The sequence below is a fragment of the Dendrobates tinctorius genome, unplaced genomic scaffold (genome assembly GCF_039654945.1).
Source record: "Dendrobates tinctorius isolate UK_male_01 unplaced genomic scaffold, ASM3965494v1 ptg000237l, whole genome shotgun sequence".
In the NCBI taxonomy this organism is placed as follows: domain Eukaryota; kingdom Metazoa; phylum Chordata; class Amphibia; order Anura; family Dendrobatidae; genus Dendrobates; species Dendrobates tinctorius.
In genome coordinates, this window is record NW_027361904.1 from 6912283 (window position 1) to 6984371 (window position 72089).

General features: G+C 46.8%; 1 pseudogene; it reads left to right on the forward strand.

The window, feature by feature from the left end:
• The first annotated feature begins 39421 nt into the window (after positions 1-39421).
• Positions 39422-40536, forward strand: LOC141060475 (zinc finger protein 592-like; annotated as a pseudogene).
• The last annotated feature ends 31553 nt before the right edge of the window (positions 40537-72089 follow it).

A 72089-nucleotide genomic window follows, 5' to 3' on the forward strand; every position in this document is an offset into this window, starting at 1 on the left:
TATTACACAAAAGCATCAGCAGGGACGTAGCGATCATGGTCGCAGAGTGCAGCAGGGGGTCCTCCGACGCCAGCAGCTATTTTAGCTGAATGACCATCTGTGGGGTACACCCCGCTCCCTGCACTGTAATACACGCTGCCGGCCAATCAGAGGTCGGCAGCTGACGATGGCGTGCAAGTGACTGGCAGCGCAAGGCAGTGACATCATGCGTTGCCCATCGTTATCATGTTTAGGTCGGCTGTCTTGTTCTATGCTGGCAGTAGAAGAGGATGTCGTGGGAGCAGCAGAAGGTGAGTAGAATTGTTTGTTTCTTTGTTTTGCGTTTGTTGGAGAAGAGCTGCAGAACAGGGACATTGTTACAGGAAGAAGCTCAGGATGGGGCACATTATACCAGGATGGGCAGACATATATTACTGGAAGGTGTCCAGGATGGGGACATTATAGCAGGATGGGCAGACATATATTACTGGAAGGAGTCCAGGATGGGGACATTATAGCAGGATGGGCAGACATATATTACTGGAAGGGGCCAAGGATAGAGGACATTATACCAGGAAGGAGCCCAGGATAGAGGACATTATACCAGGAAGGAACCCAGGATAGAGGACATTATACCAGGAAGGAACCCAGGATAGAGGACATTATACCAGGAAGGGACCAGGATGGAGGACATTATACCAGGAAGGGGACCCGGATGGAGGACATTATACCAGGAAGGGGACCAGGATGGAGGACATTATACCAGGAAGGGGACCAGGATGGGGAACATTATACCAAGAAGGAACCCAGGATGGAGGATATTGTACCAGGAAGGGGCCCAGGATAGAGGACATTATACCAGGAAGGATCCCAGGATGGAGAACATTATACCAGGAAGGGACCCAAGATAGATAACATTATACCAAGAAGGGACCAGGATAGAGGTCATTATACCAGGAAGGAGCCCAGGATAGAAGAGGATATACCAGGAAGGGGCCCAGGATAGGGGTCATTATGCCAGGAAGGAGCCCAGGATGGAGAACATTATACCAGGAAGGAACCCAGGATGGAGAACATTATACCAGGAAGGGACCCAAGATAGATAACATTATACCAAGAAGGGACCAGGATAGAGGTCATTATACTAGGAAGGAGCCTAGGATAGAGGAGGATATACCAGGATTGGTGGCATTATTACAGGAAGGGGTCAGGATGGGGAACATTAAAACGGGAAAGGGGAACAGGATGTGGGACATTATTATAAAAAGGTCCAGAATGTGGGACGTTATTACAGGATGGGGGCATTGTTACATGAAAGGGTCAGTATATCTGACAAACATTCAGATGTGAGCCAGGGTCCAAATGTTGCACCAGGACCCAATGGACTCTAACTCTAATTACACCACTGGTTATCAGGACTATATAAGGGCTACTATTAATCTAGGGAAAGTGTGCCATAAAACATAAAATTTTCTTAGAAATTCGAGAAAATATTTATCCAAGACTAAGCAGAATTTAAACAACCATTATAGCAATAATGGTAAAAAAACACTCATGAAAACAAAACAGGATTTTTTTCAAGATGTTCGCACAAGAAAAAGGAGGAGGAAGGAGGGAGAAAAGTCACCAAATAGACAAACAGGCAATATTTATTGGCATTAAACAATTCATATGGAAATTAAAACATTTAATCAAAAAAAGGACAATTGTGTTCTAAACTATACACAAAAGGCACATTAGATAATATGTATATTCACACTTCCCGTGCCAATAAATCAAAGTGTAATCCTATCAGGAATATTCTCAGCCTCGAACTACATGTGCAAGTCTGGTTATAGCTGATATTTGCAAAATCAGTAATAAGGCTTCTAAATTCAGCTGCAACAATGTCCGTATCCAGAATAAAATCACAGGAACCATCTGCCCGGGAGACGAAGGAGGGGAATAGCGGTTGTGGACGCCATTGCTTCCATGAAGAATCTATCTCTTAGGAGATACCATGATATATACAAGACTGAAAAATTATCCCACAATAGGTTTCATCAGACAAATCGGAAACCGAGCCAAAAATGGCTTATTATTGAGAATTTCAATTAGAAAAGGAGTACAATTTTGTTCTTAATAACACTCCACAATAGCAGTGTTTTATCATATCCCAAAAACTCATTCCCCACAGGCAGGCCGATTTCATCAGGAATAAACTGCCTGACGGCAGATCTATCTGCCCATGAGGACGAACATGTGTAACAATTAGTACTGGCTTTTCTTAAATATAGAAGCCATTTACTAAAAATTTTGCAGACGACCATGGCACTGTACCATGGCTACATTTTGGAGAACCATAGATGTAACTTGATGCTATACGATTACAGATCATCAGAAAGGATATATCTTTTGAAATTTTTCCTAAAAAATGTGGTCACGATAAGGGTATGTTCACATGCAGAGAATTGTGTATCCTTTTTTATGCAGTTTAAGAGCTGCTTTTTACCAGCAAAAGCTATGAGATTTCAGAAATCTCAAGTCCACTCTTGTTGTTTTTTGAACTTGAGAATTGCAGCGTTTTTTAAATTTGCTGCACATCAATTCTTTTCACCTATAGGATGCAATGAAAAAGTGCAAAAAATGCAACTGACTTTTCGAAGTATTTTTGGTGAATAAAACTAACTGAATTAAACCTTTACTATAGACAAAGCCCACATGCAATCTGCAGCCAAAAATGCTGCAAAAAAAGTTGAAAAAAGAGAAAAAAAGATGGTTTTAGCTGTAGAAAAACACAAAAACAGCACACTAAAGGACATAAATTCAAAAAAGCATACAATGTTAGATCAGGCATGCCCCAGCTCACCAAACCAATAAAAAACAGCAAAAGAACACACAGCAAAAACACTGTTTGTGAACGTAGCCTTATACTACAAAAACTACATTATTGAGTGTATTAGATACTTTTTGAGCTACAATTATTTTATGTATGAATCATTTTACCTACAAACATGGGGCACCGCAATGGGGACAAAACTTGCCCCAACATGTCATTTTATATGTAGGTCGAAGGGAGGAGTCTGTCATCTACCCAGTAGTCAAATTATTTAGTGATTTTGTGTTTTGAGACCATTTTGCTGACTATGGTATTTATATTTGGAGCGATTTGAACTTCTCCTGAAACACCTTGTTGCAAAATATTAATCTGAACACATACGCTTTACAATACATTCTAACATACAGATCTGTTAACTTAAATTTTATGGACATCAGAGGTAAAAGTCTAACAGCTTCATATCTACATAGAGCATTCAATATAATTAGACTGTGGGGGCCTTCAGAAATATTTTAAAATTGGATAAAATCGTTGGACAATGTCTCCATGATAACCACAAGATTGTCTTTAGAAAGGCTAATAACCTTAAAAAAATGATCACCCTAACCATCGCGAATGATAGGAAGAAAAATCCCAAATAAACTTTTATCAAAGTAAGTAACGTGGGTGACATGCTACAAAGTAACACCAACCAAAAACTTATCATTTAGTTCAGCATTATAGTTGGGTTCCACTAATATGTCTATTCAAGTTTTTATTTTATTTTTTAAATCTTTTTTTTTAATATTTATCCATATTAGGATTTTTAGAAGGGGTTAATAAGTGTATATGTGTCTCCTAATATAATATGATAACTAGTATAATCAGTATGATGACATACAATTAGTGTAAATCTATTTTATCAAGCTCCTGTCCAGCTCTTTATGTCTCTGTGGGGTATATCTAAGTAAGTGGCATCCGTACGGTCCTGACGAAGGCATGAGTACACTCCCAAAACAATTTCAAATCTATTTTCCTCCCCGGGATAAATATTGGACTCTTGTTATTAAATGATAAAGAAAGTTTATTTTTTAAAAAATTAATTCTCACATTTCTTTGCCACCATGTTGCATAGGAAGTCCATCAGCAATCTGGGCTACATATGTCAGGTGCTTACTAGATCTTCATTGATTATTGCCACAGCGATGGTTTATGGCGGCATTACTAGTAAAAGCGATAATTACTGAGCTATATCCTGTCATTCACTGACTTCTCGGATCATTGCTGTTCATTTAAGTTTTCCTCATTTGATATTAGATTTATTGTTTATCTCTTAGATGATGGACCTGAGTGGTGGCTTTTTATCTTCCAGGATGAGTTGAAAGATTTCACATATATATTGTGCTTGATGTCACATCTGGGTTTCTATCCAATTCCCCAAAAAACGCCGTTCATACAAAATCCCTAATAGACCCATAATGGGGAAAATGGTCCCTGCTCCAGTGGTGCCGGAGGTTTAGGCATTCACACAACTGTGGTCAGTAAAAGGATTTCTAAAAAGACCGACATAAATTGATCCCTCTATTGTACATGTACAGACGCCATATTGGAAATATATTGACCTCCATATTGGACATGTACAGACCCCCATATTGGTCATGTACAGACCCCCATATTGGACACGTATTGACCTCCACATTGGACACGTATTGAACTCCACATTGGACATGTACAGACCCCCATATTGGACACGTATTGACCTCCACATTGGACACGTATTGACCTCCACATTGGACATGTACAGACCCCCATATTGGTCATGTACAGACTCCCATATTGGATGTGGTGACATCGCATTTAATCTGAATTATCCAGACACATTATTTCAGTAGGCCCAGGGACATGAGCGAGAGTTCACGTGAGAATGACTGTTGATCTTTATTGTCACTAAATTAATATTCACTGCCTGCCATTTGTTGACTGGATGCTGATTAGCTGTTGAATTGGAGAGAGAGCGGGCGTTCAGTGGTATGAGACGTGGTCCATGCAATCTTTCTAAAGACAGCTGAGCCAGCGGACGATAGCACCCACTGACCCCCTTATCTCCATATTGGACACGTACAGACCCTCTATATTGGACACGTATAGACACCATATCGCATATGTACAGTATCGAACTCCCATATTGGATATGTACAGACCCTCATATTGGACACATATAGACCCCAATATTGGACAGGTATAGATCTACCATATTTGACATGCACAGGCCCATATATTGGATACGTATAGATCCCCATACTGGACATGTATACAGCCCATATTGGACACGGATAGACCCCCCCATATTGGACATGTACACAGCCCATATTGGACACGTACATACCCCCATATTGGACATGTACACAGCCCATATTGGACACGTATATACCCCCATATTGGACATGTATACAGCCCATATATTGGATACGTATAGATCCCCATATTGGACATGTATACAGCCCATATTGGACACGGATAGACCCCCCCATATTGGACATGTACACAGCCCATATTGGACACGTATATACCCCCATATTGGACATGTACACAGCCCATATTGGACACGTATATACCCCCATATTGGACATGTATACAGCCCATATATTGGATACGTATAGATCCCCATATTGGACATGTATACAGCCCATATTGGACACGGATAGACCCCCCATATTGGACATGTACACAGCCCATATTGGACACGTATATACCCCCATATTGGACATGTACAGACCCTCATATTGGATACATATAGACCTCCCATATTGGACACGTATAGACTCCCCATATTGGACAAGTATAGACTCCCCATATTGGACAAGTATAGACTCCCCATATTGGACATGTACACAGCCCATATTGGACATGTATACACTCCCAATATTGGACATGTACAGTATAGACCCCCTATATTGGACATGTACAGACCTCCAAATTGGACATGTACAGAACCCCGTATTAGATATGTTTAGACCCCCCATATTGGAAATGTACTGACCCTCATATTGGATACATATAGACCCCCCCTTATTGGACATGTACAGACCCTCATATTGGATACATATAGACCCCCCATATTGGACATGTACAGAACCCCGTATTAGATACGTTTAGACCCCCCATATTGGAAATGTACAGACCCTCCATATTGGACATGTACATAGCCCATATTGGACATGTATAGACCCCCATATCGGAGATGTACAGACCCCCATTTTAGACACATGTATACCCCCCCATGTGATTCGTCCAGTTTCATCTCACCAGTCACTTCTGGCTCGTTCCTGCCATGTTATTTGCCCCGTCTTACAGAAGACTCATGGTAGATCCAAGACCACGAGTCCATAGATCTGAGCGGCAAGATCATTTTCCAGGAGATTTCCAGTCTACTTGATGACATTTCTCCCGATCGGAGAGGATGAGTCTCCCAGATCCCAGTGGATCCTCCACCAGCTGCTATGTGCCACTGGTAATATTGGATAGAAAGAACACCGTGAGCACAACTCAAGATGGTGCTAAGGTTAGGTTCCCAAACCGTTAAAGCAACAAATATGAACCTAGCACTCAACTTAAAGGTATTTGTAAGGCGGTTTATTGTAGTACACGAAAAAAGACGTTTCGGTCAATGTGACCTTCTTCAGTTACGTGTGGTATATAGATTGTGTAGAGCTTATAGGCATCTATCAGAGAGGACGATGGTGCTTTAGGCATTGAGGAGAATGATCTCTCTAAGGAAATGAGCTTGTCAGTATATAGGAGAGGGGCAAACGTGCCTCCAGATGCGGTGATCATTCTCCTCAATGCCTAAAGCACCATCGTCTTCTCTGATAGATGCCTCTAAGCTCTACACAATCTATATACCACACGTAACTGAAGAAGGTCACATTGACCGAAACGTCTTTTTTCGTGTACTACAATAAACCGCCTTACAAATACCTTTAAGTTGAGTGCTAGGTTCATATTTGTTACTGGTAATATTGGAGTCCTACTATGTGGTAGAGAGGACTTGGGGCCGCTGTGGTAAGGAAGGCTCCTGGACGTGGCGGCTTTGTTACAGAAGGCGTCGTTCCCACAATCAGCTTTTCGTGAGTCTTTGATGCTGCTGATTTTCTGAACCATTTCTGCTCCCGTAAGTAAAATAAGTTGCTTGGATTTTGTCATAAATATGCACCAAAAACTCATCAAGGAGGCAGCATGTCTGCAAATATGGTGCCAAGCGTTCTGAGTGCGGAGAGGCTGCAGAGTTCAGAGCCGGTCCTGTCCCGAGGAGCCATTATCGAGATGGATTTTGCTTATTTCCAACACTTTGGACCTGGACCATGTACTGAATTAGTCCCATGCATTTCTTACTCCAGTCTTACCTGCTCTGTGTCGGGTCCCCAGCACATAAGGCCGAGCTCCGCAGCTGATGGCGCGCGGGGGGTGCAGGGTTGGATATGATTTCACTGACTCCGTACAGGAAGCCTAATTAAGAAGAGGCAATCAAGAGATGAGATACATTAATCAGGGAGAGTTCACCTCCATCTGCACCAAAGCCGATGTGATGGCGGAATATCATTCATCAGCTCTGGAGGCGCGAGGCGTGGAGGGATAGGGGCAGAAGGACCGAAGGAAGGGTGGGTGGAAGGAAGGATGGAAAGAAGGTAGGAAGGAAAGAAGGAAAAAAGGAAGGAAGGGTGGGAGGAAGGAAGGATGAAAGGAAGGAAGGAAAGATGGATGAAAGGATGGAAGGGAGGGAGGAAGGAGGATGAAACGAAGGGATGATGGAAGGAAGGAAGGATAGAAGGAAGGAAGGAGGACAAAAGGAAGGAAGTACGAAAGGAAGGAAGAACGAACGGAAGGAAGGACAAAAGGGAAGAAGGAAGGAAGGATGGACAGAAGGAAGGAAGAAGGAGGGAGGAAGAAAGGAAGGAAAGAAGGAAGAAAGGAAGGACGAATGGAAGAAGGATGAAAGGAAGGAAGGACGAAAGGAAGGAAGGATGAAATGAAGGAAGGATGAAAGGAAGGAAGGACGAAAGGAAGGAAGGATGAAATGAAGGAAGGATGAAAGGAAGGACGGAAAGAAGGGAGGGAGGAAGGAAAGAAGGATGGAAGGAAGGAAGTAAAGATGGAAGGAAGGGAAGGAGGGAGGAAGGAAGTAAAGAAGGAAGGAAGCAAGGAAAGAAGGAAGGAAGGATGGAAGGAAGTAAAGATGGATGGAAGGAAGGAAGGAAGGACGGACGGAAGGATGAAAGTAAGGAAGGAAGTACGAAAGGAAGGAATGAAGGAAGAAAGGATGAAAGGAGGAAGGATCAAAGGAAGGAAGGAAGGACGAATGGAAGGAAGGAGGGACGGAAGGAAGAATGAAGGAAAAAAGGATGGAAGGAAGTACAGGCGGACGGAAGAAGGAAGGACGCAAGGCAGGAAAGCAGAACTAAAAGCCATTATGACCAAGGAAAATAATAGTAATAATAGTAACTAATGAATGTATTCATTATTAATTCCTCCCTGTTTGTACAGCAGCCATCACCATAGATAATGAAGGAACCTGCCCTCTGCGGATCCTTACGATATGGACAGCAGACAAAAAGGCAGGCACACTTAGGCCTGTTTCACACATCCGTTTGTGTCCATCAGTCAAATTCCACTATTTTGCAAAAAAAACGGATCCGCCATTTTTCTTGGCGGATCCGTTTTTTTCCCATTGAGTTGCATTACCGGCGGATCTTGATGGATGGTCATCCGTTGGATCCATTTTTTGGCGGATCCGCAAAAATTTTGAAGTCCGCCGACATGCCCGAACGGACCATGCAACGTTTTTTCGGGCGGCAGGATCCGCACTTCTCACTGCGCATGCCCGAAAGACTTCACTCAGCCGGAAATTTAACCCTAAACTCTGTTCTGGCGGCTGAAAAATCTCTCTCTCTCCCCAGGCAGCGGTTCCTTTAAAATTCTTCCTTTGATGGATCCGTTAAAATAACGGTCCGGTGACAAACGTTATGGTCAGTACAGGAACGGATCCGCTATCCGCCATTTTAGTGGATTTTGACAGACCAAAAAAACTGATGTGTGAAACAGGCCTTACCTTAGGCGGGCTGGCCAGCACACCCTCAGTGCATCACAGTGTGAACACCCCTCATGCGAGACCAGACACGTTTGGGCTTGACTGCACCCCGAAAAATATAGTGCAAAAAATACGAAAATAGTGAGGTATTAGTTGATATTTTGGCCAAAATACGTGAACTTGTAACCCGCACCAAGGGTCCCAACGCTTATGAGTCCCTACACTAAACACTACAGTGTTGGCCAAATTTGAAATCTCGGTATATATGTCCGGAGTCACCCTCAGACGCTCACTCAGTCTGGGTTTGACCATAATAAAAAATGTTGTAAAAAAGGTACTGGATAACAAGATAGCAAGTATATGTATTATAGGGTACAATTGAAATCTCTGCATACATAGTCCCGTAGTCACTCTCAGACGCTTACTCAGTATGGATTTGACCATAATACTAAATGTCGAACAAAGGTACTGTATAACAAGATACAAGCTGTATCGAGTATAGGGTAAAAATTGGTATCTCCGATTATATATAGAAGGCGTAAACCACACACGCTCACTCCCTATGGATGATACCTTAATAAAAAATTTTGAACAAAGGTACTGTATCAGCACATACCAGGTGTATCCAGTCTAGGGGTAATTGTAAATTACCGTCTACACTTCCAGAGTCAGACACAGACACTCACAGGCTTAGTATGTATTACACCAGAATTTAAAAAGTAGAAAAAGGGAAAGGTATTCGAGGCGTACAACAGTATACAGTGTTGTGGTACTTTTAAATCTTCGTATATATTTCAATCTCAGTAAGCCAGTCCAGGCTCTCCGCTACTGAAAACCACATGGAAAAAAGTACAGACGGAAAGTCGAGTGTTTGCAGAAATTTGGGAATTACTTATCACAGGAAAACCTCCCGGTAGATGTTGCAGAGGCGATGCAGACCCTCAATTACTGTGTCTGTGGAGACAGCGAAAACGGTTCTTTGTGAAGAAAGGATTGCTTTATCGCAGTAGCGTGGATCACATCACCGTTACTCGTCTCCATCAAATTGTGATCACAGGGAGAGATGTAGACATGGTCCTCACTGCCTATCATGATGTGTCTGGTCATTTTGGAGGGCAAAAGACAGAAGACACAGGTCATAGGTGATTCTATTGGATTGGCATGAGAGGAGACATTGAAAAATGGTGGCAGGAATGTCACACGTCTATGACTATCACAACTGTGAAAGGTGATCATAAAGCACCACTGCATCCGCTTGTAAGTTGACGTCCATTACAAATGGTAGCCATTGATCATCTGAAGGCAGAGTCCAGCAGGACAGGCCACATCTACATCTTAACCATCATCGATCAATACACCAAATTTCTAGTGGCCGTCCCTGTGAAGGATTTAATGTCCCAGACTACACAGCGATGGAGTAGGGAGAGGTAAGTATTGCAACTTGCAAGTGCTGTGGCCATGACCAAGCAGGGGGGCACACTCATGGGCGACGGTACTGGCACAGGGCCCCTCATAGTACGCTGGTGTGTCTGACGGCGAGTCGGCCCCCCACTGTCAGAGACACTGTATTGTACTATGAGGGGCCCTGTGCCAGTGCAGTCGGCCATCAGTGGGCCCATCCACCTGTTCAGAGCAACGGCACTTGCCCGGGTGCGCCAGGTGTTGACCCCAGCCCTTGGGGGGGACAGCCCAGTTAGGGAGGTTTAAAAAATGGCATATGTTGATGTGTTGGCTGGACATTCAGCAGCTGCAAGTGGCAAAATTGGGCAAGTCCGAAGAAGAGGAGGACAAAAGCGAGGCAGTTTTCTGGCAACCTATGTGTCATCAGGGGAAGGTGGGACAAAATCCTTTGAAACCCATGCATGGTTCATTTTAATGAAGGTTAGATCATCAACATTTTGGGTTGACAGACGGGTCCTTTTTTCTGTCAGGATTGATCCAGCAGCACCGAAGACTCTTTCAGATAACACACTAGCAGCAGGGCAAGCGAGCTCCTGTAAGGCATATTGTGCCAATTCAGGCCAGGTGTCAAGTTTACTGGCCAAAAAGTCAAAGGGGAATGACCGGTGAGGAAGAACATCGACATGGGAGGAAAAGTAGTTTGTAACCAGAGTTGACAACTGCGGTCTCCTGTCACTTTTAAGGGATGCAGTATTAGCAATCGTATGAGAGATACTTGAGGAATCAGTCCACAACATGGTCATTAAACCCCTGTCTCCAACGCCACTTTGGTTGTGTGCACCACGAACACCTCTTCCATTGTGCTCACTACGACTCGTAGGAGAAACAGCACCGCTGCTGTGTGCTGGGAATGCCTCAAACAAACGGTTTTCCAGAGCTGCTTGTTTGTTAGCCAATATTAGCTCTAGGTTCTCCTGTGGCATGATGTTTTGTAATTTGCCTTTGTAGCGTGGATCGAGGATGCTGTCCAACCAGTAGTCATCATCCTTCATCATTTTGGCAATGCGGGGGGTCCCTTTTTAGGATCCGCAAGGCATAATCGAACATGTGGGCCAATGTTCCAGGTGTCAATAATGCACTGCGAGTGCTGGGTGGAGGAGCACTTTCTGGCAAATCCACATCCCTACAGTCACGCGCAAACCCTGTACCTGACCTTGGAATGCCAACATTTTCTCTTGCCCCCTGAGAAGCATCCTCCTGCCCAAAATAATCATCCCCCTCATCCTCCTCCTCCTCTTCCTCTTCTTCCTCCACCTCGTCCAGGACAGTTCCTTGACCAGACAATGGCTGACTGTCAGCAAGGCTTCCCTCCTCCTCCTCCTCCTGTTCCTCCTACGCTGCAGACGCCTGTTCCTTAATGTGCGTCAAACTTTGCATGAGCAGATGCATAAGTGGGATGCTCATGCTTATGATGGCGTCGTCTGCGCTTACCAGCCGTGTGCATTCCTCAAAACACTGAAGGACTTTACAGAGGTCTTTCAGCTTTGACCACTGCACACCTGTCACCTCCATGTCTGCTCTCAAAGTGCCTGGCCGTGTATCCTCCCACAAATGCATTATGGCCTGCCTCTGCTCGCACAGCCGCTCAACCATGTGCAGGGTGGAGTTCCATCTTGTTGCAACGTCTATGATTAGGCGGTGCTTGGGGAGGTGAAGCAATCGCTGCAGCTTCTGCATAAGAGTGGAGTGGACAATTGAGCGACGGATGTGCGAGCGCAGTCTTCGCACCTTATGGAGCAGGGATGTTAACTCTGGATAATTATTAAGGAAGCACTGCACCACCAGGTTCAAAGTGTGAGCCAGGCAAGGTATGTGTGTGAGTTTTGCACGGGCTATGGCTGCCACAAAATTACGTCCGTTATCACTGACTACCTTGCCTGCCTCAAGATGTAGACTGCCCAGCCATGATTCAGTTTGTCGCTGCAAGTAGTCGGCCAGCACCTCCGCGGTGTGTCTGTTGTCACCCAGAGACATCATCTTTAACACAGCCTGCTGACGCTTTCCACTAGCTGCTCGATAGTGGGACACCTCGTGTGCAACACTGCCAGCTGCGGATGGAGTGCTCGTACGACTGCGCTCTGTGGACGAGCTTTCGCTTATGGAGGAGGAGAAGGGTCGAAAGCCTACAGCCAACTATTTTCTATACTGTGGGCTAGGCAGCACTGTCCCACCGCCGCTGTCCCCTGTGGAGCCTGCATCCATCACATTAACCCAGTGCGCAGTTGTAGGATAGGTGAGAGAGTGTAACCAACAGGGATGGGGGGTGACCCACTTCTTGTCGCCGACAGGCATGAGACTGAGACAAGGGTTGTATTCAACAGGTCCATCTTTATTGGCCGCCTCACTGACGACCACCTCAATTCACCACAGGAATTTCACACTTCTTTTATTCACAGACCCGGGTACCTTCACTTCTTATTTACATCGTCATGGCGTCCTTTGTGGCTCTTCTCACTGTGGCTGCCCTAGGCCTATCCACCACAGCGCTTCACCATTCCAAGTACGCCGTCCGCTTGGTATCCTCAGACCGTCTACATCTGCGGCTACAGTCCTTTGGGCCACCCCCCGTGACCGTCTCAACTGTCAGTTCCTCTGTGGAGCCTTTCTACCGTCTCTCTCCTACCGTCTCTCTCTCTACAGCAGAACCTCCTTACTAGTGAGCTCCCCTGGCTGACTGGACTTTCCAGAACCTTCCCTCAACCTCTTATACTCCCAGTCCTGGTCGCTCCACCCACTATCACCTGACAATTTCTTTGACCAATGGCAGTTACACAGTCAAACTCCTACACTCCCCACTGCCCTCTAATGGTCAAACTACAACACAGCACCCCTTTCTCTTTATCTCAGCGCTTTTGTACCTACACTGCGCTACCCCTCTGCCTCTTCCTACAGGCAGATCTATCCATCAGTTCAACCTCCCTACACTGTGATGGATACGTAATGGCCCTGGCCATGCCTACTGGACCATGCATCTGTTGTGAGGTGCACCTTTCCACTCACTGATTGCTTGAGTGTGTCACGCCATGCCGATATACTCACCCGGCCTCCGCTCCCACGCCGCAGCCTCCCGCCGCCCGACGTCCTCGGCGGTGACCTCTGACAGATGCGCGGCCGACGGCGTCTCTGCATGCAATGTGCATGCGCCATAGGCCGTGGCCGCGCCTCCCTTGTGCTTCTTGTGCTCCGGCTATGCCCTGACCCGGAAGCACCTCCTGACCAATGGTGGACCAGACAGGGGCATATCAGGCTGCTTCCCCCTGAGGGAGGCGCCAGATTGTTGTGTTTCCTAGCACACTGGGCCTCCCTGCTTTGTGTGCCCTCTGCAGTCTCTCTGTCCCGTTCTTGTGTGTTCCCTGCAGCAGCTTCATTGTCCGGCTATCCGACTCTCCTGCTCCAGTCCTGCCGTCCTACTCCAGTCCTGCCTCCGGTGTTCCTGTTCCATCCTGCTCCAGTCCTGCCGTCCTACTCCAGTCCTGCCTCCGGAGTTCCTGTTCCATCCTGCTGCAGTCCTGCCGTCCTACTCCAGTCCTGCCTCAGGTGTTCCTGTTCCCTCCTGCTCCAGGCCTGCCGTCCTACTCCAGTCCTGCCTCCAGTGTTCCTGTTCCATCCTGCTCCAGTTCTGCCATCTTACTCCAGTCCTGCCTCCGGAATTCCAGTTCCATCCTGCTCCAATCCTTCCGTACTCCTCCAATCCAGTCTCCTGTGTTCCTGCTCCAACCATCCCTCTACATTCGAGTCTACTATCTTACTCCATCCCTGTCTCCTGTGTTCCAGCTCTGTTCAGTCATCTACACTTCAGTCCCATAGTCCTACTCCAGTCCATCCTGAGCCGCCCCTCTCGGTACCAGCTACCGTGGCACTCGAACCCCTGGGCATGCTCCTAATGGTCCCTGTATAGGGGTCGGTTCCACCTGGCAGCTCGCCCGGGGCCCCTCAGTGCCACGGCTAAGAGGGTCCACTCCTGGAGATTCCGGCTCTAGACTAGCCTCGCTAACAGTGTGCATGGACAATGCGGTCTTTCACATGCAGGTGGATGGCTGGGATTGCTTTTCGAGAAAAGAAGTGCCGACTGGGTAGGTCATGGCGTGGGACTGCCTGGGCCATGAGCTCGCGGAAAGCTTCGCTTTCAACCAAACGGTAGGGCATCATCTCTAATAAGATTAGTTTGGCAATATAGGCGTACAAACACAGTGTACGCGGATGAGAGGATGAGTACTTTCTTGTCCTATTCAGAGTGTCTGGTAGGGTGAGCTGGACTGGAGAGCTGCATATGGGGGAAGTAGCGGTGGACCGGACGGAGTGAGAGGGGGTTGGTGATGGTATTGGTGGTGATGGCCTAGATTCAGTGTTGTGTTGTCAAACCATTGCGATTCCCTGAGGGCTTTGGCATTGCGACAACACCTCAACATTTAGTGCTGGTGGTGTGCTTAATGGTGGCGGTGGTGTTACAGTGGGGGAAGTGATGGAGCGTTGCTGGCTACCTTCAGTCGGAGCAGGTGCACATGTGCTACCTGAGGTTTTGTAGTCCGTCCACGCTTGCAAGTGCATGTTGGTTAAATGTCTAAGCATGCAACAGGTATTCAAATTTCTGAGTTGTTTTCCTTGGCTAAAGGTCCTTCCGCACTTCTTACGGTAACCTTTGCCTCATCAGTAGGATTTTGGACAAAGAAGTTTCACACTGCACTCTTCCTACTATGGTATACATTTTCTGGCCTTGCACGCTGTGCTAAGTTGACCGTCTGGCCAAGCTGTCCTGCAACTCTTTTAGTTTTTGGTCCACATTTTTGGACAGCTACGGGCCTGCCAGATCACCGCTGCTGCGATGTCAATGCCTGCTGCGGATCCTTCTCCTTATCTGAACTATTGGCAGCGCCACCCTCCTCCCCCAATGGATGCCAATCCGGGTCAAGAACTGGGTCATCCATCACCTCCTCTTCAAAGTCATCTGCACCTTCCTCTTCACCTTCCTCTGTGTCACCGTGTAAGGTGGTATAGTATGCGGGAAGGGGCACCTGAGTTTCATCTGGGTCAGATTCTGGCTCAGTAGACTGCGAGGGCAATGTACCAGCAGAATCATCTAGCAGTGGCTGTGCATCACTGCACTCCATGTCAGATTCATCTTGGACTGGGGAATTCTGGATTTGACTGGATAACCCAGGCATGGTATGTGAAAAGGGCTCAATAGAGTAATCTGAAGTGTCAGCTGCCGCATCCTTAACTTTTGGTGGGGGTGAAGGACACAAGGAAAAGTGTTTTTCCTGACCAGAACCCTGCACTGATGACTCCGTGCCTGCAGGTTTCGAACGTTCAGAAGAGGAGGCAATAGAGCTGGTGGCTGTTTCGGCAATGTACACCAAAACCTGTTCCTGATGCTCCGGCTTTAAAAGCGGTTTTCCTACTCCAAGAAAAGGCAACCTTACAGGCCTTCTTGGGCCAGAGGATGACGCAGGCTCAACACCTCCTGCCTTAGCTGCTATTGTGCTTTTGCCAGAACCAGCCGATGCACCACCACCAACAGTACCAGCCGCGCCCCCCTGCCCACGTCCGCGGCCTCTTCCACCATACTTCCTCATGTTTGGGAAAATGTACCAAAAATACCAGCAGAGAGATGGTACTGTATGAGGAGCGTCCAGCTGTGTAAGGTGTATTAAAAAAATTAAATCTACGTATATATTTTGTTAGTCACAGACGCTCTTCCAGTATGTATTTGACCGTAATACAACAGGTAGATATACGGTACTGTATCAGAAGTGTACAGCTGTATACGTTTTTTGTGTAACTAACAATAATAATAATCTTTATTTTTATATAGCGCTAACATATTCCGCAGCGCTTTACAGTTTTGCACACATTTTTCATCACTGTCCCCGATGGGGCTCACAATCTAAATTCCCTATCAGTATGTCTTTGGAGTGTGGGAGGAAACCGGAGTGCCCGGAGGAAACCCACGCAAACACAGGGAGAACATACAAACTCCTTGCAGATGTTGTCCTAGGTGGGATTCGAACCCAGGACTCCAGCGCTGCAAGGCTGCAGCGCTAACCACTGAGCCACCGTGCTGCCCAATCTCCGTATATGTATTTACGGAGTGTCACACACACACGCTGACTAGGTATAAAAGTGACTGTAATGCGAACAGCAGATATACAATACTGTTTGAGAATCAGACAGCTCTATACGGTGTAGGTCTTGAAAAATGGAAAATCTCCTCTGTTTGTTTTTCCAGAGTCACACACAGATAGCTTGTATTTGTCCGTGATACCAGCCAGTACACGGTAGTGTGTGAGGAGCGTACACCGCTATACGGTGTCTGTATGGAAAATTGTAAATCTCCGTCTATTTTTATACGGAGTGACACACGCTGTCTCTGTACAGTTTTGACTGTAATCAAACAGCAGATATACGAAACTGTTTGAAAAGCGGACAGCTCTATAAGGTGTAGGTCTGGAAAAATGGAAAATCTCCTCTTTTTTTTTCCCAGAGTCACACACACAGCTTGTATTTGTCCATGATACCATCCGGTACACAGTAGTGTGTGATGAGCGTACACCGCTATACGATGTGTGAAAAAATGAACGTTCGGTAACTGACCAGAACAAAATAATAAAAGTTGGAGTGCTTTGAAAAAAGCAGTTTGAACAGCAGTGTGCACACAGCAATGCAGCTATCAGGGAGCCTTAAAAGGCAGCCTAATCACCACCAGCGCTGCTGTACACAACAAAAATCCTCCCCTTTCACTGCACACTAACTGTACAGTGAAAAGCGCTATCAGCAGAAGCTATTTTTCTTCTTCCCTGCCTAACGCTCTTCCTGTTCAGAATCAGCAGCACCTCTCCCTATTGTAAGATCGGCAGAAGTAAGATGGCGGTCGGCGGTTACGGCCTTTTATAGCCACTGAGGCGCCACACAAAGCCAGCCAATCACTTCAATGCCCTTCTCTAAGATGGTGGTGGCCACTGCCGATGTCATCGCGTTGCCCACAGTGTGCGTTCACCTTCATTGGCTGAGAAAAGGCGCTGGAAGCATCATTTGAAACGCGACTTTGGCGCTCGGGTCGCCGACCTCATGGCCGACCTCACGCTATGGTCGGGTTTCATTTCATGAAACCCGACTTTGGTGAAAGTCGGCGACTTTTGAATTTGACCGACCCGTTTCATTCAACTCTATATGAGGGTGGAGGGCACCCCTCCCCCGCTGTATGGAGAGTATGAGGGTGGAGGACACCCCTCCCCCGCTGTATGGAGAGTATGAGGGTGGAGGGCACCCCTCCCCCGCTGTATGGAGAGTATGAGGGTGGAGGGCACCCCTCCCCCGCTGTATGGAGAGTATGAGGGTGGAGGACACCCTTCCCCCGCTGTATGGAGAGAGTATGAGGGTGGAGGGCACCCCTCCCCTGCTGTATGGAGAGTATGAGGGTGGAGGGCACCCCTCCCCCGTTGTATGGAGAGTATGAGGGTGGAGGGCACCCCTCCCCCGCTGTATGGAGAGTATGAGGGTGGAGGATAACCCTCCCCCGCTGTATGGAGAGTATGAGGTCGCTGACTGCAGTGTGTGCAGAGGTCGCTGACCACCGTGTGTGCAGAGGTCGCTGACCACCGTGTGTGCAGAGGTCGCTGACCGCCGTGTGTGCAGAGGTCGCTGGCCGCCGTGTGTGCAGAGGTCGCTGGCCGCCGTGTGTGCAGAGGTCGCTGGCCGCCGTGTGTGCAGAGGTCGCTGACCGCCGTGTGTGCAGAGGTCGCTGACCGCCGTGTGTGCAGAGGTCGCTGGCCGCCGTGTGTGCAGAGGTCGCTGGCCGCCGTGTGTGCAGAGGTCGCTGGCCGCCGTGTGTGCAGAGGTCGCTGTCCGCCGTGTGTGCAGAGGTCGCTGGCCGCCGTGTGTGCAGAGGTCGCTGACCGCCGTGTGTGCAGAGGTCGCTGGCCGCCGTGTGTGCAGAGGTCGCTGGCCGCCGTGTGTGCAGGGGTCGCTGGCCGCCGTGTGTGCAGAGGTCGCTGGCCGCCGTGTGTGCAGAGGTCGCTGGCCGCCGTGTGTGCAGAGGTCGCTGGCCGCCGTGTGTGCAGAGGTCGCTGGCCGCCGTGTGTGCAGAGGTCGCTGGCCGCCGTGTGTGCAGAGGTCGCTGACCGCCGTGTGTGCAGAGGTCGCTGGCCGCCGTGTGTGCAGAGGTCGCTGACCGCCGTGTGTGCAGAGGTCGCTGGCCGCCGTGTGTGCAGAGGTCGCTGGCCGCCGTGTGTGCAGAGGTCGCTGGCCGCCGTGTGTGCAGAGGTCGCTGGCCGCCGTGTGTGCAGAGGTCGCTGGCCGCCGTGTGTGCAGAGGTCGCTGGCCGCCGTGTGTGCAGAGGTCGCTGGCCGCCGTGTGTGCAGAGGTCGCTGGCCGCCGTGTGTGCAGAGGTCGCTGGCCGCCGTGTGTGCAGAGGTCGCTGACCGCCGTGTGTGCAGAGGTCGCTGGCCGCCGTGTGTGCAGAGGTCGCTGGCCGCCGTGTGTGCAGAGGTCGCTGGCCGCCGTGTGTGCAGAGGTCGCTGGCCGCCGTGTGTGCAGAGGTCGCTGGCCGCCGTGTGTGCAGAGGTCGCTGGCCGCCGTGTGTGCAGAGGTCGTTCTGCACTAACATTCCACAAACGGTTGGAACTTGTAAAATATCCAGCGACATCTTAAATTTTATTTCACATCATGAAAACTTTTCCCCTAAAAAAACAAAACCTGGACTTGGAGAATCCCAGAAGAAGCCAAGCCCTGAACACCAGAATTATGACTGGTTAAAGGGGTTGTCACTTTTTCATGCAAACTGCTTTCCTGCTGAAGCCCCTGCTGCTCTGAGCTGCCTGTCACTCCAGGGATCCAGCGGTGACGACCCCCTGACACAATGTCACCGCTGCGATCAATCACTGTGATGGTGATGTATACAGCACGAGACCACAGAGGCCAGTCTTTACTGTAGAACTAAAAGTATCAGCATGCTCTGCCAGCCATAAGAAACTTCACTCAGAGCTTAAATCCTGACAGCATTCAGCAGTGCTGTCCATGGTGCTGAAACTGCAAGACCCATACAGTGTCAGGGGGCACCTGCAGTCCTATGTAAGTAAAGATGAATCATTGCAGAGTGAAAGGTGCTGGAAATTCCTCCTAGAATCTGTATGAAGTTACTGACAACTTTCAAGAACACTGCTTGCTGTCAATGAACATGTGTCAGCGCCTCCGATCGCTGCTGGGACAACACTTTGATGGTAATGCTGCCATACAGTGAGTGCATAATGGCTGCAATACAGCATAAGGGTAGGTAATCCCATTCTGTGAAGCTCTGCATGGCCCAGCGAGGGGCCCGCTATTCCAGGCCCCCAGCTATTAGAGCCCATTCAGGACCCTACACATCCACTGACAGCTTGTGAGAGTGAGAAGCATGTAATGCTTTATTCACCCTGCGGGGGGGCTGTTGGGAAATAAAACACTTGCTGCTGATCACTGGTTACAGGTGATTACAGGGATTCCCAGCAGATGGATTCTTGTGGTAAAAAGTGAACAACCCCTTTAAGGACACAACGTTACTGACGCTGGCCTACTGCATCCTATTACTTGGGCGCACAGATCTGCTACAGATGTAACCTGTGCCCTGTAGTAAGCATACTGTCAGACCCCGGCGCGCGTCTCTCGTCCCCTTCCTCCGGGAACGTTTCTACGGATGTTTCCTGCAGACAAATTGGTTGCTGAACTCGTGTCACATCGTAAACGAGGAACGGCACAAACTGCCAGGACCGAAGCGTCACTAAGCCGGCGAGAGGCAATGAAGCCTCCGCTGTGTAATTGGTCCCCGGACTATTCTCATCCCCCCACACCGCCTCTTTCTGCAGCGCTGATCGCGTTCCCTCCGCCGCCGCTTCCCCCCTGATCTGATCAATAATTTTAATCTTCAGTAAGTTGGGCAGAAACCGTGAAAAAATCTCAGGAATAAACAGGTCAAGGGGAAAGAGGCCATTAAGCAAATGTCAGTCCTGTGCAAGACAGGAAGAAAGGGAAGACGAGCCGAGAAAAATCTTCAATATCCTAGGAAGACACATAAATTATGACTTGAGGGCCCTGAGGCCAAACGGAGGAGCAGTGAGTCTACTGGAGGTAATTAACTCCCCCAGCATGCCCAAATCCCTACACACCATGAGGTCCTGAATGTGAGGCCATCCTCAACCAGAAGAGCTACCTGAGGACATCACAAGATGTCTGAGCCACCACTTTCCCAACTGTGGAGCCTCCTCTCTTCTAAGAAGATCTTTAAAGGTTCACCTAGACCTAATATCTGATTCCCCGGATAACAGCGTTATACATTTGATTTGTCACAGTAGGCCATTACTGCTTCCACCCTGGATCTTGATGCCTCGACCCCAGACCATGACGGCATCCACCCGAACCATGATGGCCTTGATCCCAGACCATGACGGGCTCCATCTAGGACCATAGCAGGCTCCACCCCAAAGCCATGACTGGCTCCACCCCAGACCATAACGGCCTCCACCCCTGACCATGACGAGCTCCACTCCAAAACCATGATGGGGTCCACCCTGAACCATGACTGGTTCCAATCCGGATCATGACTGCTTCCAATCCGGATCACGACTGCCTCCATTCTGGACCATGACAACATCCAGTCTCCACCCAACATCATGATGGTCTCCACCCAAAACAATGACGTGCTCCACACTGGGCCATGATGGGCTCCACCCTGAACCATGAGAAACTCCAACCCGAATAATGATGGGCTCCTCCCTGGTTGCTTCTGGCAACAGACAGTTCTCAGCATATTAGGGATCACATCTACCATGTTCTAACAAATCACAACAACCAGTGATTTACGACAGAGATAAGAAGACAGCAGGCAACTGACCGAAAGAAGGATCCAAGAGATCCGACAGATACTGTAGTGCCAATGTAAGAAATTTTCTGATCTAAACACGACAACTACCGCACATTAGAGCAAAGAGTAAAGAGATACAATATATCAACTGGAACTATCTTATCCTCCAAATTCTTTCTTTTCATGCAGAACTTCAGATTTTCATTGGTTCTATCACTTAACAGCGCACCATGTGGTCAGGAGCCATATTACACGTAACTCTTATCACTGGTCTATCACATAACAGCACACCATGTGGTCAGGAGCGGTATTACATGTAACACTTATCACTGGTCTATCACATAACAGTGCACCATGTGGTCAGGAACGGTATTACATGTAACACTTATCATTGGTCTATCACATAACAGCGCACCATGTGGTCAGGAGCGGTATTACGTGTAACACTTATCACTGGTCTATCACATAACAGCGCACCATGTGGTCAGGAGCGGTATTACATGCAACACTTATCACTGGTCTATCACATAACAGTTTACTAAACTTGATCTGTGGGGGGCTTACAACCTGATTCGCATCTGTGAGACTAATGGAAGATGGCATTTAACACCAGGGATGGGCTCTATGAATACCTGGTGATGCCCTTCAGGCTCTGTTATGCACCGGCCGTCTTCCAAGACTTTGTGAACGATATCTTCCGGGATATGCTTACCACCTCGGTAGTAGTCTATCTGGATGATATTCTCATCTACTCTTCAGATATCGCCTCCCACCGGAGAGACGTTTGCAAAGTCTTCGACCTCCTGCGAGCAAACTCCCTCTATGCCAAGTTGGAGAAGTGTGTGTTTTATCTGAAGTCCTTGCCTTTCCTGTGCTATATCATCTCCACCCAGGGATTGGCCATGGATCCTGCCAAGCTACAGGCGGTGATGGATTGGCAGGAGCCCCATTCTCTTAAGGCGGTGCAGCGCTTTATGGGGTTCATAAATTACTATCGCCAATTCATCCCCCACTTCTCGACTTTGGTAGCCCCCTTGGTGGCCCTCACCAAGAAGGGTGCAAATCCTAAGTTGTGGTCGGAACCTGTCTCCTTCTCCTCCATTAAGTTCCATTTTGCTAGTGCTCCCATTTTACATCACCCCGATGTAGATAAACCCTTCATTCTAGAGGTGGATGCCTCTTCCGTCGGTGCTGGAGCAGTCCTGTTCCAGAAGGACATGCAAGGTCAGAAGCACCCATGCTTCTTTTTCTCCAATACCTTCACACCGGCAGAGAGGAGTTATTCTATCTGGGACAGGGAGATGCTAGCGATGAAGTTGGCCTTCTCGGACCGGAGACACCTCCTGGAGGGGGCTCACCACCCTTTCCAGGTGTTCACCAACCACAAGTACTTGGAGTATTTGCAGACAGCCAAGCGGCTGAACTCCCGTCAGGCCAGATGGTCCTTGTTCTTCTCCCGGTTCTACTTCACCCTCCATTTTCTCTCCGGAGAGAAGAACGTACGGGCCGATGCTCTTTCTCGTTCAATGGTGTCATCGGAGGAGACTTGGCTGATTGTCCCACCCGAGAGCCTGAGGACTGTGGCTCCGGTCGCCCTTGAGACAGTACCTCCGGGCAAAACATTTGTCCCTGCCCGTCTGCGGCCGGAGGTCCTCTCTTGGGCTCACTCGTCCAGGGTGGGTGGACATTTTGGGACAAAACGGACCTCTGAGCTTCTGGCGAGGACGTACTGGTGGCCACATATGGTCCGTGACGTCAGGGATTATATTCGGCATTTGTCTCTTGCGCCCAGAATAGGTCCCCTCGGCAGCGGCCCGCTGGGCTACTTTACCCCCTGCCGGTAGCGGACAGGCCCTGGGAGATGGTCGGTATGGATTTTGTGGTGGGACTGCCCAAGTCCAGTGGCAGCACGGTCATTTGGGTTGTCACCGACCATTTCCCAAGATGGTGCACCTGGTACCTCTCTCCCGGTTACCTTCTGCACGGGGCCTGGCAGCGTTATTCATAAAGCACGTTTTCCGCCTGCACGGCATGCCGGACAAGATTGTTAGCGACCGGGGTCCCCAGTTTGCATCTCGGTTCTGAAGAGAGCTCTGTAGCCTGCTCAGCATTGACCTAAATCTCTCCTCGGCTTATCATCCCGAGACGAACGGGCTGGTAGAGAGCCAATCAGACCCTGGTCACACATCTAAGACATTTTGTCTCGGCCAGGCAGGCATCCTTGCTGCCATGGGCGTAGTTCGCTTTGAACAACGCTGTGACCGATTCCACCGGTCAGACCTCATTCTTCCTTAATTACGGCCAGTATCCACGCGTTCCTGTACCCATGCCTGTGTCATCCACCGACTCTAGGGTGGCAGACTGGGCGGTGGAGACACATGACATTTGGGACCGCACTCAGGATGCCATCCAGGCCTCCAAGGAGAGAATAAGGTCCTCCGCTGACGCACACCGGCGCCCCACTCCCACTTTTGCTCCCAGCAACTTGGTGTGGCTCTCCGCTCATAACATCAGGCTGCTGGTTGAGTCCACTAAGTTTGAGCCTCTCTTCATAGGTCCCTTCAAGGTCCTTGAGCAGGTTAACCCTGTGGTCTACCGTCTGGCCCTTCCTCCACACCTGGGTATCACCGACACCTTCAACGTGTCCCTCCTTAAGCCTGATCACATGTCCCGGTTTTCTGAGTCATCTACTGGGATATCAGGCTTGTCCTCGGCCGAGTACGAGGTGAACGCCAGCGTGGGGTGTAAGGTGGTGCATGTCAAAAGGTATTACCTGGTGGACTGGAAGGGTCATGGCCCAGAGGATAGGACCTGGGAGCCTGTGGAGAATATCGGTGCTTCCCTGCTCATTGCGGCCTTTGAGCGTAGCGAGGCGCAGGAGGTCCTAGGAGGGGGGTAATGTTAGGCGTCGTGTTCTGACCTCTGCACAGGAGGACTCCCCAGTCTTGCCTTCTGTGATCTCCCATTCAGTCCCAACCACAGAGGAGGCTGCTCAGCAAAGGTGTCTTTCCCGGCGTCTTGCTCAAGCTAGTGCGTACAGGTTGGGTGCTGCTGCCACCTCTGGTTCAGCTTTAGCAATGCTCACTAGCCAGCAGCGAGCAGCTCCAGAGGCTAAGTCCTTTTTGCAGCCTGCATGCCCGTGGGACGACCTGTCATTGGAGGTCGGAGGTCACATGCTCAGGTCCTCAAGCAGCTCGGATTGGACTATCAGGAAGGTCCCTGAAGGACGATGCTATAAAAGGCTTGCATGGTCACTTGGCCATGCGCTAATATAGACAGTAATTTGTAGTGGTGTGATGATGGATGCTTGTGAACCGCTGAATGACTCATTATGAAACCCCTTCCCTTTGATACGCATGTTAGTAGGGTTTACAGTTTAGAGTCAGCGCCGAGTAGTGGCACTGCCTAGCGCCGCAGTGCTCCCAGCTCCTCTCACATGTTAGCATCAGTGTGCGCCAAGGTATAAGACACCACTGTACCGCATCTACTGCAGCGCCTGTCTGAGCGGCGCCATGCGCACTCCTGCACTATTAGAGTGCGCTTTCCAGTCCTGAGTCTGGGCTGGTTAGTGGCGTCCGCCAGTACAGCACTGTATGCACTTTAGTGCAGTTTCTGTTTAGTTCGGTTTCTTCTTGGCACCGAGTGCTAGTGGTCTAGAAGGAATCTAACCCAGCGTCTGTGGGGCTGAGTCCTGAGACTGTACACTAGCGCTCACTCTGCCGAGTCCTGTGACGTTGAGGCTCCGGCATTTGTTACAGCGGCTCTGTAAAGTAACAGAGTTCGCTCCCGTACACACCAGGTCAGCGGTTAGCCCGTCGGTGTTTTGTTAGTACTCCGCCATTACTGAGCAGCAGTTTACCATCTCTGCACGGTGGATCCCGGGTTGCGATCGCACTTTTCTTATATTTATATTTAGTGCAATCTGCAAACCCACTTATCACTGGTCTATCACATAACAGCGCACCATATGGTCAGGAGCGGTATTACATGTAACACTTATCACTGGTCTATCACATAACAGCGCACCATGTGGTCAGGAGCGGTATTACATGTAACACTTATCACTGGTCTATCACATAACAGCGTACCATGTGGTCAGGAGCAGTATTACATGTAACACTTATCACTGGTCTATCACAGAACAGCGCACCATGTGGTCAGGAGTGGTATTACATGTAACACTTACAGTTGTGGCCAAAAGTATTGACACCCCTGCAATTCTGTCAGATAATACTCAGTTTCTTCCTGAAAATGATTGCAAGCACAAATTCTTTTGTATTATTATCTTTATTTAATTTGTCTTAAAGCCAAATTGGATATAATTCCACACCAAACATAAAAAAGAGGGTGGACAAAAGTATTGGCACTGTTCGAAAAATCATGTGATGCTTCTCTAATTTGTGTAAACAGCACCTGTAACTTACCTGTGGCACCTAACAGGTGTTGGCAATAACTAAATCACACTTGCAGCCAGTTGACATGGATTAAAGATGACTCAACCTCTGTCCTGTGTCCTTGTGTGTACCACATTGAGCATGGAGAAAAGAAAGAAGACCAAAGAACTGTCTGAGGACTTGAGAAACCAAATTGTGAGGAAGCATGAGCAATCTCAAGGCTACAAGTCCATCTCCAAAGACCTGAATGTTCCTGTGTCTACCGTGCGCAGTGTCATCAAGAAGTGTAAAGCCCATGGCACTGTGGCTAACCTCCCTAGATGTGGACGGAAAAGAAAAATTGACAAGAGATTTCAACGCAAGATTGTGCGGATGTTGGATAAAGAACCTCGACTAACATCCAAACAAGTTCAAGCTGCCCTGCAGTCCGAGGGTACAACAGTGTCAACCCGTACTATCCGTCGGCGTCTGAATGAAAAGGGACTGTATGGTAGGAAACCCAAGAAGACCCAACTTCTTACCCCGAGACATTAAAAAGCCAGGCTGGAGTTTGCCAAAACTTACCTGAAAAAGCCTAAAACATTTTGGAAGAATGTTCTCTGGTCAGATGAGTCAAAAGTAGAGCTTTTTGGGCAAAGGCATCAATATAGAGTTTACAGGAGAAAAAAAGAGGCATTGAAAGAAAAAAACACGGTCCCTACAGTCAAACATGGCGGAGGTTCCCTGATGTTTTGGGGTTGCTTTGCTGCCTCTGGCACTGGACTGCTTGACCGTGTGCATGGCATTATGAAGTCAGAAGACTACCAACAAGTTTTGCAGCATAATGTAGGGCCCAGTGTGAGAAAGCTGGGTCTCCCTCAGAGGTCATGGGTCTTCCAGCAGGACAATGACCCAAAACACACTTCAAAAAGCACTAGAAAATGGTTTGAGAGAAAGCACTGGAGACTTCTAAGGTGGCCAGCAATGAGTCCAGACCAGAATCCCATAGAACACCTGTGGAGAGATCTAAAAATGGCAGTTTGGAGAAGGCACCCTTCTAATATCAGGGACCTGGAGCAGTTTGCCAAAGAAGAATGGTCTAAAATTCCAGCAGAGCATTGTAAGAAACTCATTGATGGTTACCGGAAGCGGTTGGTCGCAGTTATTTTGGCAAAAGGTTGTGCAACCAAGTATTAGGCTGAGGGTGCCAATACTTTTGTCTGGCCCATTTTTGGAGTTTTGTGTGAAATGATCAATGTTTTGCTTTTTGCTTCATTCTCTTTTGTGTTTTTTCATTTAAGACAAATTACAGTGCCTACAAGTAGTATTCAACCCCCTGCAGATTTAGCAGGTTTACACATTCGGAATTAACTTGGCATTGTGACATTTGGACTGTAGATCAGCCTGGAAGTGTGAAATGCACTGCAGCAAAAAAGAATGTTATTTCTTTGTTTAATTTTTTTTTAAATTGTGAAAAGTTTATTCAGAGGGTCATTTATTATTCAACCCCTCAAACCACCAGAATTCTGTTTGGTTCCCCTAAAGTATTAAGAAGTATTTCAGGCACAAAGAACAATGAGCTTCACATGTTTGGATTAATTATCTCTTTTTCCAGCCTTTTCTGACTATTTAAGACCCTCCCCAAACTTGTGAACAGCACTCATACATGGTCAACATGGGAAAGACAAAGGAGCATTCCAAGGCCATCAGAGACAAGATCGTGGAGGGTCACAAGGCTGGCAAGGGGTACAAAACCCTTTCCAAGGAGTTGGGCCTATCTGTCTCCACTGTTGGGAGCATCATCCGGAAGTGGAAGGCTTATGGAACTACTGTTAGCCTTCCACGGCCTGGACAGCCTTTGAAAGTTTCCTCCCGTGCCGAGGCCAGGCTTATCCGAAGAGTCAAGGCTAACCCAAGGACAACAAGGAAGGAGCTCTGGGAAGATCTCATGGCAGTGGGGACATTGGTTTCAGTCAATACCATAAGTAACGTACTCCACCGCAATGGTCTCCGTTCCAGACGAGCCCGTAAGGTACCTTTACTTTCAAAGCGTCATGTCAAGGCTCGTCTACAGTTTGCTCATGATCACTTGGAGGACTCTGAGACAGACTGGTTCAAGGTTCTCTGGTCTGATGAGACCAAGATCGAGATCTTTGGTGCCAACCACACACGTGACGTTTGGAGACTGGATGGCACTGCATATGACCCCAAGAATACCATCCCTACAGTCAAGCATGGTGGTGGCAGCATCATGCTGTGGGGCTGTTTCTCGGCCAAGGGGCCTGGCCATCTGGTCCGCATCCATGGGAAGATGGATAGCACGGCCTACCTGGGGATTTTGGCCAAGAACCTCCGCTCCTCCGTCAAGGATCTTAAGATGGGTCGTCATTTCATCTTCCAACAAGACAACGACCCAAAGCACACAGCCAAGAAAACCAAGGCCTGGTTCAAGAGGCAAAAAATCAAGGTGTTGGAGTGGCTTAGTCAGTCTCCTGACCTTAACCCAATTGAAAACTTGTGGAAGGAGCTCAAGATTAAAGTCCACATGAGACACCCAAAGAACCTAGATAACTTGGAGAAGATCTGCATGGAGGAGTGGGCCAAGATAACTCCAGAGACCTGTGCCGGCCTGATCAGGTCTTATAAAAGACGATTATTAGCTGTAATTGCAAACAAGGGTTATTCCACAAAATATTAAACCTAGGGGTTGAATAATAATTGACCCACACTTGTATGTTTAAAATTTCTTAAAATTTAACTGAGCAACATAACTTTTTGGTTTGTAAGATTTATGCATCTGTTAATAAATCCTGCTCTTGTGTGAAGTTTGAAGGCTGTAACTTATTTGCATCTTATCAAACCTGCTAAATCTGCAGGGGGTTGAATACTACTTGTAGGCACTGTAAATAAAGATAATAATACAAAAGAATTTGTGCTTGCAATCATTTTCAGGAAGAAACTGAGTATTATCTGACAGAATTGCAGGGGTGTCAATACTTTTGGCCACAACTGTATCACTGGTCTATCACATAACAGCACACCATGTGGTCGGGAGCGGTATTACATGTAACACTTATCCCTGGTCTATCACATAACAGCACACCATGTGGTCAGGAGCGGTATTACATGTAACACTTATCACTGGTCTATCACATAACAGCACACCATGTGGTCAGGAGCGGTATTACATGTAACACTTATCACTGGTCTATCATATAACAGCACACCATGTGGTAAGGAGCGGTATTACATGTAACACTTATCACTGATCTATCACATAACAGCACATCATGTGGTCAGGAGCGGTATTACATGTAACACTTATCACTGGTCTATCACATAACAGCACACCATGTGGTAAGGAGCGGTATTACATGTAACACTTATCACTGGTCTATCACATAACAGCACACCATGTGGTCGGGAGCGGTATTACATGTAACACTTATCACTGGTCTATCAGATAACAGCACACCATGTGGTCAGGAACGGTATTACATGTAACACTTATCACTGATCTATCACATAACAGCACATCATGTGGTCAGGAGCAGTATTACATGTAACACTTATCACTGGTCTATCACATAACAGCGCACCATGTGGTCAGGAGCGGTATTACATGTAACACTTATCACTGGTCTATCACACAACAGCGCACCATGTGGTCAGGAGCGGTATTACATTTAACACTTATCACTGGTCTATCACATAACAGCACACCATGTGGTGAGGAGCGGTATTACATGTAACACTTATCACTGGTCTATCACATAACAGCACACCATGTGGTGAGGAGCGGTATTACATGTAACACTTATCACTGGTCTATCACATAACAGCACACCATGTGGTGAGGAGCGGTATTACATGTAACACTTATCACTGGTCTATCACATAACAGCACACCATGTGGTCAGGAGCGGTATTACATGTAACACTTATCACTGGTCTATCACATAACAGCGCACCATGTGGTCAGGAGCGGTATTACATGTAACACTTATCACTGATCTATCACACAACAGCGCACCATGTGGTCAGGAGCGGTATTACATGTAACACTTATCACTGGTGTATCACATAACAGCGCACCATGTGGTCAGGAGTGGTATTACATGTGAATCGTTATTACATATGATAAGTTTCCAATTTTTGTCTTTTTATGGCATTCATAGTTGTTGTTTCTTTTATCAATTTATAGATTTTGATTACATCATTTATATTTCTTATTTGTAAGCAGAAAGCTAAATTTTCACTTGAACAGAAAACTGTTGATTCGGTGACGTTCAGGTATAAGTGCTCTCTGCATGAGCCATGTGATGGAGTGTCTGTGCTTGTCCTCGGCCGGGGACGTCTGGCTCGGAGGTAGATCTGTGCGTGGCGTGTGCCGGAGATTATGGACCATGTAAAGTGTTTATTGATCCTACACCATGCCTGTCTGCCGTACAAAGCAGGACACACAATGAGGAGCGGGCAGCAGCGCTCGTCTGCAGCTCCGGAGATCGATGTGGAGGTCCAGGTACGTAAGTGACAATCCTGCAGCCGGACATTAAGGGATTATTGCTAGTTCCTTCGCTTCTCTTGATCCGGACGGTTAGATGAACCGCCGGTTAGTGACAAGGTGATTGTCGGCAGACGATGGCAGGTAATGAACCCGCTCTTCCTTCTCCGAGTGAATTAGTCATGTACTGACCATGTGGTAAGTACCGTAGAGTATGGACCCTGCAGAAGGCTTCCCACCATCCGGACATTGCCGATGTCGCCAACTGCTGCTACCAGAGGAAAATAGCGGCTTGGACTCATCAACTTTGAATTTTGGAAGAATCATAAGTCTTCATGTACCCGGATGACATAATGCTCACGCCCCAGGCTGGGGGAATCGGAGATCTCCGGTCATACATCTCAATGTCCTGCTCCCACCACCCACATTAATATCTGCGATGCAGCATAATTACACCCCGCCATTACAGCGCTGCCATTTATATCCTGCGGCCCACGCACATTTCCTGCTCATTTATAGACGTTTTATCATTCGGAGTGACGGTGGGTAATGAGGCTGAGGAAGGAAGCGATACAGGTCTATGGCAGGAGGGGGGAAGGTGATGTCTTTTGGAGAGCCTGACAACTACTACAACCCCCGCCAGGTACATATCCCATAGTCTACCGTAGAAAACAGTCCTCATCCACAAGTGTATCCTTCCAATGATAATCAGCTGACTCCAGTCACATCCGGAGCTGCATGCACAATTCTGCTGGATGCCACAAGTATAAAACTCTTGAGGGGAATCCCTGCAGATGACCGCACAGTTAAAGTAAATCTACACAGAGAGCAATACGGACATTGCCGCCACATGGTGACCATATAGTGGTAGATATCGGTGCTGCGGGACAGTTGTAGATGATGACTCACAGAGAACATTCTTTCTTTTCCAATCTTTTCCATCTGACCCAGACCGACATGACGACTTCTCCAGCCAGGACTCTGAAATTACAACAAAGACTCATGCGACTTCTCACCTTGCCAGCACCGTCCCCATCTATTCCCAGCCTCCACAAACCTCTCGCTCCAGTGCTGAGCCGCTGCTGCCATGTCCGTGTTACTGCTTCTGCTGTTTGGCACAATAACGGCTGCTCTTGGTGCCCCACATAATAATGCCCAATTCTGTGCCCCTTATATACTATTAATGCCTCATTTGTGCCATTTACATGGTAGAACTGTCCCCTAGAAAACATAAATGCCCTGTACAAGTGCCCTAGAAAACAGTCTCCATATTTTGCACCTGGAAAGTAATAATGCACTCTAGATGGTCACAGTACTCTGAATGCCCCTATAACAATAATGCTTCCTAAGTGCCCACTAAACATTTAATAATGTTCCCTGAGTCCCTCAATGTACAGCTCATCTACACAGTGTGATGGGCCCACAGATCCTCTGTGCACAATATGATGGGCCAACAGCTCCCATATGCATAATATAATCCCTTACAGCTCCCCTATACACAGAATGGCAGGCCCACAGCTCCCCTATATACAGTATGGTGAGACCACAGCTCCCCTGTACACAGAATGATGGGCCCACAGCTCCTTTATACACAGTATGATGGGCCCACAGCTCCTCTATTCACAGCATGATAGGACCACAGCTCCCCTATATACAGTATTGTGGGCCCATAATGCCCCTATACACAGTATGGTGAGCCCACAGCTCCCCTATACACAGTATGGCAGGCCCACAGCTCCCTTATATACAGTATGGTGAGCTCACAGCTCTCATATACATAATATAATGCCCCCACAGCTCCTCTATTATCAGTATGATGCGCACACATCTGCCCTATACACAGCATGGTGGGCCCACAGCTCCCCTATATACAGTATAGTGGGCCCATAATGCCCCTATGCACAGTATGGTGAGCACACAGCTCCCCTATACACAGTATGGTGGGCCCACAGCTCCCTTATATACAGGATGGTGAGCCCACAGCTCTCATATACACAATATATTGCCCACACAGCTCCTCTATAAACAGTATGATGAGCACACATCTCCCCTATACACAGCATGGTGGGTCCACAGCTCCCCTATATACAGTATAGTGGGCCCACAACGCCCCTATACACAGTATGGTGAGCCCACAGCTCCCCTATACACAGTATGGTGGGCCCACAGCTCCCTTATATACAGTATAGTGAGCCCACAGCTCTCATATACACAATATATTGCCCCCACAGCTCCTCTATAAACAGTATGATGAGCACACATCTCCCCTATATACTGTAAAATGGGCCATTAACACCCCTATACACAGTGTGGTGAGCCCGCAGCTCCCCTATACACAGTATGGCAGGCCCACAGCTCCCCTAAATACAGTATGGTGAGATCACAGCTCCCCTATACACAGCATGATGGGCCCACAGCTCCTCTATACACAGTATGATGGGCCCACAGCTCCTCTATTCACAGCATGGTGGGACCACAGCTCCCCTATATACAGTATAGTGGGCCTATAACTCCCCTATACACAGTATGGTGAGCCCACAGCTCCCCTATACACAGTATGGTGAGCCCACAGCTCCCTTATATACAGTATGGTGAGCCCACAGCTCTCATATACACAATATATTGCCCCCAAAGCTCCTCTATAAACAGTATGATGAGCACAAATCTCCCCTATACACAGCATGGTGGGCCCACAGCTCCCCTATATACAGTAGAGTGGGCCGATAACTCCCCTATATACAGTATAGTGGCCCTATAACTCCCCTATACACAGCATGGTGAGCCCGCAGCTCCCCTATACACAGTATGGCAGGCCCACAGCTCCCCTATACACAGTATGGTGGGCCCACAGCTCCCTTATATACAGTATGGTGAGCCTACAGCTCTCATATACAAAATATTATGCCCCCAAAGCTCCTCTATAAACAGTATGATGAGCACAAATCTCCCCTATACACAGCATGGTGGGCCCACAGCTCCCCTATATACAGTAGAGTGGGCCGATAACTCCCCTATACACAGTATGGTGGGCCCACAGCTCCCTTATATACAGTATGGTGAGCCTACAGCTCTCATATACAAAATATTATGCCCCCAAAGCTCCTCTATAAACAGTATGATGAGTACAAATCTCCCCTATACACAGCATGGTGGGCCCACAGCTCCCCTATATACAGTATAGTGGGCCGATAACTCCCCTATACACAGTATGGTGAGCCCGCAGCTCCCCTATACACAGTATGGTGAGTCCACAGCTTTCCTATACACAGTATGGTGGGCCCACATCTCCCCTATACACAGTATGGTGGACACACAGCTCCCCTATACATAGTATGGTGGGCCCACTGCTCTCCGACACATAATATAATGCATCCACAGCTCCCCCATACACAATATAATGCTCCCATAGCTCCCCTATACACAGCATGGTAGGCCCACAGCTCCTTTTTACATAGTATGATGGGCCCACAGCTCCCCTATACACAGTATGATTGGCCAGAGCTCCGCTATACACAATATTATACCCCCACAGCTGCCCTATAGACAGTATGGTGGGCCCAAAGCCTGAGCACAGATTCTCCATTGGATTAAGGTCTGGGTTGTGACTCGGCCTCTCCAAATCATTTACACATTTCCCCTTAAACAACTCGAGTGTTGCTTTAGCACTATGCTTTGGGTCATTGTCTTCTTCGTCCCAGTCTTAAATCACTGACACATTGAAATAGGTTTTGCTCAAGAATGTCACTGTATTTCACACCATCCATCTTCCCCTTGACTCGGACCATTTTACCTGTCCCTGCTGTCGAAAAATATCCCCACAGCATGATGCTGCCAACACCATGCTTCACTGTGGGGATAGTGTTCTAGGGATGATGAGCTGTGTTGGCTTGGCGGCAGAAATATTGTTTACCATTTGTGACCAAAAAGCTAAATTTTGGTCTCCTTTGATCACAGCACCTCCCTCCAGTGACAAAGTCTCTGGGAAAGTACTGGAGGGCTATGTTTCACAAAGGGTGTACATTTCAGTGATAGTAATTTAAGATGTGCAAATATTTCAATGTTGGATTCAAATGACAATCCTCGGTTTTAGCAATAGTCAACAATATAATTTGTTGAATATTTGTTGAACATACCCGAACGCCATTCAGCTCAATGGGAAGCAAAAACAAACGCATGGAGAACACCTTATAATGGCCCCAAATCATGCCAAAACACATCAAATGAAGGACAGACAACAGTTGTAACGGAGTCTACCAAGCTGGAGTACCTCTTTCAGTACCACCCCGTGTTTTCGGAGGTCCGCTCTGCGTTGGCTGGAGTCTGAATGAATGACGCTGGCTGGAATTCCTTGGTTACATGGGCGCATATAAAAGATCACTGCTTCTCCACGTATTTCAAGTCTGACAACACTTTACTCACAGGACACAGAATATATCACACAGATACACAGGGCAGGCCAATAGAAAAACGGCAGGCCAGACATGCATTACAAAAGCCGCAGGTGGCCGGAGCCTGCCGATGTTTACTGTGGGAATTACAAAGGTGGGGGGAGGGCGGACAAAAGGAGAATATCGTGTCCCCTCTGCCCAGGCGCGCAGCCTGTGGGCTGATGCATTAGGGACATGCATCTCACATAGAACCTATTATACATACATATAACTGCACAACATATTCTGGGTGCTGAGTGGTTCTGTAGCACGTAACAACAGTAAAGAGGTCTCAATTCACCCACAGTACAAATATTAGCATGGAACTGCAGCAATCAACCAGGCATAAGGTATTGGGGTCTGGGATAGCAATTACAGCTTTCCAATGAACATCACAGTAAAACCGGGATCACACATGCGAGAAACATGGCCGAGTCTCGCTTGTTAATACCCGGCACTCGGGAGCAGAACATGCAGCTCCATGTATGGCTATTTGGTTGCACGCTCTGCTCCTGAGTGCCGGGTATTAACATGCGAGACTCGGCTGTGTTTCTCGCATGTGTGATCCTGGCCTAAGCCGAGGTTCCTGGCCTAAGCCGAGGTGGGTGAGGGATCGGTGTCGGCTTCCTGTGCTGGGAGCCCTGATACCACATGCAGCACCTCTACCTGCTTTCATGCTGGGCCACACTCAGGTGGCACAAATATCAGTTTTGTAGACTACCATTGGCAGAAAAATTTAAGGATAGTAACATGGGTAGTTGAGTCCAAGGAAGTGGAGGCCTGACGGTCTTGTAGGCCTCCTGCTACAGGCAGCACGCATGAAATTATTGGCAGACACCACCAAAGTGGCATTAATTTCACCACAGTAGAAATAGTATAATAGGGACCGATAGGTTTTCCACTACACCCAGTCCAGCAGATGGACGTCCAACTAGGAGTGTTCACATTTCCAAAAATTATTGGCATACACCATAGAAGTGGCATCTATTTCAGGTCAGTAGAAATAGTATAATGGGGACCGACAGGTCTTCCACTACACCGAATCCAGCAGATGGACACCCAACCTGGAGTTTTCACATTTTAAAAAATGATGGCCTGACCCTACCGAAGTGGAATAAATGTCACAAGAATAAAAATAGTATAATTAGGACTGACAAGTCTTCTGCTACAGCTGACCCAGCAGATGTAGACCAACCATGACTGTTCACATTTCCACAAATTTATGTTAATATCAGCAGCAGCAGAAGCCACACTAAAGATATCACAGAGTGCAGTTATGTGACATTAATGCATAACACTAAAAAATGCAATATCACCTAGTCTGTACAGTCTGTGATTGGGGTGCAAAATTCTTTGGAGATCCATGAATTGTTCATCTTGATGAAAGTTGGGTGGTCTACACTTTGAGGGGACAGCCAAAAGCGCTCATCTGTCAGGACACCGCCAGCAGCACTGAAGACACTTTCTGAGAGAACACTGGCTGCCGGACACTATAAAACTGACAAGGTGTGTGAGGTGAGCTCAGGCCACTAATCCATTTTGGAAGACCAAAATGTGAAAGGGTCCAAACCCTCTCTGACGGTATTGATATTTAGATACTCCTGCACCATCCTCTCCATTCGTTCACCACGTGTAAGACTTGGACTCTGTTGGGCTGGTCTAAAAAAAGGGTCAAAGGACTCACAGAAATCGCTTCTTCCACTTCCACCATTGCTGCTGCTAATGTTTTGGCATTGACAAATTGACATGCTGGAGGTTGGAAGTTTAGAGCTGCGATGTGAACTGTGTGCTTCACTGCTGTCTTGGGGAAAAGCTCTCTCAAGGTTGTATATAGCCGTGTTTCCATACTCCCGCATTCGCGGGTCCCTTTCCAGGGTGGGAAGCATCTGGTAAAATTTGGTTTTGTAACATTAACATGGATCTAACAGAGTGGCAACCCAGTAGTCAGCATTACTCCTAATCATAAGTATATGGGGATCTTGTTGCAGATAGAGCAGCAGAAGGCACTCATATGTCAGGCTCTACCATGAGGTCCAAGCCCATGCCGTGTTGGTGGCTGGGTAACAATGAGGCTTGTTTCCTCTGTCCCCTCCCACCAGCCCCAAACAACAGAGAGGGGAGGATTATCCTCTTCATCCTACAGTTGCTCGCCCGTCACCTCTTCCTCCTCCATTTGTTCCTCAGATCTTTCACCTTCAATAACAGTTTGTCTGTTATCACCAACCCCTCTTGATCACAGTAATCCACTCTCCCTTGGCACCCGCCTGTGTGACGAGTCTTGAACTTAGGGACAATGCTATCCCTTCCTCATCCTCCTCTGCTTCCTCCTCTTCTGGGTCCACAATCTCCTCCCGCAGGGTGTTCAAAGTCTGCTCCAGCATATAGATGACCAGCTAGTGATGCTGATGGCATCATCAGCACTAACCATCTTAATAGCCATTTTGAAACTGTGCAGAAGGATGCACAGGTCCTTAATCTGTGCCCACTCCGTAAACGTGATATGTGCCATGTCCGTACTGGGTTGGCCTAGGCCACATGATATGGCATACTGCGTCAGAGTTCGTTGCTGCTGCCACAGTTGCTGCCCCATGTGCAGAGTGGAATTCCACCGTGTCGGCACATCGCATATCAACCTGTAAACTGGCATGGACAAAGACCTCTGTATCAATGTAATTCGACGACCTGAGGGGTGCAAATGGCGGAAATGAGCACACAACTTACGTGCTTTCTGGAGTAGTTCTCCCAGGCCAGGTTAGTGGCGGAGAAATTGCTATTTCACTATTGGTTGCCCTCCCAGGGCTGTGGGGTACTCGGTACCGGGCCGGTCTCTCAGATGGGAATGTCACAGCAGCGGTGACCCGGTCCCTGGCCCTGGGCACCCAAGTAAAAGGGAGATTGAATGGTGAAATGTAGTGGAAATGAATAGTTCGTGAAGCCATCTGTGGTGTTCGGCAATGAAGATGTAAGCCGACGCTGCAGACAGATCCTCTGGGACAGATGGTGTGGTGCAGCAGTGATGTTATAGCCCTCCACAGGCAGGGCTGTTGTCCCAGGGCAGAGTAGGTGTAGTGACACGTAGAGGGTGTAGTGTCAGGTGCAAGGGATGTAGCAGTGCTGGGCAGGTTGGCACAGGAATAAGTGGAGGACACCAAAGCTTGTAGTTCCAAAGCTTTACTCACAGTCTCTTGTGCAAACAGGTGCCTGCCTCCGTGCCGTGTCCTCCGGGTCAGGGACTCAGTCAACCTCCAGGCCAGATGGAATACTCCCTTCCAGCACTCCGCCAACATGTGCCTTTCTGAACGTCTTCTCTTATAGCGCCTTTAGATGAAGTACCCCTATCCGATGTTCTTATGAACCCTACTTGTACGGCAGACAGCTGTAGCCTGCTTCGGGGACTTCTTGCTACTAAGTCTCGGCTCACTATCCAGTTGCTGTTGTGCCCCCAAGTCTTGTGTGGGAATAAAGTGGTCACTCCTTCTATTCCTCTGGTGTCTGCTGCAGGACCATTAGTATCCATACAACCTTGGGGACCAGGCCCCGGCCTTGCGCTTAGAACTTCTAGGAAGGGTTCTCCTCTAACCCACGTCCTCTGTTCTCTTTTACTCCTCACGTTCCATACTAATCCTTTCTTTCTATGGAGAATCAGGCTTTCAGTCTATGTTGCTCTCTCTCTTCCTTTCCCGTGCCAGCAGACCCAGGTCACTGGGATCTGCTGCAGCACTTCCATCCATCTATCCCTCTCTCCGGGGATCTTCTTCTCTCCAGCTCTCTAATCAACTGACCTCTAATCCTAAACTCTTCCTGCTCCTTGTAATGTAAACTAACTCCACCCACCTCCCAGCACGTTTCGTGTTCCAAGCAGGGAGCCACCAATGGGTGCTTTGCTATACTCCAAGCAGGGAGCCACCAATGGGTGCTTTGCTATACTCCAAGCAGGGAGCCGCCGAAGGTGCTTTGCTACACTACTTTGTGGTGTGGGGTGCAGGTGTTGGAGTGTGGTTGGGAGCTTCCACCTTACCTGGATAGTGGGATACCACACCTCAGGAGGAGGTGCAGTACCTCTGTGGCGACTGAGCCTCAGGGGCGCCACAATTATGTGATGCAAGGCTTGTGTGCGAGGTTTTCCTGGCATAGAGCCGACACCAGGTTTGCACCGTTATCACACACAGCCTTCCCTGGCTCCAGGTTCGGTAGAGAAAGCTACTGCTCAAAACTCGGCCTGGATAGCTGTCCACAACTCTTGAGTGTGTGACTGTGATCTCCAAGTCATATTAATTAGAACACATCCTGATTACGTTGAGCCATGGATGCGCACTATGGAGGTGGGGGGTGCCAGGATTCGAACTCCGTGGCTCTTGTACACCAGGCGGCAGTTCTGCCCTTTGAGCTATTCAGCTCGCTTGACATTTCCTTTCTAAGCCAGGTCCAAGTACCTGTGTTGTTTCTGATTGTCTCCACCCTGAAGTCCTGATTGGCTCCTCCCCATTTGAACAGCCAACTTGAACCTGGCATTGTACTTCCTTCATTGCGAGATTATTGAGCTACCAGCTTTTAGGTAATCTTCCTTTCATCTGCTGATCCTGTAAACTATATTGCTGCTCCTGTGTACTGACCCCTGGCTCCTGACTATGCTCCCTGCCCCTGTGCAGCACACATGCATGCTCAGTAGCTCCCGATTCCCGCTGTGAAACAGCTGAAGTTCCCTCCTCCATTAATAGGACTTGTCTCCTCTCCCTTCACTAGTTAGCCCCCTCCTCTTCCCCAGGCCCAGTCTTTCGACCATGTTAGTTTCTCCAGGTTCCAGCCTACTGATCTGGTCAATTCCTGATATGATTGTGTGGTTACGGACTTGGCTAGACCCCGATGACTGTAGCTGTGATCAGAATACACAGGGCGGGGAGTGTGGCATCTACGTTAAGTGGAGCCTTGCATTAGCACTACCAGATACTATTACCTTTCTAGTCATGGGAGACATGAAGACTCTAGACTTTGACGATCTTCTTGCTGCTTTTGATATCCCTGATGCTTCAACTTTGGATGCCAAGGAAGCTATCCAAACAACCAGTGATGAATAAGAAAACCATCTCAAACCGTCAGGAATGTGTTGGAGAATCTGTCTTTGGCCCAGTCTGTTTCTGTCCCTGATGTTCCAGCATTCCTGATGTTGCTATATTGTGAAAAACACCAGCCAACCGGAGTCATTTGAGGCATCTGAAATGAACGAAAATCTCAATGGCCCAACTATACTGCTGAATGTTTTTTGTGGCCCTGAAGTGAGCCCTGATCCCCATGCTGTTGGACCAGGCTATGGAAAATTTGAACCAGGATTCATCAATCGATAAAACTTACGGAGCTACACAGAAAAAAATAGAATCACACATTGCAGAACTTTTGCCAACTTTTACCAAGTTTAGCCCTATTTCTAGCCCTGAGCCAAAAGATTCAAAAGATATTGTTCTTAACAAGCAGACGGTAGCAGAGTCTCCATACTTTCCACAGCCTTCCAAGTACAATCCTGAAGACAAAAGCACGGTCGATTCTCTTAGAAAGCCCTTCAGTACCAGACCTGAGTATGTTTGATGAGTACTGTAAAAAAGCAGAAATCTGCCTGCATGGAAGCAGAAAAGGCTAGATCTGAGCAAACCTGAGGTATCGACTAAACAGCAGCTTGCTTGGTTCATCTATTCCTTTTAGGGATGCTCAGGACAGCGGCAATTGTCAGGATAAAGTATTTTCCGGTACAAGGGACTCTTTCGGTGATGTAGTAGGTACATCACCTCTGTCTTCATCTGTGCCACCTTTGCAGCCAATTAAACCTACTCATTCTAAATTATCATCTTGTGTAGCTGCCTTGGTGGACTTACAGGCTAAAAAGGTTGTGGTGGTCCCTAAGAAGGAATCTTTAAATCCTTCCAAAGACGTAGATCTTTCTTTTAAGGAGGGGTTTGGGATGCAGAACCACCAAATATACGTGTCAGAATCTACTCGACTTGAAGTCCTCAAACTCGTCCATGATTCTAAACTTGATGGGCATACTGGAGTCACGAAAACACAAGAACTACTGCTTTGTTCTTTTTAGTGGCCTAATTGTAGGAAGGATGTTAAAAAATATGCTTTCTCCTGTTTAACATGTGCACAGAGCAAGATGCCACGATCTTCTTCTCTAGCACTCCTTCAACCTCTTCCAGTTCCATCCAGGCCTTGACGATCAATTTCAATTAATTTTATCGTGGACCTACCTCCATCTAAAGAAATGACTGTTAGGCCGGAATCACACATGCGAGAAATACGGCCAAGTCTCGCATGTTAACACCCGGCACTCGGGAGCGGAGAGTGCGGCCGCATAGGAATACATGTAGCGGAACGCTCCGCTCCTGAGTGCCGGGTATTAACGCTCAGCCGTGTTTCTTGCATGTGTGATCCCGGCCTCATCCTTGTTGTGGTAGTTCGGCTCACAAAGATGGCCCATTTTATTCCAACTAAAGGGATTCCTACCACTGAACAAGCCACAGAATAAAAAGTCAAGTAGATATTTAGGCTGCATGGAATCCCTGACAAGGTGACATCTGATAGAGGTGTTCAGTTTACATCAAGATTTTGGAAAACCTTCTGAACAGTGTTAGGAGTTGCTGTCAATTTGTCTACTGCCTTCCACCCACAATCCAATGGCCAGACTGAAAGAACTAACCAAACTCTAGAGCAGGGGTGGGAAATTAATTTTCCCAAGGGGCCGCATGAGAAACTGGCAATCATGTGGAGGGCTGAACAAGTTGGCTAAACTCTAAGGGGCGATCCGAAACCAAAGGTGAATTTTATATTAAATGTATATCTATTCAGTGTAATAATCCAATCTCGTTTTCTAATATACTTCATTGAAAAAATCCCTAATGTACCCTAATGTATATTCCGACGACTTTTTTTTTTTTTTTTCATTTAGCTTGAGATTCACCAGTGCATGCTGGGATACTCGATTGAGCCGTCATCAGGGGGCAGGAGCTGCGGTCACTGCCACAGCCTCTGCACCCTCTCTGAAATGAGTCCGCCATCAGTAATGTCAGTTTTGGAGTCTCGGCTGGTCCTGCTCACCTGATAATATGTTGGTTGTAAATTCTGACGCATAATCAGTATGAGTTTTCTGTGCTACACTCCTTTGAATGCACAGTGACAGTGCGCTCCCTTGCTGGCTCTAAAGAGAAGAGATGACTCGGCAGGGACCCATGGTGGGGAAAGCAGCTGTGGCAGTGACCGCAGCCTCTGCCCCCTGATGATGTCCCATGTGAGTACCCCAAAATGCACTGGGATTCTCAAACAAAATGTCATTGGAGGTTAAAAAAAAAAAAAGAGAGGGAAAGGTAGAAATTTTTTATTTGAAACATATTAGAAAAGTGATTAGATTATTGAATTAAATTTAGTATGAAATTCACCTTCGGTTTCAGATCGCCCTTTAATTCTGCGTAATATTAATTTCATCACTTTATATAAATCAGTTGCGTATGTGATTAAGTTTACATGAGCGTATAAAAAAAACGTTACTTTCATCCAGGAAAAGATGATTTTCCATCTGTATTGTCAACCAGCATCCATTTTTAGACATCAGAAGTGAATAAAATTGACAAAATACAGTGTTCCATTGTTAGTAATGGAGGTGCAGCACGGTGGCTCAGTGCTTAGCACTGCAGCGCTGGGGTCCTGGGTTCAAATCCCACAAAGGACAACATCTGCAAGGAGTTTGTATGCTCTCCCCGTGTTTGTGTGGGTTTCCTCCTACTTTCCAAAGACATACTGATAGGGAGTTTAGATTGTGAGCCCCATCGGGGACAGCGATGATAATGTGTGCAAACTGTAAAGTGCTGCGGAATATGTTAGCGCTTTATAAAAATAATGATTATTATTATTTATTAAAAATCGGATGCTATACAGATGATTCATATGGGATCCAATTTTTTTTCATTTTTGCACACCCATAGACTTCAACAAGCGAGTCTCATTCCAATTACAGAAGAGACCGATTGGCGCTGTGACATTTCTCACAGACATTTTCAAGCTGTAATCTAAATAGCTCTATTCCATAGCATTGCTCCTAGTGCTCTGTCTGAGGTCGGGTTTATTATCACGGACAGCGCTTGGACAAATATTACAGTTGTGAGAACATAGATTAAAAACACATGTGACATGCACAATGTGGATGACATTCATCCACTCAATGCCGACTTTTATTCCCCATTGACTTGCTTTGGGGTCAGGTTTCGGACAAAACTCCAACTTTTTTTGTCCTAGTCGGAGCAGTTTCATCCAACTCAAATTTTGTTTCATTCGGGTTTCACGAAACCCGATCCGACCAAAGACGCTCAACTCTACTCAAGAGAAATGTGCTGTCTTCCAGGTGCAAAAATTAAAGATGTGTCTGACAGGATATCAGGACTCGTCAGACCTACAGATGACTACCCATTCCTGCTACTACATGTGGGGACAAATGACACCGCAAGAAACGACCTGGAAACCATCTGCAGAGACTTTGAAGACTTAAGGTACTGTCACACTTAGCGATGTACCAGCGATCCCGACCAGCGATATGACGCGGTCAGGATCGCTGGTACATCGCTAAGTGGTCGCTAGTGAGCTGCCACACAGGCAGATCTCACTAGCGACATCGCTGGGGACGGGGATCGCTACTTACCTGTCACACCAGGCGATCCTGACGTCCTCCCGCCCGGCTCCACGCGTCGCTCGTCCTCACAGCAGGAAGCGCCACAGGAAGCTGACGACGAGAAACAGTCCTGAACGTTCTCGCGCGATCAGCGATAAGCAGCGGGGGAGCCGGTCGCTGGTAAGTATCAGACACAGAGATATCGCTAGCAATATCGCTATAACGTCACTAGTTATAGCGATATTGCTAGCGATATCTCTTAGTGTGACATGCCCTTTAGGCAAGAAAGTGAAAGAACTGGGAGCGCAGGTGGTCTTCTCTTCCATCCTCCCAGTGGATGGCCATGGAACAAGGAGGTGGAATAACATTCTGCAGGTGAACAACTGGCTACGTCGATGGTGCCGTCAGCAACGATTTGGATTTCTGGATCACGGAGTGAACTACTTATACGATGGACTACTTGCTAGAGATGGGGTGCACCTTACGAAGACTGGAAAACATGTATTTGGAAGTCGCCTTGCTACACTTGTAAGGAGAGCTTTAAACTAGAACAACATGGGAAGGGAAGCAAAAGACCAGAAAAAGCCATACACCTGACAAATGCTATTGAGAACTCTGCTATTAGAAGTGGAAAGGAAGAACAAAGACAAAAGAATCTAATTAATAAAAATATTGGAGAAAGAGAAACCAATCACAAACTAAAATGTTTCTATACTAATGCACAAAGCATGGGCAACAAACAAGGAGAATTGGAACTACTAACGCAGGAAAAGAAATATGATGTCATTGGAATCACTGAAACTTGATGGGACAATACACATGATTGGAATACAAGACTAGAAGGATACAACTTATTTGCAAGAAACAGACTTGATAAACGAGGAGGAGGTGTCGCATTGTATGTTAGAAACGCGTAAATCTGCACAGAGATCCAAGCTTCAGAGACTGGGAGTTCTGTGTGTTTGGGTAAGAATACAAGGACAGAACAATGGAAAGAACACCATTGTAGGCATTTACTACAGGCCGCCTGTGCAAGCTGAAGATATGGATGAATTTTTTATGCATCAAATGGCCAAGTTCTCCAAAAAATATGACATAGTTGTCATGGGAGATTTCAACTATCCTGACATTTGTTGGGAATCTCTCTCAGGCAAAACTAACAGGTCAAGGAAATTCTTATCCTCTCTTGCTGACAACTTTGTCTTCCAAAAGGTAAGGGAGAAAACAAGGGGAACTGCTACCTAGGATCTAATCCTTATAAACAGGGAGGAAATGGTTGAGGAGGTAAAAGTGGCTGGGACCCTAGGAGGTAGCGACCATGTTATTTTAGAATTTTGGATAACTAGAGGAGGAAGACCTGTGAAGACGCAGATGTCAAGGTTAGATTTCAGAAAGGCAGATTTTAAGGGATTCAGAAAGAGAATTGGAGGGATCCAATGGCTGGATATCCTTAAGGACAAAAATGTCCAGGAAGGATGGGAAATCTTGAAAAATGAAATTCTCAAAGCACAATCATTAACAATTCCAAAAAGAGGGAAGAATAGGGAGCATTTAAGAAAACCAGGATGGATGAACACAGAACTTAAGCGCATGCTAAAAAGGAAGAAAAAAATGTTTATAAAATGGAAAGAGGGAGGCATATCTAAAGAAGAATATAATGCTGTCTGCAGAACCTGCAGGGCACAAATCAGATTATGTAAAGCTGACAATGAATAAAGGCTGGCATGAGATGTCAAAAGCAATAATAAAGGATTTTTGGGATATGTCAAAAGTAAAAGAAAAGTCAAAGATGCTGTAGGATTTTTACAGGATGAAAATGATGAAATGGTAAGACAGGATGCTGAGAAGGCCGAACTTTTAAATTCCTATTTTGCATCTGTTTTCTCTCAGAAAGGAAATGTAACATCAACGGTTATTCACTGTCCTGTTAAGGGAATAGGAGAATCCAAGATATCTATAAACAGAAAGATTGTGAGGAAACACTTAGCTAACCTAAATGAATACAAGTCTCCAGGTCCAGATGAATTACACCCCAGAGTACTGAAGGAGATAGCAGAAGAAATTTTTGAACCCCTCTCCATAATCTTTGAAAATTCGTGGAGAATAGGAGAAGTCCCAGAAGACTGGAGAAGAGCAAATGTTGTTCCTATCTTCAAAAAGGGGAAGAAGGTGGACCCAGGCAACTATAGGCCGGTGAGTCTGACTTCTATACCAGGAAAGATCTTTGAACAAATTATTAAACAACATGTATGTCAGTACCTGGATAAGAATGAAGTGATTAAACAGAGTCAGCATGGGTTTGTAACTAATAAGTCATGTCAGACTAACTTAATTTCCTTCTATGACAGAATCACGGATTGGGTGGATCAGGGAAATGCTGTAGATATAGTATATCTTGACTTCAGCAAAGCATTTGACAAAGTATCTCATACAATCCTTATTGAAAAAATGACTAAGTATGGAATGGACAAGGCAACTGTTAGGTGGATTCATAACTGGCTTAGTGATCGGACCCAAAGAGTGGTCGTAAATGGCTGCACATCCAGTTGGAAGAATGTGTCAAGTGGGGTACCACAGGGCTCTGTCCTGGGCCCTGTATTGTTCAACATCTTTATCAATGATTTAGATGAAGGAATTGAGGGTAAACTGATTAAATTTGCTGATGACACAAAGCTAGGAGGGATAGCTAATACTAGAGAAGAGAAAGAGAGGATTCAAAAAGATATAAATAAACTGGAGAAGTGGGCAGCAACTAACAGAATGGTTTTTAACAGGGAAAAATGCAAAGTACTACATCTGGGCAATAAAATTGGAAAAAGCATATACAGAATGGGAGGAATAGGGCTAAGCAACAGCACATGTGAAAAAGACTTGGGTATACTAATAGATCACAGACTGAATATGAGTCAACAGTGTGATGCAGCAGCAAAAAAGGCAAATGCAATTCTAGGATGTATTAACAGAAGCATACAGTCTAGATCACGTGAAGTCATTATTGCCCTCTATTCCTCTTTGGTCAGACCTCATCTGGAATATTGTTTCCAGTTTTGGGCGCCACATTTTAAAAAAGACATCAACAAACTGGAGCAAGTTCAGAAAAGAGCGACCAGAATGGTGACCGGAATGCAAACCCTGTCTTATGAGGAAAGGTTGCAGGATTTAGCTTGCAAAAGAGAAGACTGAGAGGAGACTTAATAGCTGTCTACAAATATCTAAAGGGCTGTCACATTGTAGAAGGATCAACTTTATTCTCATTTGCACAAGGAAAGACTAGAAGCAATGGGATGAAACTGAATGGGAGGAGACACAGATTAGATATTAGAAAAAACGTTTTGACAGTTAGAGTGATCAATGAGTGGAACAGGCTGCCACGAGAAGTGGTGAGTTCTCCTTCAATAGAAGTCTTCACACAGAGGCTGGACAGACATCTGTCTGAGATGATAGTGAATCCTGCTTTGAGCAGGGGGTTGGACCAGATGGCCCAGGAGGTCCCTTCCAACTCTACGATTCTATGAAGTAATAGCAGTTGCTCAAACAATAAATTGGGAACATTGGTAAAATGTTGCTCCCCATCTCTATTCCATATGCATAGATCTACATCACATATGGGCAGGAGCTGACAGGAGGGGGTGGGAATCCTTACTGCAGTCTATGGAGTGGCTGTGATAAGTCACAGATCACAGGGGAGAGCATTATGGGGGACTTAACCCTTACCTGTCCTGCACAGGACATACAACAGTACAAGCTGGGGGCAAAGAGGGAGGTAAGGGTTAACCCTCACATACAGAGGTGAGGAGGCCGCAGAGTACATGGTGGGGGCAGCAGAGCAGTTTGGGGAGGACATGGAACATTCCATCTGTAGACTGCATGTAGTGGAGGTGAGGGGGTACTTCACTGCTGGACCCCATATTCAGTAGGAATACCCTGCCAGGAAGATCCAGGGAGATGCAGTGGCTGCTAATTAGCTGCTCTCCCTGAACATAAACTACAGTCCCACAATTTTCCTTCCACAGTGTGAAAGGAGGCAGCACAGGGGCTGTGACCTACTCAGCACAGCGGACACATTATGCTGCCTCCCAGGTGGTACCTGGGCTCCTCTTAGAAGCCGCTTGCCCACTATCTGCAGCAGACGGGTGCTGTAGTCCCTGCTTCCCTCATGGCGTCCTCATCACTAGCCCTCCTGCAAGGCAGGAACTGAGCAGCCCCGCATCCACCAATGAGAAGACGGGGACCGGGCTACAGTTGCAATGAAGATTCTGAGAAAGATCAGTTCTTCATGGATTGGTAGGATGTGAGCGGTTGTCTCATCGGCATTCTTGCACCTGTGTTGCCGCCATCTTGACTGTATGGGTCCACTGCATTTGTTTGGAGGCCTGGGCAGGTAAGCATCTCTGCCCTTTTTGCTGTATTTTTAAAGATCAGTTCTTCCCCAGCTGTCTGGCTGTGTCAGCAGGCCGCACAGGAACAGTGAGGGGTCCGGATGTGGCCCACGGGCCGCAGTTTGCCCAGACCTGCTCTAGAACAATACCTGCGCTGCTTTCTTTCTTACCTCCAGGATGACTGGGCGGACTATTTACCAACAGCAGAATTTGCCTATAATAACTCCAAACACAGTTTTACATCCCAAAGTCTATTTTTTTTTTTGCTAACTTTGGCTTGCATCTGGGTCGTCCCTCACACCCAGGACAGCGGGGTACCCGGTATCGGGCCGGTGTCAGGGGAATGAGTCACAGCAGCGGTGACCCGGTCGTGGCCCTTGTGCGCCCAAAATCAATGGCGGTGATGTTAATGGTGTTAAATAGTTCGTGACGCCACCCGTGATGTTTGGCAAATAAGATGTTGAGCCAACGCTGCGTGCAGATCCGCTGGGACGGATGGTGTGGTGCAGCAGAGATGGTGGAGCTGTCGTCCCAGGGCAGTGTAGGTGCAATGGATGAGGAGAGGCGCAGAATGGTATGGAGGCTGCCAGATGTAGCGGTGCTGAAGGTGCTAGCGGCGAATGAATGGAAGACACCAGAGCTTGCAGTTTCAAAGCTTTACTCACAGTTCGTGGTACACACTGGTGCCTGCCTCCATGCCGTGTCCTCCGGGGCAGAGACTCAATCAACCTCCCGGGTAAGTTAGGCTTCTCCTCTCCAACACTGCGCCAACATGTACCTTTCCTGAATGACTCCTCTATTACGCATTTTAGTGTGAAGAACTCCAGTACCGTGGTTCCCTGAAGTTCTTCCTGTCAAATGTTCCTAACAAATCTACTTGTATGACAGACAGCTGTAGCCTCTCTCGGGGACTCCTCTCAGAGTCCTGGCTGGCGAATCGGTTGCTGTTGTGCCCCAAGTCTTGGATGGGAGTAGTGCATTTACAGCCAACTACTCCACCGGTGTCTGCTGCAGAACCATAAGTGTCCATACAACCTCGGGGACCGGGCCCCGGCCTTGTGGTGAGAACCTATAGGCAGGGTTCCTCTTCCAACCCACAACTCCTCTCTGTTCTCCTACTCCTTCGTTCCGCGCTGCTGCTCCTTCTTTCTCTCTCTTATGGAAGCTTAGGTTGCAGGTCTACGTCTTTCTCCTTCTCTTCTCTTTCCCATGCCAGTTGGCTCAGATCACTGACGCAGCTGCAGCACTCTTTCTAAACTGAACTCAAACTAACTTCAGAACTGAACTCTTCTTGCCTGACCTCCCGTCAGACTGACCTACTATCCTCAACTTTCCCCTTCTTTTATACTAACTCCACCCACCTCCCAGCACATCTCGAAGCAGGGTTCCATGAAGGGTGCTCTGCTACCCCCAGCCTGGAGCTGCTAGGTGGACCTACTGAACTATCCTGTGTGTGGGATGCAGGTGTTGGAGTGTGGAAAAGAGTTCCCAACTTACCTAGTCGGTGGGGCACTACCCCTTAGGAGAAGGTGCAGTACCTCTGTGGCGCCACACATCCAATATTTATTTTTAATCTTCCATTTAATACTTATGTTCCTATTGTTGCAAATAGATTTACAGAGTTGCAGAGAGTTCAGAAGGTGCTGAGATGTTACAAAAGGCCCAAGAAGATTACAAAGAAGCAGCAAAGCCCCTCCTACCCTTCAGGTCAGTGACAAGGTTTGGCTTTCTAAAAAGAAAAACTTGAAAATGAACGTGCCGTCTTGTAAATTGGATTGAAAATTCATAGGACCTTTTCAAATTTCTGCACAAATTAACCCAGTTGCTTTCCGTTTAAAACTTCCCAACAGCCTGAAAATTCACCCCGTGTTCCATGTATCCTTGCTCAAACCATTCAGTGAGAACCCGTTTCCAGGTAGAACTCAGACACTTCCACCACCAGAAAAAGCCCATGGTGAAGAGGAGTACATTGTGTATAACATTCTGGACTCTAGAACATTCAGAGGAAGACTACAATATTTGGTGCAGTGGAGGGGCTACAGACCAGAAGATAAATCAAGGGAGCCAGAGGGCAACATTCATGCACCCAGACTTACAAGAGATTTTCATCAGAGACATCCAGAGAAGCATGCACCTGAGATATCCAGAGGCCATCCTGGAAAGAGGGGAGTACTGTCAACATTCGAAACCAGCGGTTCTTGTGCACCAGGCTGCAGCTCTTCCCTTTGATCTATTCAGCTAGCTAGACATTTCTTTCCTAACCCAGATACAAGTCCCTGTGTTGTTTCTGATTGTCTCCACCCTGAGTTCCTGATTGGCTTCACCTTGTTTGAACACCCTACTTAAACCTGGCATTGCTTTTAGTTAAGCTTCCTTTCACCTGCTGATCCTTTAAACTACATTGCTGCTCCTGTGTACTGTCCCCTGGCTATACCTGACTACACTACCTGCCGGTTGTAATACCACTACTCCAAACCAGGTTAGTCCATAATGGAGGGATTCTATCTGCATTGTTGGAACGCGTGTCTGATTAAGGAAGATGTTGAGGACACAGGTGGAGGTCCTAGAGGAGGTGGAGGAGCCAGAAGCAGTGGAGGAACAGTTAGATACAGAGTTTATCCCGCAAGCCTTGAGGATTCAAAGACTGGTGGAGCAGCCCCTTCACCACCTGCTCCCTCAGTCACCCACCCAGTGTCTAGTCAGCAAGATGTAATGCCCTTGGCCATGCTAAGTGTCTGTGGTGAAATGCACCCTGGCAGACATAGATTTAGTCAAGGAACGGGTGATGTTGTCTGCGACATGCTGTTGTAGTGCAGGTACAGCTTTCATAGAAAAGTAATGGTGACTGGGCAATTGGTACCGGGGGACTGTGATGGCCATCAGCTTTCGGAAACCATCTGTATCTACCAGGTGGAAGGGCAGTATTTACGTGGCCAACAGATTGGAGATGGTGGAGTTCAAGCTCTTAGCTTTGGCATGTGTAGGAGGAAACAGCGTATGAGAGAGTAAAGAGTATGGTGAACCGGACAAATTGCTGGACCGTGAGAGAGGTTCAGGCGGAGATGTTAAGGTGGATTAACCCCTTTCTGACATCTGACATACTATCCCGTCCACGGTACCCGGGCCCGTATGACCAGAGACGGGATAGTACATCTAAGCGATCGGCGGCGTTCCGGGGGGAGCGCCGCTAATCGCGGCCGGGTGGCAGCTGACTATCACAGCTGACACCCGGCACTATGACCCCTGGCACACTGCGATCAAACATGATCGCAGTGTACCGGGGGATTAGGGAAGCATCGGCAGGGAGGGGGCTCCCTGCGTGTTCCCTGAGACCCCCAAAGCAGCGCGATGTGCTGCGCTGCTCTGAGGGCCTCTTTCCCTGCAGGCCCCCGGATCCAAGAAGGCTGCGGGGGCCTGCAGGGAGGTGGCTTCCCCAGTGCCTGCAGAGAGCAGGCACGGAGGAAGCCTGTGCAGCGCCTGTCAGATCACTGATCTGACAGAGTGCTGTGCAAACTGTCAGATCAGAGATCTGACACATTACAGTAATGACCCCCCTGGGATAATAAAATAAAGTGAAAAAAAAAATAAGTGTAAAAATAATTTATAAAAAATCACTAAATATATTTAAAAAAAAATATTCCCTAATAAATTCATTTTTTGGAAATAATAAAAAAACAATAAAAGTACACATATTTAGTATCGCCGCATCCGTAACGACCCGCTCTATAAATGTGTCCCACTAGTTAACCACTTTAGTGAACCCCCTTAAAAAATAAAAATAAAAAACAAAGCAAAAAACATTGTTTATCATCATACCACCGAACAAAAAGTGCAATAACGCGCGATCAAAAAGACGGATATAAATAACCATGGTACCGCTGAAAACGTCATCTTGGCCCGCAAAAAGCGAGCCGCCACACAGCGTCATCAGCGAAAAAATAAAAAGTTATAGCTCGCAGAATAAAGCGATGCAAAAATAATTATTTTTTATATAGAATTGTTTTCATTGCATAAAAACGCCAAAACAAAAAAAACGACCTAAATGAGGTATCGCTGTAACCATACTGACCCGAAGAATAAAACCGCTTTATCAATTTTACCGGACGCAGAACGGTGTAAACGCACCCCCCCAAAAGAGATTAATGAAATGCTGGTTTTTGTTCATTCTGCGTCCCAAAAATCTGAATAAAAAGCGATCAAAAAATGTCACGTGCCCGAAAATGGTATCAATAAAAACGTCAACTCGCCCCGCAAAAAATAAGACCTCACATGACTCGGTGGGTCAAAATACGGAAAAATTATAGCTCTCAATATGTGGTGATGCAAAAACTATTTTTACAATAAAAAGCGTCTTTTAGCGTGTGACAGCCGCCAAACATAAAAACCGCCATAAATAGTAAATCAAACCCCCCCGTTATCACCCCCTTAGTTAGGGAAAAATAATAAAATTTAAAAAAAATTATTTATTTCCATTTTCCCATTAGGGTTAGGGCTAGGGTTAGGGCTAGGGTTAGGGCTAGGGCTAGGGTTAGGGCTGAGATTAGGGATAGGAGTGGGTTGGGGTTGGAGTTAGAATTGGGGGTTTCCACTGTTTGGGCACATCAGGGGCTCTCCAAACGCAACATGGCGTCTGATCTCAATTCCAGCCAATTCTGCACTGAAAAAGTCAAATGGTGCTCCTTCCCTTCCAAGCTCTGCCATGCACCCAAACAGTGTTTTACCCCCACATGTAGGGTATCAACCTACTCAGGACAAATTGCACAACAACTTTTGGGGTCCAATTTCTCCTGTTAACCTTTGGAAAATAAAAAATTAGGGGCAAAAATATATCATTTTTGTGGGAAAAAATATGATTTTTTAATTTTTATGGCTCTTCTATGTGAAGCACTTGGGGGTTCAAAGTGCTCACCACACATCTAGATAAGTTTCTTGGGGGATCTAGTTTCCAAAATAGGGTCACTTGTGGGGGGTTTGAACAGTTTAGGCACATCAGAAGCTCTCCAAACGCGACATGACACCCGCAGACCATTCCAAGTCTGCATTCCATAACGTCACTACTTCCCTTCCGAGCCCTGACGTGTGCCCATACAGTAGTTTTCTCCCACATATGGGGGATCAGCGTACTCAGGACAAATTGGACAACAACATTTGGGGTCAAATTTCTTCTGTTACCCTTGGGAAAATAAAAACATTGGGGACTAAAAGATCATGTTTGTGGAAAAAATATGTTTTTTATATTTTCACGCTCGGCCGTTATAAATTTCTGTGAAGCACTTGGGGGTTCAAAGTGCTCACCACTCATCTAGATAAGTTCCTTGGGCGGTCTAGTTTCCAAAATGGTGTCATTTGTGAGGGGTTTCCACTGATTAAGGACATCAGGAGCTTTCCAAACGGGCATCGCGTCCAATCTCAACTCCAGCCAAAAAAGTCAAATGGCGCTGCTTCCCTTCTGAGCTCTGCCATGCGCCCAAATAGTGGTTTACCCCCACATGTGGGGTGTCAGCATACTCAGGACAAATTGCACAATAACTTTTGGGGTCCAGTTACCCTTGGGAAAATAACAATTGGGGGTGAAAAGATCATTTTTGTGGAAAAAATATGATTTTTTTAATTGTGCGGCTGTACATTATAAACTTCTGTGAAGCCCTTGGAGGTTCAAAGTTCTCACCACATATCTAGATAAGCTCCTTGGGGCGGTCTAGTTTCCAAAATGGGATCACTTGTGGGAGGTTTCCATTTGAATTTCAGCCAATTTTGCATTGAAAAAGTCAAATGGCGCTCCTTCCCTTCTGAGCACTGCCGTGCGCCTAAACAGTGGTTCCCCCCCATAGATCAGGTGTCAGCCTACTCAGGACAAATAGCACAATAACTTTTTTTGGGGTCCATTTTCTCCTGCAAGATTTGCACCTCTTTGCTTTGTGAAGCTTTTGAGTACACTTCTGATGAACATGGAATAGAATGTGTGAACAGCTCTTCAGATGCACCCATCTGTGGTTCCGTACAGTCAGTTGAACGGTTGGGTAGTTGAGACATGGGGGGAAGCAAGGAGAATTTGGGTGCCACCTCTCTGGACTGTACGACGAGGTGTGAAGTTGAGGTGGAGGAAGAGGAGGAGAGGCCACTTGAAGCTGCGCTTGCCATTCACTTAAGTACATGTTCTTTCTGGGCATCATCGACATGGCATACCACTAGGCGGCTGCCAAAGAAAGGTAGTGGAGTAGCCCGTCCAATAACAGAAGTTGTCAGTTGTATTTGCATAGGACGTGAGGTTGCTTCATTAGTGCTTTCACAAACATTACCACCTACCTCACATACACCTTGAACACCAAGCCTAATTCCCCTTCCACCACGGCCTTGCTTTTTCCCAGTCATGTTGCTCAGATAGTGTGGTAGGAGCACAGTATTAACAACCAAAAATTAGATTTAAAATGCACCACCTCTGCAAACAGAGGTCCCCCTCCCCCCTCATTTTATCATTTGCAGTCCCCCTCCCCCCTCATTTAATCATTTGCAGTCCCCCTCCCCCCCTCATTTAATCATTTGCTGTCCCCCTCCCCCCCTCATTTTATCATTTGCTGTTCCTCTCCCCCCTCATTTTATCATTTGCAGTCCCTCTACCCCATTCAATTAATTTTATAAACAAAAAAACAAACAAAACATTTTCACACTTACCTCACTGACGATCCCTTGCAGACGCAGCTCTGCTTCTGGGCTTGGTAACAGCTAGTGGCACTCGTACATGCAAGCGCGTACGTGCCATCACCTGACCAGACTTCCAGAGAGGGTGGAAGGAGCTGGAGCTGCGCAGCCATTCAGCTATGGAGCTGAGGTGTGTGTGGCGCACAGCACTTTATTACACCTTGTGGCCCGGTTAGGAGAAACACAAGAGACTCCTGTACTTCTGCTCACCGGGCCTTATACAGCAGTGAGGGCAGTAATGCCCCAATGGTGACCCTGATTGAGTTACTCACAGAGACGATTTGTGGCACTGCTGCAGCTCCGATCCCAATGTCAGCTGATGATTCTTTGTCCAGAAGGCGGTGAGGGAGCCTTGCAGAAAATGACCCCGGGTGACAAGATAGAGGCCTTTTTAACCGTTTTTGAAAGGTTCACCTATAGGGATAAACCACCGCCAGAGGGGTGGGTGGAGGTCCTGGTTCCATACTTATTGGTGAGGCCACAAAAGGCCTACTATAATTTGCCTTCAGAGGATGCCAAAGAATATGGAAAACAGAAATTGTTGTGCGCTTGGGGGTGACAATATATGTCAGGTCACAACGGGTCCACCGCTGGGGGATACACACATGGTCAAAATTGTTGAGACCCCTCGTTTAATGACAGAAAAACCCACAATGGTCACAGAAATAACTTGAATCTGACAAAAGTAATAATAACTAAAAAATCTATGAAAATGAACAAATGAAAGTCAGACATTGCTTCTCAGCCATGCTTCCACAGAATTTAAAAACAAAATAAAACTCAACTCATGAAATCGGCCTGGGCAGAAATGATGGTTCCTTAACTTAATATTTTGTTGCACAACCTTTTGAGGAAATCACTGCAATCAAACGATTCCTGTAACTGTCAATGAGACTTCTGCACCTCTTGGCAGGTATTTTGTCCCACTCCTCAAGAGCAAACTGCTCCAGTTGTCTCGTGTGTGAAGGTTGCTTTTTCCAGACGGCATGTTTCAGCTCTTTCCAAACATGCTCAATAGGATTTAGGTCAGGGCTCATAGAAGGCCACTTCAGAATAGCCCAGTGTTTTCCTGTTAGCCATTCCTGGGTGTTTTTAGCTGTGTGTTTTGGGTCATTATCCTGTTGCAAGACTCAAGACCTGCAACTGAGACCAAGCTTTCTGACACTGGGCAGCACATTTCTCTCTAGAATTCCTTGATAGTCTTGAAATTTCATTGTACCCTGCACAGATTCTAGACACCCTGTGCCAGATGCAGCAAAGCAGCCCCAGAAAATAACAGATCCTCCTCCATGTTTCACAGTAGGGACAGTGTTCTTTTCTTGATAAGGTTCATTTTTCCATCTGTGAACATAGAGCTGATGTGCCTTGCCAAAATGTTCTGTTTTTGTCTCATCTGTCCATAAGACATTCTCCCTGAAGCTTTGTGGCTTATCAACATGTAGTTTGGCAAATTCCAGTCTGGCTTTTCTATGTTCTTTTTTCAACATTGGTATCCTCCTTTGTCATCTCCCATGAAGTCCACTTTGGCTCATACAACGACGGATGGTGCGATCTGACACTGATGTTCCTTGAGCTTGAAGTTCACCTTTAATCTGTTTAGAAGTTTTTCTGGGCTCTTTTGTTACCATTCGTATTATTTGTCTCTTTGATTTGTCATCAGTTTTCCTCCTGCGGCAACGTCCAGGGAGGTCGACTACAGTCCCATGGAGCTTACATTTCTGAATAATATGTGCAGCTGTAGTCACAGGAACATCCAGCTGCTTGGAGATGGTCTTATAACTTTTACTTGTAACATGTTTGTCTATAATTTTCTTTCTAATCTCCTGGGACAACTCTTTCCTTCTCTTCCTCTGGTCCATGTTGAGTGTGATACACACCATGTCACCACACAGCACAGTGAGTATCTGTAGCCTCTATACAGGCCCACTCACTGATTCCAAGATTTAACATGTCCTTTTTGTCACATTTTCAGGGGGATCATCATTTCTGTCCAGGCCTATTTCATGAGTTTTATTTTTTTTTTTAAATTCTGTGAAAGCATGGCTGAAAAGCAATGTCTGACTTTCATTTGTTCATTTTCATAGATTTTTGATTTATTGTTACTTTTGTCAGTTTCAAGTTATTTCTGTGACCATTGTGGGTTTTTCTGTCATTAAACGAGGGGTACCAATAATTTTGATCACGTGTATATCTCCGTGACAATTCTCCCAGCTCCATAATGTTTGATCTGCTGCACCTGGTCCAAAAGTGGTTGCAACCGGAGTCCTCTAGCCTAGTGCAGATGGTGGAACGAGTTGTAATGGGGCGGTTTGTGCATTCACTTCCGAGCCCGATGCAGACTTTTGTTGCCAATGAAATTCCCAGAATGCTGATGACTTGATCGGACTGTTTGAAAGGTAGCAGGGGGTCAACAGGTCCTTGGAGAAGCAACCCACTCCATACTAGGCGTGGAGGTTAAAAAGGGGATGGGGCATCCAAAGTACAAGGGGGTGGTGGAGGTCATGCCGAGGCATCATCGGAGGATGTAATTTGCTAGTGATGTCACAGCCCAGGTCAAATAGCTGCCCATTGTCACCTAATCACTGAGCAATTGGACTGTAGCATGGGACGCCGGTGTTCATTCTACACCTTATCCAACTTGCAGTGTGGACGGTCAAGGGGCCCCAAACTTGTCCTGTAAAAGTGAATGGTGTGCAACAGACTGGACTACTAGACTCAGGGAGTTTGGTGACCCTCGTCAGGGCCACACACTCTCTCCAATTGATCCCTGGGAAGAAGATGGGCATCTACTGAATTCACAGGGATGCTAAAGACTAACTAGTGGCCAGAATGGTCATTGAGGTCAATGTGGCGCCCCCAGGAGTATGGTCGCCACAATGGCATTGCCTTCCTCCGGGGAGGGTGATGTCATGCTTGGAAGCAAGGAAGGGTCTCTCTAGCAGTTAATCATTTTCATGCAACACAGTTCCCACTCCAGGCCAGCAGAGGGAGCTCTGAGCCAGGATTGGGGGAGAAGAGCACTCTGAGGGCCAGGAGGGGAAATAGTCAGTTAGTGTGAGGAGGGCAACGTGTGTAGACGTGTGGAGAGAAGCTGGAGGTTGAGCTGAGGATAGAGAGCTCCCTCACATTGAGAGCGCATGATCTGGAGCCTGGTCTCCACAGTTGTATGGATACTGAAGGTCCTGCAACAGAAACCCAGAGGAATAGGAAGCTGTAAATGCTCTATTCCCAACTAAGACTCGGAGGCACAACAGCGATGGGTGAGCCAAGAGAGATAGAGGGCTACAGCTGTCTGCCATACGAGGTAGTTCTAAAAGAAGATAAGAAGGAGGAACTTCAGAGTAACACTGTACTGCATGTACCTCAAGCCAGCGCTAGGAAGGAGACTACACAACCCATCTGATAGAGAGATCCCTGAGTTGCTTCCAGGCTAGCCTGCTCCTGTGCCATCTGTAATCAGGACCCTGGACTGCATTTGCCAAGTAAAGGTAAAGAAACTGCACCCTGTTGTGTCCTGGCCTCCTTCCTGCAACATCCTCAGCACTGCTACATCTCTGCACCCTCTTCCTAAACATTCCGCTACACTGCCCTGGAACCAACAGCACTACCTGTGGAGGGCTAAAAAATCATTGCTGCACTACACCATCTGTCCCAAAGGATCTGTCTGCAGCGTCGGCTTAACAGCTCCCTTGCCGAACACCACAGGTGGCGTCACAAATCACTTATAAACCTTATTCCCAACTCAACCCCTTTTACATGGGCGCTCAGGGCCACGGACCGGGTCACTGCTGCTGTGACTATCCCCTCTGAGAGACCGGCCCGGTACCGAGTACCCCACAGTCCTGAGAAGGCGACCCATCAGCGTGGCCCAGGATTTATTGCACTCAGTTATCATAGGCCGGGACTTTGTGTTGTTTTGGGACTTGTGGTGTGAGGGGTAGAGACCAAGTCTGACCCAGCCCAGAGTCTGACGGGTTTCCCTTCTGTGTAATGGGAAAAGAGGAGAAGGTAGCATCCCCAGAGGCAGACATTCCTGAGATAGGGGTGACCAGAAAATATTTTGGGTTCACCCAACATAGGGAAAAAAGCGTTCAATAAGGTAACCGTTGTACATGGCATAGCACAGGAGTCGGGGGCTGACACCAGGTTTCCCTATTTCATATTGAGTGGGGACTTACTGTATCGGGTCACTAAGGTGAGGGAGGAGATAGTGGATCAATTGTTGGTACCAGGACCCTGTAGACAAAGGGCATTGGACATAGCCCATTGACATGTCTAGGGTGGCCATCTGGAGGTAAACAAAACTCAAGAACTGGTCATGCGGCGGTTCTATTGGCCTAGATGTCACCGGGAAATCCTAAGGTATTGCAAGTCCAGTTCCACCTGCCAGTTAACTGCTACCACCTCGCCCTTTCAAAATCCTCTTGAGCCACTACCCATCAAGGCAAGAGAAGGACCCCGTTAAAACTCCATGTTGGCTGGACAGGCCAGAAGAGGACGCCGAAGATGTCACAGTGGCAGAAACACTTAGACCCTCACCAAAAGTACACCGAGGCTTACCTCGACGATATTGTGATATTCAGTCCAGATTGGGAAGTCATCTGCAGAAGGTCCAGGCTGGATTTGCTGAGGATGAGGGGTTTACCAAAAACCCAAAGAAACATGCCATGGGAAAAAAGAAGGGAAAATACTTGGGCTACATTGTCAGAAGAGGCAAAGTAAAGTCACAACTGAATAAAAATTGTCCGCAACTGATCTCCAGGAAACAGGTTTGGGCATTTCTGGAAATGGTGGGATGCTATCAGCGGTTTATCCTGAATTTCATGATGATAGCTGCACCCGTGACTGACCTTCTTAAGGGCATGAAGACATTGATGGCCAAATGGTCTTTTGAAGCAGAGATGGTGTTCCAATAGTTTAAACTCAGGGTTACGGGACTTTAACTTTCAAGTGGAACACAGGCCAGGGAAGCTTCGTGGTAACAAAGATGCTCTGTCTAGACTTTCCTGTTTGGTGACAATGTGGTCAGGAGCGGTTTTACATGTAACACTTATATCTGGTCTATCACATAACAGCGCACCATGTGGTCAGGAGGGGTATTACATGTAACACTTATCACTGGTCTATCACATAACAGCACACCATGTGGTCAGGAGCGGTATTACATGTAACACTTATCACTGGTCTATCACATAACAGCACACCATGTGGTCAGGAGCGGTATTACATGTAACACTTATCACTGGTCTATCACATAACAGAGCTCCATGTGGTCAGGAGCGGTATTACATGTAACACTTATCACTGGTGTATCACATAACAGCACACCATGTGGTCAGGAGCGGTATTACATGTAACACTTATCACTGGTCTATCACATAACAGCGCACCATGTGGTCAGGAGCGGTATTACATGTGACACTTATCACTGGTCTATCACATAAAAGCACACCATGTGGTCAGGAGCGGTATTACATGTAACACTTATCACTGGTCTATCACATAACAGCGCACCATGTGCTCAGGAGCGGTATTACATGTGACACTTATCACTGGTCTATCACATAACAGCACACCATGTGGTCAGGAGCAGTATTACATGTAACACTTATCACTGGTCTATCACATAACAGCACACCATGTGGTCAGGAGCGGTATTACATGTAACACTTATCACTTGTCTATCACATATCAGCACACCATGTGGTCAGGAGCGGTATTACATGTAACACTTATCACTGGTCTATCACATAACAGCGCACCATGTGGTCAGGAGCGGTATTACATGTAACACTTATCACTGGTCTATCACATAACAGCACACCATGTGGTCAGGAGCGGTATTACATGTAACACTTATCACTGATCTATCACATAACAGCGCACCATGTGGTCAGGAGCGGTATTACATGTAACACTTATCACTTGTCTATCACATAACAGCACACCATGTGGTCAGGAGCGGTATTACATGTAACACTTATCACTGATCTATCACATAACAGCGCACCATGTGGTCAGGAGAGGTATTACATGTAACACTTATCACTGGTCTATCACATAACAGCGCACCATGTGGTCAGGAGCGGTATTACATGTAACACTTATCACAGGTCTATCACATAACTGCGCACCATGTGGTCAGGAGCGGTATTACATGTAACACTTATCACTGATCTATCACATAACAGCGCACCATGTGGTCAGGAGCGGTATTACATGTAACACTTATCACTGGTCTATCACATAACAGCGCACCATGTGGTCAGGAGCGGTATTACATATAACACTTATCACTGGTCTATCAGATAACAGCGCACCATGTGGTCAGGAACGGTATTACATGTAACACTTATCACTGGTCTATCAGATTTCCAGCGTTCCTGTCGTTTGGCTCCGTGCCTCTTACCAGCTGTCACATCACATTGTAGAGTTTGGCTATTGCTCCAATTTTCAGTAATCAGATTTGATGTATTAAAACTTCTTTCCTGCATTTGGCAAAAAAAAAATGATTTGTGAATTCCCAGAATGGTTGCGTGATTGGACCAGTTACACTTTACAGATGTCATCCAGTCCAGCGCAGAGCAGTCTACCAGTAAACAACCACTAATATTACCGCATGATGGGAGCAATAGTTCATGAACATTTTGGATGATGACGTGTTAGCCATTGTACCACACAGCGCCCCCTACAGGAGTGTACAGGAGGGCAGGTCATGTTCTTCTCCCACAATATCCCGCACATCAGAGGCACAGAGCGCGGTGTGCGCCACACAGACCTGCAGGTGCTGAGCAAGGTGCGCCTGTCCCCGGAGAAGGTCACTCAGTCTCCGACTCATTTGGATTCTGCCCTGCAGCTCGGTGACATTCACCTCCTCCTCCTCTTATCCTCCAATGTGATTGAACAAGGGAGCGAGCGCCGGCTCCACGACCGCTGCAAATGTCACCACCCTGCCAGAGAATGTACAGAGTAATGGAGGCACAAGCCGGAGAGATGGATCCGCGTGTTCTGACCCAGGCACGAGATAAAGCAGTGAGGGGAAACCTTCCAGGGGAACCTGCACATGTTCAGTGTTTGCAGCGGGGTTTTTTGCATTAAAACTCGTCTCTTGGTAGGAATAATGCCGCTCCAACACTGAAAAATGTCATAAAGAGTTCACACACTGCAGACTACAAAAACACATTGATAAAAATAACCATGAGAAAAAAAGTAACATGTGTATGAGATTTCAATAATCTCACACCTTGTGCCTGCACTGCAAAACACACTAAGCAAACACTACAAATACTCAATGTGTGCGCAAACAAAAACAGGTGATTATATATATAATTATAATAGCTGAAGAGCCCGGCGCTGCCCAGGCATAGTAACTAACTGTGGTCAGTTACAACAAATTATACACATCCTCCATCCCATAGTCAACCATTATGACATCATAATGAGGGGCGGGGCTTGATACGCACACACTTTTTCACCATTGTGTACATAGGGGCAAAATTTTTTGGTGACTTGGAACGCTCGGGGTTAAAATTTCGCCTCACAACATAGCTTATGACGCTCTCTGGGTCCAGACGTGTGACTGTGCCAAATTTTGTGGCTGTAGCTGCGACGGTGCGGATGCCAATCCCGGACATACACACATACTCACAAGCTTTATATATTAGATATATAGGGTTTACCTACAGAAAGATAATACATTCCTGATCCTGAGTTACCTCCTGTATTATACTCCAGAGCTGCACTCACTATTCTGCTGGTGCAGGCACTGTGTACATACATTACATTACTGATCCTGAGTTACATCCTGTATTATCCTCCAGAGCTGCACTCACTATTCTGCTGGTGCAGTCACTGTGTACATACATTACATTACTGATCCTGAGTTACATCCTGTATTATACTCCAGAGCTGCACTCACTATTCTGCTGGTGCAGGCACTGTGTACATACATTACATTACTGATCCTGAGTTACATCCTGTATTATACTCCAGAGCTGCACTCACTATTCTGCTGGTGCAGTCACTGTGTACATACATTACATTACTGATCCTGAGTTAAATCCTGTATTATACTCCAGAGCTGCACTCACTATTCTGCTGGTACAGTCACTGTGTACATACATTACATTACTGATCCTGAGTTACCTCCTGTATTATACTCCAGAGCTGCACTCACTATTCTGCTGGTGCAGGCACTGTGTACATACATTACATTACTGATCCTGAGTTACATCCTGTATTATACTCCAGAGCTGCACTCACTATTCTGCTGGTGCAGTCACTGTGTACATACATTACATTACTGATCCTGAGTTACATCCTGTATTATACTCCAGAGCTGCACTCACTATTCTGCTGGTACAGTCACTGTGTACATACATTACATTACTGATCCTGAGTTACCTCCTGTATTATACTCCAGAGCTGCACTCACTATTCTGCTGGTGCAGGCACTGTGTACATACATTACATTACTGATCCTGAGTTACATCCTGTATTATACTCCAGAGCTGCACTCACTATTCTGCTGGTGCAGTCACTGTGTACATACATTACATTACTGATCCTGAGTTACATCCTGTATTATACCCCAGAGCTGCACTCACTATTCTGCTGGTGCAGTCACTGTGTACATACATTACATTACTGATCCTGAGTTACATCCTGTATTATACCCCAGAGCTGCACTCACTATTCTGCTGGTGCAGTCACTGTGTACATACATTACATTACTGATCCTGAGTTACCTCCTGTATTATACTCCAGAGCTGCACTCACTATTCTGCTGGTGCAGTTACTGTGTACATACATTACATTACTGATCCTGAGTTACATCCTGTATTATACTCCAGTGCAGCACTCACTATTCTGCTGGTGCAGTCACTGTGTACATACATCACATTACTGATCCTGAGTTACATCCTGTATTATACTCCAGAGCTGCACTCACTATTCTGCTGGTGCAGTCACTGTGTACATACATTACATTACTGATCCTGAGTTACATCCTGTATTATACTCCAGAGCTGCACTCACTATTCTGCTGGTGCAGTCACTGTGTACATACATTACATTACTGATCCTGAGTTACCTCCTGTATTATCCTCCAGAGCTGCACTCACTATTCTGCTGGTGCAGTCACTGTGTACATACATTACATTACTGATCCTGAGTTACATCCTGTATTATACTACAGAGCTGCACTCACTATTCTGCTGGTGCAGTCACTGTGTACATACATTACATTACTGATCCTGAGTTACATCCTGTATTATACTCCAGAGCTGCACTCACTATTCTGCTGGTGCAGTCACTGTGTACATACATTACATTACTGATCCTGAGTTACATCCTGTATTATACTCCAGAGCTGCACTCACTATTCTGCTGGTGCAGTCACTGTGTACATACATTACATTACTGATCCTGAGTTACATCCTGTATTATACTCCAGAGCTGCACTCACTATTCTGCTGGTGCAGTCACTGTGTACATACATTACATTACTGATCCTGAGTTACCTTCTGTATTATACTCCAGAGCTGCACTCACTATTCTGCTGGTGCAGTCACTGTGTACATACATTACATTACTGATCCAGAGTTACATCCTGTATTATACTCCAGAGCTGCACTCACTATTCTGCTGGTGCAGTCACTGTGTACATACATTGCATTACTGATCCAGAGTTACATCCTGTATTATACTCCAGAGCTGCACTCACTATTCTGCTGGTGCAGTCACTGTGTGCATACATTACATTACTGATCCTGAGTTGCATGGTGTAGATCTTGTATTATATAAATTAAAAACATAACAATAATATCAGCCAGAATAATAATCCGTATACTGAACACTGGTCCAGCCGCTCCTTCCCTCCTCTCACACATATTATACATATATACAGAATAATAACTAATAATAACTTACACCTTCCGGTCCGGTCACCAACAAACTAATAACAAACAATAAAATAGACAAAGGCCGACATAAAAATATATACAGAAACTTTTTTTTTTTTTTAAATATATATATCGTCCACTGGGAGGATTTTCCGCTGCGTCGATACTAAGCACCGTACGTTCCATGTGTGATACCTAACCACTGCGCTAACTAGAAATAAGGTGCAGCGGTCCTGGCCACCAAGGTCTCCGAATGCTCCATAGACCCATTCCGCATAGGAGAGACCGGCCAGCCGAGACCAGCCAATGGAGGCACCCACCCTATTGTACACCTCTGTGTTGAAGGGACAATGAAGCAGGAAATGGTCCATGCTTTCCAGCACGGTACCACAATGCTCCCGAGGACAGTTCCTGTCCTCAGAGCTCCTACACTTCAGATTGTCCCTCACACGCAGTTTCCCATGGAAGCAGCGCCAAGCCAAGTCCCAAAACTTCGAGGGGATCCTTATAGAATTCAAAAGATGCAAACCCACCCCAAGATCCCGACTTGGGCAATCCCTGAGCACCAGAGGCCTCTGGAAATGGGTCAACAGAACCCTATTGTCAAGGAGTTTCCTTGGCAGAGTCCTGATCTCCCACATTCCCAGACCCCACCTTACCTTCAGAACCAAGGTAGCGTAAGCCGGAAGATGTCCATGCGGTGTGCAAAGATCCTTCACTTGCCCTCCTGTCTCCCATTCCTGGAAGAAAGGCTGAAACCATCCCCTACAAGAGAATACCCACGGAGGAGCCCTCTCTGACCAGAGGTTTGCAATATTGATCTTAATGAAGGTATCCTCAAGGAATACCACAGGGTTGACCATACCCAACCCTCCTAGTCTCCTCATACGGTAAGTAACCTCCCTCTCGACCAGGTTCAGTCTATTCCCCCATAACAGTTGGAAGAAAAAACTGTAGACCCGAGTCCAGAGAGACTCCGGCAAGATGCACACACTGCCCAGATAAATCAGTAAAGGGAGCAGGTAAGTTTGATCAGGTTTACCCTTTCCCTGAGGGTCAAAGACCAACCCTTCCATTGGTTTCACCTTCTGAGTGACAATCTCTAGCCTGCTGTCCCAATTTTGTTTGGGGTAATCCCCCTGGCCAAATTTGATGCCAAGGACTTTTGCAGAGACTTTGGGTCCTGGAATGGTGTCCGGGAGATCAAAACCAGGATCTCCTCCTCCCAGCCAGAGACTCTCACACTTATCCCGGTTGATCTTGGACCCGGATGCCTCCGAGTAGCGATCTACCTCTGACATCAGCCGCCCTGCCTCCTCGTGAGAGGAAACAAAAACAGTGACATAATCGGCATACGCCACTGCCTTCAGAGTGGCTTCCGGTGCTGCCCGGTCCATCCCAATCCTGGCCAACGGTCCACGCTCCACCCTCCTAAGAAGTGGGTCAATCGCAAACACGTACAGCAGCGGGCTCAAGGGACAACCCTGGCGAACACCAGATCCAACCTCAAAAGAGCTGCCAATCCAACCGTTCACAAACGGCAAACTCTCTGCCCCTCCGTACAAGGTATTAAGTCAATCAACAAACCCCACCGGCAGGGCATATCTCAGAAGAACAGACCAGAGGTACTTGTGATTAACCCGATCAAACTGTTTTGCCTGGTCCAGTGACAGCAGGTACCCCTTCCAGTGACCAGCCCTACCCTGCTCCACTGCCTCCCGGACACCGAGCACAGCACTAAATGTGCTGCGACCTGGAACAGAGCAATGCTGGGCTTCCGAGAGGAGTCGGGGTGCAAATTTCACCAGCTGACTAAACAGCACCTTTGCCAGAACCTTCCTGTCTGCATTGAGAAGCGCTATGGGATGCCAATTCTCAATGCAAGGTCCTTACCCTTTGACAAGATGATCAGAGCAGACCTCCTCATTGACTTTGGCAGAGTGCCTGAGGAAAGACATTCATTGAATACCTCAGTCAAGAGGGGAACCAAAGCGTCCTTAAAGATCTTATAGAACTCAGATGTTAAGCCATCTGGACCGGTGATTTTTTGTGGGCAAGCCCTTCAATCGCCAACTTATCATCTCTGTCAAAATGTTAAGCGAGGGGTCTACCCCTGGTTCAGGAACGGCTTCAGCCAGGAAAGTCGACATCTCATCCCAATCAAGATCCCTCTTCCCCAAGAGGTGCGAGTAGAAGGATTTGACAACCTCCAGGATCCCTGATCTGGATCGCCTCAGGGACCCCGTAGTGTCAACCAGTCCTGTAACCACTTTACTATTCACTGACATCTTGCAGTTTCTGTAAGGGTCGGGCAAGCGGTAATTCCCGTATTCCCTCCCAAAAACTAAAGATGCGTGTCTATCGTACTGACACCTCATAATCAAAGATTTCACTCTGGAGATCTCCTCACGGCTACCTCCAGATGAGACAAGATGCTCAAGTTTCCTCCTCAGACCCTGATAAAGGCGGTGCCTGCTCAGACTCCTGAGGCTCGAGAGCTGGCGGAAGAATCTCGCCACCCTTTTCTTGAACATCTCCCACCACTCTGACCTACTACTACAAAGATCCAGTAAGGGTACCTGGCTCTGAAGAAAATCCTCAAAGGACTGTTTTATATCCCATATCAAGAAGAAAGATATAGGTAAAAAAAAAGGGGATCACAACACAACATGGAAATCGCATATTTTATTTTTAACACCAAAAAACACACAAACTTCTTTTAAAAAAAAAATATATATATAGTCACTGTTGTGACATATATAACTATACATAGGCATGTAATAAGGCCTGTAACCCATGAGACATAAATGCAAGCACCTTTATCAAGACACAAATGGGTAGCATACCATCAAGGAAATAACGGACATGGAACACGTGTGTTGAGTCCACTTATGAATGGAAAACCCCCACACAGAGAACACAGTCAAGATTTTGTAAACATGCAACAGTTAGGTAAACTTAGAAAATATATTTGTGAGCTGTAAAGGTAACAGTCAAAAAATAATATGAACCCATTTGAGCTTCACCCAGACATGGAGTTCCCACAATTGAGACAAGATGAGGTTGTATAGCAAAGCCAAAAATCCTCCATGTGGAAATAGATCTCTGAATAGTTGCTCCAATGGGGACCAGACTGCAAGTGAAAAACCTATCCAAAAATTATAAATTAATTGTGCAAGAAAGTGCAAGCAAATAGTCAACCTGGGACTAGCAGAGTACCCAATGGTAATGGGTCCCAGTAGAATCAGCCTCACGGCTTTCTCCTACCGGGGTCACGACTGCCGTGTGTGTATGGAGCGGAGGCGTGTATGTACAAGGTGTACGAAGTGGAGCTGTGTGTGTAGGAGGTGTACAGAGCAGAGCCATGTGTATATGAGGTGTATGGAGCAGAGCTGTGTGTGTACGAGGTGTTTGGAGCAGAGCAAAGAAATAGGAAGTGTTTACAAAAATATAAAAAGGTATTACAAATGAGACAATCTACAGTATGTACAAGCAATTACAAAACAATGGATTAAAAATGAGGACTTGCATATCTCAGTCAATGGCATGCCATGTGGGAGGGGAGTTCCCAAGGACCAGGATTCAGTCCACAGCAGGGATGGTATGTGCTGTTTCCCCAGGTATGAACAAGCTGCAAAATGGCTGTTCCTGTTTTATAGTTGACCCAGAAACTACGCAACTTCCCCCGTGCTGACCTCACTGGGTAGCTGGACACGCCCCCCTTGGAAACTTATGAAAAACCTTCTATTAGTCATAACTCTTGGGGGAAGCTCATAGAGGGACGACAGTAGTATTATAGGTCTTCACACTAAATTAGCTTACCTTTAAGTCTAAACATTGGGTGGCTGTATGACACAGTTAAGTAGAAATCCATTTCTCAGATTCTACTGGTGCTGAAGCTTAGAAAACGCACAGGTGGTGGTTCTACTGATGTAGCTGCCAGAAATGTAAGTTTTTCACCTATATCAATAATTGGTGTCATTATATTTGATCTTTAATGAACACTGTGTCTTTTTATATCAATTAAGGAATTTGCTCCTAAGACCTTGTGGGGGCATCACAACACATTAGGAGACCCCAATCAGAGGACAATAAAACATCCGGACTCCTTATCTATGAACTAGTCCAATATTTATGTTTCTCCCTATCCCATAATGATAGTTCTGCTTCACGTCACTTGTCTTATCTGTTGCATTTTTTCTGTGCTGTGTTGTGCATAAATATGTGACTCTTCAGATTTTGTATTAGTCAAGCCTGATGAAGAGACCTGAGTAGTCTTGAAAGCTTGCAATGTGTTACCATCTTTTCAGTTAGCCATTGAAAGGTATCAACCACTGAGGACTCTCAATTCTGAATATTTTTCTATCTACTGGCTACCACGGTACAAAGATACACATCTTTCCTGTACTAGGACAAAGGAGTCTTGATTTTCCACGTGCTTCAGTCTGCTTTCAACCAGTTTAGAGCCATAAATCTACACAGTGAGGGCTGCTAGCACACTGAGAGGGGGCTGGAATCACACACACACACACACACATGCAGCTGTGAAGGGGGGAAAGCTGCAAGGGAGGATCATGGCTGGAGTATGTCATTCACAAAACCAAGGAGATGTAGCAGAGCTCGGTATGTGTGGCAAGCCCAAATAAAAATACGTCATATTTCCTGACAAGTCCGCATTCTGAAAATAATTAATAACAACAACTCCCAGCATCTCCTTACCATTGTTAAAGACATACTGGGAGTTGTAGGTTCATGGGATGCAAATGTAAATGGGCCTGAATTGACATTACAACTGAATGCTGTAGTAAGCTTGGAGATGTTGTCATGTACTTAAGGTGGTTCTGGTGACATATTCATGTACAGATGGTGTTTCTGGTGATCTATTCATGTACTGATGCTGGTACTGGTGTATTTATTTACTGATGGTGGTTCTCGTGATATAGTAATGTACTTCTGGAGGTTCTGGCGACATTAATGTATTGATAGTGGTTCTGGTGTCGTGTTGATGTACTAATGGTGGTTATTGTGACCAATTTATTTACTGATGATGATTCTTCTGCCATATTTATGTGCTATTGATGGCTCTGCTGTTCTATTTATGTACTGATGATGACTTTCATTTCATATTCATGTACTGATGATGGTTTTGGTTATGAATACAACACTTCCAAATGCTGGACACCTTAATTGAAAAATGATCAAACAATTAATGATACTATATCTAATTTTGAAAACACACTCCCTGTTGAGCCTCACCTTTAAAAGACACCAGATTTTCTACTTTTGATGGTATTTTGGGGTGAAAAAAGTAAGTGATCATCTGAGCAGGAGGAGGAGATATTTGGGGACCTGTTGCCTTAGTCTATGACCCATTCCCTTACTTGAGGACTGAGGGATCATCTGAGGGGCACCATCGGCTTCATCTACCTGGGACACCAAAATACCCTTATCGTGACCCTGACTGTGGGGGCGTCATAGTGTTTGTGGGGGCCATCATACTGTGTGCATGGGCTGTGGGTGCATCAAGGGATGTTATCACTTTTAAAGGGCACCTTGAGGACAATATTAAGTGTTAAGTGGTCATTTATGAGGCATTATTACAATATAGAGGTATCAGGGTATTATAATTTTCAAAGGGGCAGATAGGAGGCGTTGTGACTTCCCAGGAGGTAAAATGTGAGCTTTCTCAATCTCTAGGGCACTTACAGAGGACATTAATATTTTCTAGGGACCCATTTTCCCACCTAGGAGGCAGAAAAAAGAGGCGTTGTTACTTTGTAAGGTGCACAGTGGTGGGCATTATTAATTAATTATTTTTTTAGTAGCAGCGTGGTCATCTGCTGGGGTTCCCCTTTACCCAGTATAATTAGGGTCTCCATAGATATGACATGGTTATCTGGTTAGGGGCCAAGCAGATGTGTTTCGCCCCTGTGCCGAGCCCCTCGCTTCGCCTCTGCGGACGCGTCTTTCTCCGCTTAGCATGTGTTTCACAGACATGAAGCTTCGGGAAATTACTTTCTCAGATTTGAATCTCAGCAAATTGAAAACCATAAGTTTTACATGATCCATTTTCGTGTTATTTAGACTTCTGCCTCGAGAACGATGTAAAGTCTCCTTCCTGCACCCGAGAAAAACATCAATTTGCCTCTAAAATGTCAATTTTTTTTTTTGTTTGTGCCGCTTTCATCATTTGTGGCTTTTTTTCTGCTGCAAATTCATTTCCATTTTATTAAAAAAAAAGGTAGAAAAAAAAAACTGAAATGTAAATGGAATATTTATTGTAAGTGCTCGGTAAGAGCCGCTCCCGCCTCGCGGTGCCGCCACCAATTATCAACTCGCAACCTGAGAACAGCCATGACATTTAGAAGGAAATAACCCCCTCGGGTTCCTTGATGGATCTTCTCTGTGATTCCCGCAGTGTGCCGCACTAATAGACACTGCGGTGCGCAGGTCTCACCTCTGGGTCACGCAGACAATATTGTCATAAATAACTTTTTTTTTTATATTTGGCGCTAAGTTTCCAACAGTTTTTGTTCTTTTTGTCTTTTATTTTTACCTCCCTTTCTTCCAAGAGCCATGACTTTTTTATTCGGGAATCGACCACGTTTTCGTGATCTTTTTTAGTAACAAGTTGTAATTTTGGATGAAATCAATCATTTTAACAGGCAGGGTAGAAAAAAATTAAAAAAAATAAATGTGTGGTGGAAGGGTGAAAAAGACTTTGCCATAGCGTTCTCTGTTTTCTTGTTACAGAAATTCAGAATAACTTCAAATGCTCCATAAACAGCAGAGGCGACAAGATGCACTGACAAACCGCTCCCCCGCCATTACTTCACTTGCCGGCAGGAAGGTGTCATATACGTGGAAACAAGTGTCAGAGAACAATTTGTCACATCCTATTCTGATTCTTTTATCAGAACGATTCTTCACATCCTCCTCTGTGTAACACTAATGCACCTGAACTCTGAAGCCGCATCTGTGCTTCCTGAACCCTGTAGCCGTACCTGCGGTACCTGAACACTGAAGCCTGCTCCTGCGGTACCCGAACCATAAAGCCGCACCCGCAGTACCCGAACCCTGTAGCCGTACCTGCGGTACCCGAACCCTGAAGCCGCACCCGCGGTACCCGAACCCTGAAGCCGTACCTGCGGCACCCGAGCCCTGAAGCCGTACCTGCGGTACCCGAACCCTGAAGCCGCACCCGTGGTACCCGAACCCTGTAGCCGTACCTGCGGTACCCGAACCCTGAAGCCGCACCCGTGGTACCCGAACCCTGTAGCCGTACCTGCGGTACCTGAACACTGAAGCCTGCTCCTGCGGTACCCGAACCATAAAGCCGCACCCGCAGTACCCGAACCCTGTAGCCGTACCCGCGGTACACCAAAAACCCTGAAGCCGTACCCGCGGCACCCGAGCCCTGAAGCCGTACCTGCGGCACCCGAGCCCTGAAGCCGTACCTGCGGTACCCGAGCCCTGAAGCCATACCTGCGGTACCCGAGCCCTGAAGCCGTACCTGCGGCACCCGAACCCTGAAGCCGTACCTGCGGCACCCGAACCCTGAAGCCGTACCTGCGGTACCCGAGCCCTGTAGCCGTACCTGTGGTACCTGAACCCTGTAGCTGTACCTGTAGTACCTGAACCCTGTAGCGGTACTTGTGGTACCTGAACCCTGTAGCTGTACTTGTGGTACCTGAACCCTGTAGCTGTACCTGCAGTTCCTGTACCCTGTAGCGGTACCTGAACCCTGAAGCCGTATCTGCGGTACATGAACCCTGTAGCTGTACCTGTAGTACCTGAACCCTGCAGCTGTACTTGTGGTACCTGAACCCTGTAGCTGTACCTGCGGTACATGAACCCTGTAGCTGTACCTGTGGTACCTGAACCCTGTAGCTGTACTTGTGGTACCTGAACCCTGTAGCCGTACTTGTGGTACCTGAACCCTGAAGCCGTATCTGCGGTACCTGAACACTGGAGCTGTACCTATGGTACCTGAACCCTGAAGCCA